General features: G+C 42.0%; 1 protein-coding gene and 1 pseudogene across 1 annotated transcript; both read left to right on the forward strand.

The window, feature by feature from the left end:
* The first annotated feature begins 26,414 nt into the window (after positions 1 to 26,414).
* On the forward strand, positions 26,415 to 28,524 carry LOC147442701 (trans-cinnamate 4-monooxygenase-like). The gene is made up of 3 exons (XM_086528788.1): positions 26,415 to 27,354; positions 27,565 to 27,695; positions 27,819 to 28,524. The coding sequence occupies exons 1-3, from the start codon at positions 26,537 to 26,539 to the stop codon at positions 28,409 to 28,411; spliced, it is 1,542 nt and encodes a 513-aa protein (XP_086384914.1). The 5' UTR covers positions 26,415 to 26,536; the 3' UTR covers positions 28,412 to 28,524.
* A 152-nt stretch (positions 28,525 to 28,676) lies between these two features.
* LOC147442702 (uncharacterized) lies at positions 28,677 to 31,818 on the forward strand (annotated as a pseudogene).
* Positions 31,819 to 72,089: the final 40,271 nt, after the last annotated feature.

Here is a 72,089-nt window from a genome sequence, read left to right on the forward strand (position 1 = left end):
GAAGAGTGCTTTTGTAACATTAAATCCATTTTGTCAGAGCTACCAACACTCATGCCTCCTTGTTGGGAGTACACATTCTTTGTTAGCTCTAGTGCTGGGAAAGAAACAATTGGTGCAGTTTTGCTACAACAAGATCCCTATAGTACCAGGATGCGGCCCATCTACTTTGCTAGTAGGGTCATGAATGCTTTAGAGAGAGGCTACACAGAGGCAGAACTCATTATGCTTTCTCTCATGTTTGCGATAAGGAAGTTTAGATCCTACTTGCTCCCAAAACCTTTTGTAATCCTCACCGCAGAGAATTTGTTCCCTTGGGTGTCATCTCAAATGAATCTTAGTACTAGGATCTCAAAGTGGATTATGGAGTTGCAAGAGTTTCAATACTCTTTCAAGGTAGAAGATAGTGTGCGTGCACAATTGGCAGGGATTCTCACTTATAGAGTGCATGAAAAGGAGATTAAGGTGCCTGAAGTAAAGACCCTACCATTGCCACCACCAAAAAGTATTCCTAATGCTTTTACCTTGTTCTTTGATAGGAGCTTTTCGTCGAGCCACAGGAAAAGCAGGGGGAGGGCTAGTGTTGCTCAACCCAAGTGGAGAGGTGGTCATGAAAGAGAAGTTCAATCTACCAAGTTCAGCTAGCAACAATGAAGCAGAATATGACACACTACTTCATGGTTTAAAAATATGCATTGGCCATGGTATACAACGTCTCATGGTAAAAGGGGATGCACTTCTCATTGTGAAGCAGATTTTAGGCATTTGGGCATGCAAAAATGAAAGACTAAGGGCCAAAGTTCATACCATCCGTAGGCTATTTAATCAATTTGAGGAGGTGCAATTATATCATATTCCTAGGAAACAAAATGAAGATGCTGATTTACTTGCACAACAAGCCGTTGCATGTGTAAAGAAAGAAGTGAGGGTCATCATGGTGGCGGCGGCTGTGAAGCAACCGAGGTACCAGGGATTGGAGTCATTGGCTCCCATCATTGGCTACATTTTGGAGGGTGAGTTTCCACCAGACTTCACAAAAGCTCAGAAGAGGAGACTCATGAAGAAGGCAAGCATGTATCTCTTCCTAAAAGGCTCCCTCTATCAAAGAGGGAAGGATAAAGTGTGCAGAAGAGTACCAACTATCACGGAAATTCCAGCCATTCTAAAAGGTTTGCATGAAGAGGCATGTGGTGGTCATTTTTCCCAAGAATTAAGTGTGAAGAAGATTTTGCTTGCGGGGTATGTTTGGCCAAGTCTCCATGTGGATGTCCAACATTGGTGTAAAAGTTGTCACAATTGTCAGGTAAATGGGAATAGAAGATTGATTTATGGTCCAAGGAAAATTGTGCTTGCAAATGGACCCTTTGAAAAGTGGGGCATTGATGCTATGGGTCCTCTGCCTAGGACAAAAAATGGTAAACTCTACATTCTAATGGCTGTAGACTATATGACTAGGTGGGTGGAAGCACAAAGTGTGGCAAAGGTAAATGAGAGGACAGTGAGCAAATTCGTCTACACTCACATTTGTTGTAGATTTGGCACACCTTTGGAGATTTTTTCTGATAATGGTCCAGGGTTTAGAAAGGGATTGCTCACAGAAGTCTGTGAAGAACTTCGCATTCTACATCGTCACAGTACACCCTACTATCCCCAATCAAATGGTTTGGTAGAAAAAGCTAATGGTGTCATTGCAGGCATCATTAGAAAGATGGTGCACAAATAAGACAAAGTTGTGGGATGACTTCTTGGATGGTGCCTTGTGGGCGTATCGAACCACATATAGGGAAGCCACGGAGTTCACACCATTTCACTTGGTCTATGGTCAAGAGGCTTTACAGCCAATTGAACTAAACATTCCAACAATGCGACTTCATGGCAAATCAGCACAAGATGATCAAGAAGCATGGATGGATCGACTTCTTACCTTAGCTGAGCTTGAGTGGAAAAGAGAAGCAGCATACGAGTGCTATAAGAGGAAAGCCACACAGACAAAGGAGAAGCTTGACAAGAAACTGAAGGACAAAGGCATCAATGAAGGAGATCTTGTGCTAAGGTATGACAATCGACTCGATAATCGTTTTGATGTCAAATTTGAAACAAGATGGCAGGGGCCATACATAGTCAAGAAGGCTTTCAATTCAAGTTACTATCAACTTATGGACTTGAATGGGAAAGAGCACTCCAGGAAGGTAAACGGCTATCGCTTGAAGCCTTACTTGAGTCGCCTTCTACCAAAGGATCTACCAGAGCAAAAGGCAACTATCCCATGTAAGTATTGTTCCATGAAGCATGAGTGTAACACAAACCAAAATTCCAAGGGGCCAAACAATGAAGATCTTGTCAAGGACTCTGAAGCACTCTCTTTGGAAAAGATTCTTTATGATGGTACATGAATATACCATCATCCTGGGGGAGGGCTAATGATAGCCGTTTCTTTGGCTCTCTGTAATTGCCATAGTGAGTTATCTCACCCTACTAAATTCACCCAAACGCTATGGCTATCCCTACCCTTTCACTGTATATAGGTGCGTGTGAGTTAAGGGACTTTTCCCATATCTCCTTACTGAAATAAAAAACCCTCAATTAGCTAGTCATAGGGCTAGTTGAGCGAAAAAAAAATAAAAAATATAAAAAATATAAGTATATTATGGCCCATGCGTATGTAAATATTTCTTTGTATATAGGGCCTAAAGAAAAGATTTTTTCATAATTATTTTGGTATTTATTTAAATATTTCTACCTAGGTGTGTGTTATTTATGCTCTGTACATTGCCTCACCATTACCACAATTTTTCTTACCATTTTTCATACTCTTTATTCCATATAGAAATATTTTCATGTAAGCTTCTCTTATATTTGGTGTAACTCCACCCCAACAAAAATCCAAAAAAACTAGTTTTATTTATGTGTATATTTTTTCACTATTGTGATTTTTCCCTTCCTACATATATTTTGTTTTTTTTCTAAAAAATTAGAACACCAAAAATATTTATCTTTTTATGGTAGCCTCATAATGAGAGAGATTTCTTTTGACCCCTTTATATTTTTTCCACTTATATTATTTATATTTGACATGTACATATTTTTTAGACCCCTCAATATTTGATTTTCTTAGTTGTACTATTCACTTATATCATGATCTCAACAATATCTTCAATTATAGACCTACCAAATAAGGTCAAGGGTAGGTGGCATGCATACATGCACTATGGAGGGCTCACTCTTGGAGGTATTCAAAAGAATCATCCAAAGAAGGACCCCACAAGGACCTTGTGCAGTGGAAAAAAACGGTCGGTTTTGCTGAATTTTTAAAGTTCACTTGCTCTCCGAATTTGAAAAGGTGATACAAACAAAAGTTGTAGCTCGTGGGCTGAACTTTTGCCTCAAAGTTTTTCATATTTTTTTGAGCTACGAGCTGTGAGCTATGATTTTATTAGTGGACCCCAGTTTTCCCATGCTATGCAGCCACACTCTCTCTTCCACTTTATCATTTTCCTCTTTCACACACACTTCTCCACTCATCATCCCCACCTCTCTCACCACTCCTCTCTGCACCCTACTCACCTTCTCCTCAACCTTGAAGAATAAGAGAAACCATGGTGAACTCATACCTCCCACACACAATTCCATTCCAAAATTGACCACCTAGTCTCATTTTTCCTCCTCCAAATTACCCATATCTATCAAAAAAACCACAAAATTCAGCCTCTTCTCTTAAAAGACAGCATCATGGTGGTTGATTACTCAGCTTCAATTACCTTGTCTCTCAAGGAAGGTCAAGAGTGGAGAATTAATGTACCGTCAAAGCTAGTGGACCGTCAACAAGCGTCAAAATTGGCCCTACTTAAGACACTTGGAGCATCAACCTTGTAAGAAATCCACCTTTTCTTACCTCTTAAGAGTTTTTCTTCCTTATTTTTATCCTACATGGATACTCCCATTGTAAATATCCAATTCCATTTGTAAATTAATACTAACTCTACTAACACTAACCCACTATGAAAAGTCCTATCACCTCCATTTCTCTCCTCTCTCTTTCCCCACCAACTTCTTGATAATTCCAAGCAAAAGAAATTAGATAAATTTCTGAAAATCTAACCCAACCATGGTTAGAGGAGTAACCCTAGCCTTCAAAATTGCTATAAAAGGAGGGTGTAGCTAGCACAAAAAAGGGGGGAGAAGAAAGAGCACTATGCTATAGCTTGAGAAGCCAAGCTCAACCTCTTGAGAAGGAGCTCTTGGGTGGAATCTCATTGGCATTAGGCATATGTATGTGTTGTATTAGGGGTGATTAGCAAGGGAACTATATGCCATTGTAAGAGAGAGTGATCATTAAATTGAGAGTAGGAAATCTATCATTTCTCCTACTAGAGTAAGCCCAACATTTGTTGAATCAAGGAGGGTGAATTTGGACTAAGCATGGATACCTTGTCTCCCTTCCAACGTAAAGTCATGGACAATAATGATGTGTAAGTGTCTTGGTGTTTTATTTAAGTTCTTGATAGCTTGTCTCCGGGTATTGTTATCAATTTAGCCATAAATCCCACATGATGTAAGAGGGCGACAGGGTGGAGAGGACTCCCCTGGCCTTAAGACAGTGATTGGGGTGGCTTTTTTCTTGTGATGTGTTGTGGTGTAATTTACTCAGGCTATGTTGAACAAATATTAATCTCACTTTGATTGGTCATGACAGATTTGTAAGAAGGCATTAGTGCAACAAGCACCCCCTTCCCCCTTCTCTCTCTTTCTTACATATATATATTTATGTTTGCTTGATCATTAACGATACACTTCAAAGCAGCCCGAGCACCATCTCTCTCTCTCTCTCTCTCTCTCTCTCTCTCTCTCTCTCTCTCTCTCTCTCTCTCTCTCTCTCTCTCTCTCTCTCTCTCGTGTTTTGTTGTGTGAGAGTGTTCCATTGGTGTTAGGGTTAGTGTAAATTCCTTGCTTGTTTGTGGGTTGCTCTAACAATTCTCCTCTTTTGCGTCCTAGTTCGCTCTTAAACTAGGTGGTGCCCCTTGTGTAGTTGGGATTTGGCTGGGGGTTTGTTGTTTTGGTTTGTGTTGTGTTGTGCCCCAGCCCCATTGAGCAGCACGGGAGCCTTGAAGGGTGTCTAGAGGTTGCTCTTCCTGTTGCCCGCCCCGGACTGCTTCACTACCACACGCGTTACAAGTCCCGTTAAACTTTACTCTGAAAGTAGGGCATTCACTCGTAGTATGTGGGCCCAAGCAAATTGAGCACCATTGTTGCTCCCTTCTTGGATACATATGAGTGTTTTGTGGAGCACGATTATCCCTAAGGCTTTCTTGGATGGCCTTTGTGAGATCTGCCAAAGTCATCTCAGATATCGTTTGCTCTTTCACGATTGGCTTTATCTTCATTGGCTCATGCCCTGATGCTTGGGAGCTACTTGACTTCGGCTCGACAGACACTCTTTCTTCTGCAATCATTAAATTATCCTCCAATTGGATTGCATTCATGGTGACTGCTTCCCAAGTAGTGATACCTCTAATGACTGGGCCATTATAGAAACTTTCATGTCGTAGTCCCCTAATGAATCTATTGAGCAATTGGTTGTTGTTGAATCGCTCGTTTGGATTGCATCGAGAATTCAAATTCTTTAGGCAACTAATGAAGTCTCTCACGGATTCACCTTCTTCTGGTTGGGCTTTCTGGAGCTGAGAGGCTACACCCCAAAGTACTCCCTCTCGTATGTATTCTTTTAAGAACAGTCTCCTAAGAGTAGAGTAGATCGTTTTTTCTTCTACTCTTAAGGTTCTATACCAATCTCCATCTTTTCCGCTTAGGGTCAAACTCAAAGCCTTACACTTATGTAGCTCATTGTGTTCTTCCAAGGAATCGCACACATGTTCAAAGACTTCCATATGCTTTCTAGCATCTCCGTCTCCATTGAATTTCTGTGTGAGCCTAGCTACTTAAACTTCCTTGCTCCTAGGCTCTCTATCAGGTGCACCACGCATGTTTTCCGCAATAGAGCGACCGATAGTTTGAGCAAATGCTGCCAAATCTCCTATCTGAGCAGGTATAATGGGTGTATGTGCTCCTGGAACCACATGTGAGATGGGAGTTGGCCTTGGCCTTGGCATACGCGCGGCTCTTGGGTCCCATATTTCGTATGGTGGTGTACCAGACGGTGGTCCAAAGTTTACAGGCGTGGCCCTAGGCATAGGGGGTGCTTGATATGGCATGATATTATTAAATGGCATGGCTCCACTTGTATAAGAGCTTGGATAATTCCATTGTGGATTGTAAGCTCTTGGAATAATCGGAGGTGTAGGAGCTACATGAGGCTGAGGTACGACAGGTGCACATGATTGATACATACATGTAGGTATAGTTGGGGGCACTGTGCTACTAGGCATCGGCGCAGTGTTAACAAATGAACTCTATGGTGTACTTCTTGTCATGCTCACCATTGGGATATGCATGGTAGCCGTAGTGTCATTAAGAGAAAGATGAGCTAGATCTGGGAAGGTAAAGCTGCCACTTGTGGGCTCAGATTGTACTGAGGCTCCTGGCGAAACAACATATGGAGGATCAATGGGGCTCACTGAGGGGGTCTCCATTTGTGACAGGGTTGGTTGGTTGGCCTTTCCCGTATCCAAGAATCTCATTAGGCCTGTTGAAGGCATGTTGATCCCTGTGTTCTGTCTTTCTAACTCGACAATCCTATGGAGGACATCACAAACTTTCTGTTGTTGCTCATCTATGCTAGTAGCACCCGATGTGGATTGTAGAACATCTAACCAACCCACATGATAGGTGTGTCCTGTGTACCGATCAGTTAAAGCTTCTGCTTGTAGGTCATACTCCCAATTTTCGTTTAGGAATATCCCATCTAGGCCTGGCGTGCTGGAGGTTTCCCTTGAAGTGGAAGCATTATTGCTCCCCATTTCTTGCCCCTCCGTGACTGCTACCTTGGGAGCACTCGATTGCTCGGCTGGTATGATTATTGTCATAGGAGCCTTTGCTTTCAGGGCTCGACTTTGTCTAGCCCTCGTAGGTTCTCAATTTCCCTCTCCCTTGTTGCTTGCATATAGCGTTCGATCTCTTGTACTTCGGCAAGACTCCTACCATCGGTTAGTAAAACCTCAGAGGGAGATAGTCCTAAAGGATCAGGAGGTGCAGTGGATGGAACATTCACATGCACACTCTCAAGAAGCATAGAGTCTATTTTAGGCATGAATGACGAATTTACTTCCCCACTCCCTTCATTTATTTCATTAACCGCATGTTCGGAGCGAGTAGCTCTACTAAGGGTCTCTTTTAAGCGGCTAAACACGCTGGACCCGGGCCGTGGGCCCATGGCATGCATGTCTTGACTTGAACTATCAGGGTTTGGTGTAGGATACCCCTCCATGACTTCGTAGTCAGAGGAAGAATCACTAGACGCGATATGAGGATCTTGGGTCGCGCTACCTTGAGTTCCGGCCGAAGGTCCAGAACCTAGGGTGGAGGAATAATGGGTGCCCGCGTAAATGGAGGCACTACCAATATGCTCGTGCTCTAACACTCGTCTAGAGCGTAGGTTCATATGACTTCCACACTCTAAGCGCGTTGGTGAGTGCCCGTGAAGGCCGCTCACTTAGTTTTTTTTTTTTTTAGTTGTTTATAACCCAAGTTTTTCGTTATTTTTTGTAACCGAGCCACAAAATATGGCGTGTAATAGCTCAAGACGAGCGTTTTAGCTAAAGGAACGTGCCGTGCTTTACACCTCTCTATTTGGCTACGTGAAGCCCTCGAAATCCTAAAAATAGTTTTTATAGTCCTCGAAATCCTAAAAATAGTTTTTAAATATAAAAAGGTGTATAAACTATTTTTTAAAATTGAGGACTAAGGTCTGGGTTTGGGCTTGAGCTTGGGGAATGATCCCCAGCCCGAAAATAATTTTTTTTAAAAAAAATATATTTTTATTTTTATTTTTTTATTTTTTTTTGTTTAAGTCGCCGCGGCCGCGCTGCGCGCGCGCACACACACACTTAACCTACACCTAACTTATCTACTTACAGCTAATGGAGATACTGCCACACACACTCTAACACTGTTTACACAGTACTACAGTAGCTAACAGATCTACAAAACTAACCTTACAGAACTAACATTGAACCTTACAGAACTAACATTCCATAGCTAATACCTTAATTCTAACAGTACATTGCAAAAAAAATGTAACTCCTTCTTTAACAGAAAACAAAAAAGATAGTACAGTGTAACAAAAAACCTTCTCCACACAACCACACACCTTCCTTCTTCACAAATCCTTCTCCACACAACTACACACACTCATTCCCTACCTTTCCTATGATAGAAATTGCACCACAAGAAAGCGTAAAGTGCTTAACCGAACTTAGTGTAGGGCATTTCCCCGGCAGCGGCGCCAAAAATGTGTGCTCCTTGCCGCACTGTCGAAGCAAAGGATTTGCCGATACACCGTGTGCGAGCCACAAATGGCTCCAAGCACACAACAAGCCTAAACTAGCAAGCTCAAGAGAGCAAAGGGTGTGTCACTCACCGCTCTACGCTCGCCTTCGTGGTGGATTCCTCGCCGCGATGAAGAAGAAGCTGCAGTCGTGCCGCGCTTAACCGCTTCGCCACCGTCGTGCCTTCGTAATGCTCGATCGCACACACACTCTCCCTCTCTCTCTCTCTCTCACATACACACACACACAAGGAGGTGAAGAAGAAGAAGATGGAGATGGAGATGGAGCAAGAGCACTCTTCTATTGCACAAATGAGAGAATGAGTGAATTTTAGGTTTAGTTGGCTTTTATATGAGCTCACCCCATTCACACTTGGGCGCCCATGCTTAGCCAACTAATCCCTTGAATGTCCCAGTTAGAGTGCGCCTCTCATCGGCGATCACTCTTACCCTTTTCCTATTGGTCCGACAAGCCCGGTACCTGACTCTACCAAATACATAATACGCGTTCGTCATAGGTGATGGGGTGTCCGTGAGCCGTGAGGGTTAACAGTAATCTAAGTCTTATATCTAGCTCTCTTAATAAAGTATTAAGTCTTGTAATCAATATTAAGCTTATCATCAAATCCAAGTTCTTGTACATTGTGAGCGCCTCCTCTTGCTCTCTTCTAGCTCTATATGCGCTCATAACAGTTTGGCAAGACTCCCATCTCTTAATCTTCTCAAGCCATCATGGAGCCAACGATAGAAGGTCTCATCAACGCATTGCAAGCATTCAAGCTCAGTTACAAGAACTTCGCGAGAGTAACACTCAACTTCAAGCAGGGCAACCCCTAATCTTGGGATCGGCGTTGCAAGATCTTCAACGTCAAATTCAAGAGCTTCAAGAGACAAGCACACATCAAGCACGAGCTGCAAGATCCAGCTATTCTCAACAACATAAGAAGGAGCCGAAGGTCAGCATGCCTGAAAAGTTTGATGGGACTAGATCAAAGTTTAGATGTTTTCTCCAACAAGTGCGTCTCTTCATTCGAATGCAACGAGAGAGTTATCCAGATGATGCCTCTCTAGTAGGCCTTATTGGGACCCTCCTCTCAGGTACGGCTCTCTCTTGGTTTGCTCCCTTACTTGAAAAAGAATCCCCTCTCCTTCATGACTTTGAATCTTTTGTGCGGAAGTTCTCTGCAACCTTTGGCGATACTGATATAGCAAGGGTTGCTAAAACAAAACTTAGAAATCTCCGCCAAGGATCAAGACCTGCATCTGTCTATGCATCCGAATTTCAACAGCTCACTTGTGATCTAACTTGGCATGAGGAATATTTCATTAGCCAATTTCGGTAGGGATTAAAGGATGACATAAAGATATTTTATTGACTATGCCAAAGGTTCACACACTAAGCGAGTTCATCTCTCAAGCAATAGAATGTGATAATCGATTATTTGAGAGGAGACAAGAGAGGCATCTTGGGGCAACATTGCGACCCCAAACAGAAGTGACACATAATGGCTACACACCTCAACGGGGCCATGAATCACGCATTGAGTCCATGCAAATTGATTTAGCACGGTTCCAACATCTCTCAGCCCAGGAGAAGCAAAGGCGACGCATTAATGGCTTATGTATGTATTGCAGAGAGTAGGGGCACATAGTTTGACAGTGTCCAAGGAAGAGAAGGATGAAGGTTCATGGTGCAATGGCCTCAACGTGTTCGGAAAACATGGACGTCCAACCCCAATAGAGACCGACCGGTTGGACAAAAGACAAGCAAAAAAAAGGTCTCTTTCTTCGCTGATTCCACTCCAAGTTTTATGCTAACATTCAAGATCCATATGCCGGGTAGGCACATGGATTGTGAAGCATTACTAGATTCAGACGCAACGGCGTGCTTCATGGACAAAGAATTTGCAAAAGAACAAGGCATACCACTTGTGGAGAAGTCTAATCCAACAACTGTGGAAGTCATTGATGGTCGTCCCCTCGCTTTAGGGAATGTTAGGTATGAAACTCGCCTTATAGAAGTAACATTGCAGGAGCATGTTTCAAGAATAGCGTTCAATATTATACAAAGCCCAAGCAGTCCAATTGTTATTGGGCTACCGTGGCTTGAACTACATAATCCTGACATCGATTGGAGGGCTCGGAGACTTGAACCACGAAAGTCCAAAAGAGGAAGGGAAGGCATAACAGGCCTATATATCTTGGAGCCAAGGTCTTCATGCGTGCAGCCAAAAAGTATCCAACTTTCCTGATATTTGCAACACCAACCGACACGTCGACAACAAAATTCATGGAGGCATTGCCACGTCAATATCAAGATTACAATGATGTTTTTGAGAAGAAGAATGCAGACCTCTTACTGGAGCATCAACCCTATGATTGTGCTATAGAGCTTTAGGAGGGAACCCAACCCCCTTTTGGCCCAATATACAAGATATCTCAAGATGAATTGGTAGAATTACGGAAAAATATTGATGAGAATCTTGCTAAGGGGTTCATGTGGCATTCAAAGTCCCCAGCAGGAGCTCCAACACTCTTTGTAAAAAAAGAAGGACGGAACTCTCCGGATGTGCGTGGATTATAGGGGCCTAAACAAGATCACCATCAAGAATCGCTATCCCCTTCCCTTGATCCCAGAGCTTCTTGAGCGCCTTGGCAAGGCAAGAATATTTACAAAAATAGATCTTCGTGGTGCTTACAATCTAGTCAGAATCAAAGAAGGTGATGAATGAAAAACAGCCTTTCGGACAAGGTATGGCCACTTTGAATATACCGTCATGCCATTTGGTCTCACAAATGCCCCAGCTTTTTTTCAACATTTAATGAACGATATCTTTCGGGAGTATTTGGATTATTTTGTGGTAATATATTTGGATGGTATCTTGATATTTTCCAAGGATCAAGAAGAGCATGAGCACCATATACGATTAGTGCTTGAAAATCTTCGTGCATCAGGGTTATATGCAAAGTTGGAGAAGTGCTCTTTTCATCAATCCAGGTGGAATTTCTTGGTTATGTAATTTTTGAAAAGGGAATCTCCATGGATCCAAAGAAGGTTCAAACCATCCTTGATTGGGAGACACCCACCTCCGTAAGAGATGTTCAATGTTTCCTCGGATTTGCAAATTTTTATCGTATCTTTATACAGGGATACTCCAAGGTGGTTACATGACTCACAAGGTTGACAGGCCATAATAAGTTTTTCTGGGACTCAGAGGCCGCGAAAGCATTTCAGACTCTCAAGCAAGCTTTCACAACCGCACCCATTCTAATTCACGCAGATCTTACAAAGCCTTTCATCCTAGAAATAGACGCTTTAGATTTTGCCCTTGGCGCTATTCTATCCCAAGTAGGAGAGTATGGTCGAGTACATCCAGCGGCTTTTCATTCCCGCAAGTTCTCAGCTGCAGAAATCAATTATGAAATCCATGACAAAGAGCTCTTAACAATCATCGACTCCTTTGAGACTTGGCGTCACCTACTTGAAGGAGCTCCTCATAAGATCACTGTCTATACAGATCACAAAAATTTGGAATACTTCATGACATCCCGCTTCTTGAATCGTCGCCGAGCCAGGTGGAGTGGTATCCTATCAAGGTTTGATTTTCTTATCTCTTATAGACGTGGCCATCAACAAGCTAAGCCAAATGCCTTATCAAGAAGATCCTACCTTGCACCTAGAGAAGGCGATGCAGCATTTGATCAACAAGAGTCAGTGATTTTGAAACCTGAGCAGCTTAAGCTAAACGCCACCATGAGCCAAGCTCCTGAATATTCTACTTTTCTTTCTAAGGTGAAGACGCAAATTTCCAAAGACCCACTTGCTCAGAATATTAGACACCAACTACAAGGACAAGAAGTTAATGAGGACTTTCAAGAAATTGATGGACTAATTTACTATAAGGGTCTTCTCTATATTCCGCCAGGACCAACACGCTTGGAGGTAATTTAGCAACGGCATGATCTTCCATCATCAGGGCATTTTGGGGTTAATAAGACAATTGAGCTTCTCTCCCGTGACTTTTGGTGGCCTCAAATGTGGAAGCTTGTCAAGGAGTATGTAGGCACTTGTGACACTTGAAATAGATCAAAGGCCCCTCGTCATCATCCTCATGGGTTACTCCACCCCTTGCCCCTTCCAACAAAACCATGCTCATCCATCTCCATGGATTTCATTGTAGAGCTACCCTTGTCACAAGGATTTGACTCCGTTTTAGTAGTCGTGGATTGGTTTACAAAAATGGCACACTTCATTCCAACCACTAAAACCATCACCAGTGAGGGTACGGCCAAACTCTTTCTACAGCATATCTATCGTTATCACGGATTACCGGATGACATAGTTTTTGATCGAGGCCCACAATTCATCTCTAGCTTTTAAAAAAGCTTATTCAGGCTACTCGGAGTACAAATCAACCTCTCCTCAGTCAATCACCCACAAAGTGATGGACAAATAGAGAGAGTAAATCAAGTTTCGGAAAAATATCTCCGTTGTACTATCAATTATCACCAGGATAATTGGGTCAAGCTCCTACCGCTAGCAGAATTCTCCTATAATAACAGTTTTCATGCCTCCACCAGTCACACTCCATTCTTTGCTAATTATTGTCAACATCCCAAAAAGGATATCCATAGACACTATCAAGTCAAGAATCCAGCTGTTATTCATCTTACACAACAATTATCTGCAATTCACAAAGAGCTTACGATTCATATCAAAGAATCCCAATCCAAGTATAAGGAAAGTGCAGATCTCCATTGCATGCAGCATCCAAAATACAAACAAGGGGATAAAGTGTGGCTTCTCCGACGTGATCTGCGTTCATCTCGTCCCTGTCAAAAGCTTGATTATGGAAGGCTTGGCCCGTTTAAAATTATTCATCAAGTCAATCCGGTCACCTATTGACTCCGATTGCCCTCATCCATGAAAATCCATCCGGTCTTTCAGTCTTAGAACCTTGTCACACATCTAAGATCCGAGGAAGAGCCCTACAACCACCTCCTCCGGTTGAGATTCAAGGACATGACCAATATGAGGTCAAGAAAGTCCTAGATTCTCGAGTTTCACGTGGCAGGTTATAATACTTGGTGCATTGGAAAGGCTATGATGCTAGTGAACGAACCTGGGAACCATCACACAATCTACAGCATGCATCTCTCAAAGTCCAAGAGTTCCATCAACAACATCCATGGAAGTCGAACTCAAGGAACACCACAGCTCCTCGTGGAACTCGTCGCTAAAGGAGGGGGTAATGTCATGGATACTTGAGAGTCAGTCATCGCTGCCTGCATCATCACCTATGTCATCGTCTACATCATCACTAGAAGAATCTAGAAGGATCTAGAAGTTTCTAGAAACTTGGAGAAGATTTCGAAAGAATCTAGAAGTTTTTGGAAAGCTCTAGAAAGTTGAAGAAGGATCTAGAAGGTTCTAGAAGAATGAGAAGGATCAAGAAGTTTCTAGAAGCTTGGATAAGATTCTGGAAGAATCTAGAAGTTTCTGGAAAGCTCTAGAAAGTTGAAGAAGGATCGAAAAGGTTCTAGAAGGATCCAGAAGGCTCTAGAAGGATCTAGAAGGATCAAGAAGTTTCTAGAAGCTTGGAGAAGATTCTGAAAGAATCTAGAAGTTTTTGGAAAGCTCTAGAAAGTTGAAGAAGGTTCTAGAAGAACTAGAAGGATCAAGAAGGTTCTAGAAGATTCTAACCTCCTCAAGAAGAACCTAGAAAGTCCTAACCTCCTCAAGTAACCTCCTCAAGCACTAGTATAAATAGGGGTCTTGGGCCACAAGCCCCTCAGTCTTGCCAACACTAGTTGTGAACCTCCTATGAGGAAATGTCTCTTCTAGTTCTTATGTTCAAGTCTTGTCCTTGCAATCAAGCCTTGTCTTGTCCTTGCAATCAAGCCTTGTCTTGCACTCAAGTCATGTAATCAAAGTCTTGTATCTATATCTCTTGATAAAGTATTAAGTCTTGTAATCAATATTAAGCTTATCATCAAATCCAAGTTCTTGTACATTGTGAGCGTCTCCTCTTGCTCTCTTCTAGCTATATACGCGCTCATAACAAGTTGTGGCCCTTGGCCAATATTTGATGGGCACCACTTTTGTATACATACCGACCAAGGCATCGCCTGCAATCATTGCATTCCAAAAGACGACAGTTCCGACTAAGACCTCAACAAGTACTTTTGTGCTCTCGTAACGGCACCACAGTTGGCATGCATATCACCCAGGCAATGTTAAGCTTGGCATTTGGCTCCAAAGGCTTTTAGCATTATTGTAAATTAATATAAACCTCCCTGTTTGGCATATGTATCGGCCCACATTTGGCATACACATCGGGCACCACACTGCTTTAAGCCAGATGAATTTGACTGATCAGGGCGCCCCGGGCGGTTCGAACCCGGCCCCCGGCGATACTTAAATTGGCCATATCTTGCCAACCGAAACCCCGATTGACGAACTGAAAAGACCGACATGCTCCTGAAAGTGAGCACTTTGTACTCATGCATTTCTTTCATCTTTGACCTTTATCAGCAGGTGCTCAATCCGGTACGGATCTGCTACTGACTCAACTTAAAACTATCATAACTTCTTATCCATAGCTCTGATTGACGAGCCGTAAAGAAGGCACGTAGAGCTTTTCAAGTACTTCGACTTTGACTAATAAAACCCCAGCTATGACCACATTAAGCACACTCATTATTTAGCATTACCAAGACATCTTTTGGTCCTTAGAGCCCCATCTGATACACTTTTACCTTAAAAATTGGCTTGTTAGCAAGCCCTTATAATTGTTGAACAATCATGCAGGATTCAAATACACCTCATCGGCATTCCTTTGTTTATTTTCTTGTCATGGGAGCAAAGCTGCACGACATTCACCCCCTCTGAACCTGCACAGCCTCTGGTCTGTGCCAATTGCACTTAATCAGCTTCATTATAATCATCATCAGACATATCATCTGATGTATACATAATATGATCCTTTGGAGACGGATATGAATGGGAATCTTCAAGAACAATCTCGCCTTCTCGCTTCTTGAATAGCTTGATCCGTTTTTCTACAATAGGCACCTTGAGCATAGTGGCGTCTAGTTCACATAATTGATATTTCCCATTATCAAAAACATGTTGCACCACATATGGTCCAAACCACCATTTAACCATTTTCCAAATAGCAGAGTATTGGTTCTCCAAGCTACTCTCATAGACATGTACCCAATCACCACCTTTGATAGCAGTTGGTCGTAGTCTGTGCTTCCCATCAAATGATGCCTTATTCTTCAATCTCGCCTCCTTAAGCTTCTCTTTAGCCTGTTCAATATCCTCTTGACGCCTCTCAAGCTGGCGAATACGTAGAGCAAGCAAGTCTTCAGTAGACATACCTTCTTTCCATGGCATTATGGTCCAAGTCGTAACTGCTTCCTCTGTAGGCATAATGGGTTTTTGCCCATGCATCAGTTCAAACGGCATAAATCCTATAACTGAGCTGTGTGTAGTGCGATCAGCCCATAAAGCAAATGGCAAGAGTTTAGGCCAGTCACCAACATGTCCTTCACACGCCTTCGCCAAAGCTTTAACAATAGGCAGATGTCCTCTTTCACTTTTTCCGTTACCTTTTGGATTATATGTTGTAGTGAGAGCGAGTTTAATGCCCATACAAGCAAAAAACTCTGAAGCTTCATCTGCATCCAGCTCTCCTCTATCTGCAGTAATTCTGCCAACACATCCATACCTAGAGATGACATCTTCAAGCAAGAACTTGCATACTAAACTGGTAGCTTTGGTACGCAAAGCTCTGCCTTCAACCTAATTAGTATGATCTTCCCTGGCAAGAACAATAAATCTCATCTGCCACACTCCTACTAGCATTATACTAAGGTCCACCACCCACTTGAAGTGCATATCCAGTGGATAGGTGGGATGCAACCCATCTCTATGTCGCACATTAGAGTACCGTTGACATATTAAGCATGTTTCCACAAATTGAACCACATCTTTGTACATACCTCTCCACCAATACTGGTCTTTAATCTTAACAAAGGTTGCCCAGACTCCTCTGTGTCAAGCCCATAGACTTTCATGAAACTCTTTAATCACCTGATGTTGGGTTGCTTTGTCACAAAGAATTCGTTGTGGTACCCCTCCTGGGCACTTCGGTTGCTTCCATAAATGTCCATCGTTTGGGAAATTGCCAAGGCCTTTTTCCTGATCTTCTTAAAATCTTGGTCACTCCATCCTTCTTGTCTAGTGAGAGTACTTAGGTAGCGGCCAATCATAAGCCACTCTCCATCATAAAACTCTTCAGAAAAGACTTTAAAAACATGAGCAATATTTCCACAGTTGGCATGTAGATAAGAGGATGTGTAGAACTTCAAGCCAACATCATCACTCGTGTAGAATATTTCCACAGTTGGCATGTAGATAAGAGGATGTGTAGAACTTCAAGCCAACATCATCACTCGTGGTCAGCATCTCTTCTTCATCTTCAAACCTGGCTCTCGATAACATATATGCAACAGGGTTATCTCTACCTGCAATATGACAAAATTCAAGTTTAAGAGACTTAATATAGGCTATCCATCGTAGCATGGCAATATTGGAGTAGAGCAGTTTGCAATCATCCCTATCAGTGGCAAGCAATCTATCTCTACCACAACAGAAGCTCCAATAAAGTATTCTTTATCGGTCCTTAGAGCGGTAGCAACGCCCCAAAGTTCCCTCTTAACCTGTGGATATCCTCGTTGACGAGCATTGAGCACCTTGGCTCCAAATCTCACTGCATACATGTGTCCTTCAGCATCATCTTGACCTATAGCCCATCCAATACCTGTTGGGCTAGTGTCAACTGTTAAAATAACTAGCCTATCGCATTTATAATCGACTTTCCTCAAGGTCGGAGCCTCAAGAAGCATCTTCTTTAATTTCTTGATAGCTTGTGTGTGAACTTCTTCCCAAACAAACCTTTTACCTTTTCGTAGCAATTGATACAGCACCTCTGCAACATGAGAAAAGGGTGGCAGCCAAATACGATAGAACACACATGCGCCTAAGAATCGATGAACCTCAGTAACCGAAGAACATGTTTCCTTCATCTTTTGGATAGCTTCGACTTTTGTTGGACTTGGCCTTCTTCCTTCAGAACTGCACATATGTCCCACAATTAAGACTTCCTTAGCACCAAAAGTTGATTTTTGACATGAAAGTGTTAAGTTAACTTCTTCAAGCCTTGATAATATAGCATCACAGTCAGCAATATGTTGAGCAACAAACTATCAGCACCCCCTCTGGTCTTTTGCTACATCTTTGGGCCTTCTTCACAACCCTTAATTGGTAGATCATCAATGAAAGGCATAGTAACATGTGGGATAAAGTCCCTTAATACCTTATTCATGCCGTTCATCATATGAGCTACTAAATTAGTAGCACCCTATGGCAGAGTGCACATCCTTACCAAACCAAGAGGAGTACGCATTGTAGTAAGATCCTTGCTCTCCAAAGCTAACTGGAATTGATCATAAGCTAAATAAAGATCACCCATGGAGTAAATAGATCTACCTGCGAAGGCCTCAGCAAATTCATCCACAATTGGGTCAGTACCCACATTGCGGATTGTTACCTTGTTAATTGGTTGCATATCCTGAATGAACCTTAATGTACCATTTTTCTTTGGAACAATAAACCATCAATTAGAATACTGAGCACATGATGGCTCCAAAATTCCCATTTGAATTTTTTCATTAAGCAAATTGATAAGCTTTGGCAAGTGAGCTTTAGGAACTGGAATAGGACGCAAGCTCCATGGCATGTGTGGAACACTGCAAATAACCATAGGTGAAACTACACTTGGATCCACACACCCAATCTCACTTGGCTCAAAAGCGAAAGCTTTACCATGTTTTTTGAGCAAACCTTGAAAACATTTGATCTCCTCTTCATTGAGGAAACTGTCTTCTCCAACCTTTAGCTGCTGCAGTGTCTCCTTACTAAACTTATGCCTTATGCTCTTTGGATCTCTAAGTATAGGTTGTCGAGAAGCCTCCTTGATCATCCCATCACTTCCTTTTGGCAGCAGTGTAGCCACTGGCCTCACTTTCTTTGCAACAGTCTTGTATTTTGTCTCTACCTGCGCTTCAATAGTTTCACTTGAATCATCTTCAATATGCATAAGGGCTTCATATATACATGTCCAATGAATGAACCTTGACCACTTCATTTCCGCTTTGTAACCTTTGGCTGATCTCCTCAAGCTCTGACATAGTATCTACATAAGATACCTCTTCAAAGACTCCTAAAATCACATCATCTGATTCAAGCACATCACAACCCTGCAATTCACTTTGGATACCTGAAACATACTGTTTTTCCCACTTTGGCAAATCATTAAATTTTCTGAAAGATACTGAACCTTCAGATGTTAACCCCAAAAACCCCGAAGAGAAAGCTTCTCTTTGCGAGAACTTCTCCTCACTTGTACCACCATAGTCCCGCTTTATAATGGCACTCCGAGAAAATCTTGTGCAAACCTGTGTTCCCTAAATTCCTTGTGTATCTTCGGCATTGGATGATCACGTAGACTGTCCTTATTCGTGGCATGGTCAACACATACAATCAAGAATTGCACTACTTTCTTACCATCACGGCTTCAAACCCTGGCATAGGCCGAGCCATCATCCAGCACTTTAGTTTCCATTCGCACAGTCGTAATGTAGGGTTGCCCTAGAATTAAAGGATAAGAGGAATGCTCTTATATAAAGAAATTTTGCTCATCACAGACATCCCCTATAGTTACCTTGACATTGGCACAAGCACCATAGAGGTCGCCTAGAAGCATATTGGTAGCTTGAATCCGCCAACCATGGTCCACATTAATAGGCCATTTTCCCTTTTTGTGCAAGCTTTTAGCCATCAAATTGATCTCCGATCCATGATCTATGAGTGCTAAGACCGGTTCTTCGATGTCGCCAAGCTTAACAACAGTTTCGGTTGTTGCTCTTGCCCAATAAGTCCTTGAAAAGTGACTCCTTGGTATGCTTTCACTATCTTCATCTTCATTGAAATGAACATGCCCTACCTCAGGTACGGTTGGATTTGACACCACCACAGACCTTGACTTTTCTTCTTCTTCAAGATTTGCCAGATACTCTTCATAGTCATCTAGAATTGCTTCAATGTGGCGTACCGTCTGGCTCGTCACTGACTTCGGCTCCTGTTCACTTGGTATCTGCCGCTTTCTTCTGATGATATCCATTATCCCCTCATGAAACTCACGTTTGGCGATGCCCAAAATATCACCCAATGTGAGCTCCACTTTGCTATTCAGAATTCACTCTTCAAAAACTTTCTTTAAATCTGTAGCTAATTCAATGTCAGACTTAAGCTTATATGAGGGTCCCCTGGGTTTACCTTGCTTTTTGTCCTTAGGTGCATCCTCCATCACCACTTCAGGAGCAAGCTTAGGAGCAGGACCTTCTTCTTGCTTGTTGTTGAACCTCGTTGTCCTTTTTGATGTCCCAGGAGCTTCTTCATCTCTTTTCTGCTTTTCCTCCACCATAGCCTCATTAGCTTGAGACTTCGCAATGAATGCATACACCGAGAGGGAATCCACTGGATAAGTCCACCTTGTGGTTTCTCGAATTGAATTCCCTACTTGCCGCAGCTTCCCATAAGTTACCTGTCCTATTTCTGATGTCTTCAAAGCATAAGGCCATAATTGACCCTTGATACATGCACCATCATCATCACCCTTTCCAAAGACTTGCAGCCCATGTGTAGCTGATTCCACAAGAGCAACATTATGCTGAATCTCTTCAACTATCTTCTTCATGCCGCCCCTACCGAAGTTCAGGCGGAGCATCTCACCTGTTGCCCTAAGGTGTATCCTCTTGTCCTTCCAAAACACCAGGTTTCTTTTATAAGCTTTGTCAAAATCATCACATTCTTTAACGTACTTGTGGTCTTCACTGTCACACCACATGCATCGGTCCCAGCCTTTGTGTGGTGGCTGTTGTCTAGGCTCAGATGTAGACCCCTTTGCAGCTAGTCCTTCAAATTTAATAGCTTTAAAATTCAAATTCAATTCTTGAATACCTTTCACCAATTCGTCAAAAACTGGCTCCTCCACTCTGGGTATTGCCGAGGTTGTTTTCTCTTTAGGTTCCTCTTCCGCAACATCCATGATGTCAGCCACGATCAACTTATCGACTCTCATCTGTCGTTTCACGATCATGTTGACTGCTTCAATGACTACCTTCCAGCCGGATGTTAAGCCCAATTCTCCCGTTGAATCCTACAGCAACTGTACTAGACTCTTCTGAAGACGTGGATCAGCAGCCTGAATGAGCACTTCAACCTTCTGATCCCTCATTGAACATTGCTCTATCGAGGACAGTTGCTCAAATTTCTTCTCAAATTCCCGTAATAACTCTCATGCAGACAGATTTTTGTTCTTCTTCTGCATCCACTTCATAAAGCTTTGCCTTGTTACTCTTTGCAAATCCTCAAGGAAGTATTCCTCCTGAAGCGCCTTCTTAAAATCCTACCAATTCGGGCCTTGAACCGCCTGAATTTCTTTAATTCAACTCCTAAGTTCCGACTCCGCAATTAAATGGAACCCTTCCACTGCATTCCGATTATCAATTCCATTCTCTTCCATTGCTTGCTCATAGATATTGCAAAACTTACTAATATCCCGGCCTTCAAATCGATGCAATTTCTCGGTAACCGTGTGCCAAGCTTTACGGATCCCCTCTTGCAAATTGTACTGTTGTTGGGCAGCTTGTTGTTGTTGCATGTAAGCAGCAAACTGATACATCATTTGCTGCATGGCAGCCTCTTGCGGTGTCGACATCTTCTTCCACCACACTGCTCACCACAGCTCGTTTCGCGTCTGGTTCACCAAGAATGTCGGGGGGTAAATGTGCGAAAGGTGAGTCGGGAAGGCATCGGGCCCCTGGCTGTGAGAGGTGCGGGGAAAAGAGGTGCAGAAGACACGATTAGCAGAAACAAAGCTCAAAACAATCAATTCGCTTAATACCGGTTAATCAACAGCATCCATGATTAATCACTCGTTAATGGAGGCTTAATGCTCCTTACACGATGAACCTGGCTTAATCCAGGTGCTAATCAAGAAAATTATAAATGACCTGATTTGTACTGCCTTCTGCTTCTTCCCACTAAGGCATAGGAGTTTCTTCTTCCAATTGGCCGTCTGATTTGGCTAAAGATTGAGATGAATCGGCTTAGGATTAGGATGAAACGGCTTGATATTAGGATCACTAAGGAGGTTTAGCTTAGGATTATTACGGGTTATGGAAGGTTTGCTTCCCGATACGAATGGCTAATGGGTATAGAGCAGGTTTATGATTGATTATGGAGGTTAAGTTTGAGAAATTGAATGGCTAATCAAGCTTAGAAGCTTTGGCTTGGCTTAAGGATATCAAGAATCGGGCTTAAGCTTGATTAGTGAAGGTGAGGTCAGCTTAGAGAGCTTAAGAGCGGTTAACGAGAGCTTAGGAGCTTTGGCCTCCTCTCCCGAAGAGAGCAAAATTTTATAAGATGAGGAAGAGAGACAAAAAAAATTCCCACGAGAGACTCAAGTAGAGCCCCCTCTTTTTCTTTTATACTTGCATGGCTTCTCTCTTGCTAAAAAAAGCTTACGCACCCATTAGCGATGTCGCTAATGGGTACCCCCCCTTGGTGACGTGGTAGGCGAAATCGACCTTCATAAAAAACAGTGCCGCCAGTGCCGAACCTGTGCACGAGGAGATTCCAAGCGGTTTTCGCTTCTGCGGAAGTCATTTGAGGATCGTGTTGGCGATCGCGAGCTCCTTCTTCCTTCTCTACGCCCTCAGCTGCTGCTGCCCACCATGCTTTGCCTTTTTTTTTCTTTATTCACACTCAAAAAACTCTTTTTAAGTTGTTGGGCGGCCTCCCTTTGGTTGCCTTTGGGCGGCCATAGGTTGAGGCCATTGGGTCTTAGTTGTGGCCCTTGGCCAATATTTGATGGGCACCACTTTTGTATACATACCGACCAAGGCATCGCCAGCAATCATTGCATTCCAAAAGACGACAGTTCCAACTAAGACCTCAACAAGTACTTTTGTGCTCTCGTAAAAGCACCACAGTTGTTATGCATATCACCCAGGCAATGTTAAGCTTGGCATTCGGCTCCAAAGGCTCTTAGCATTACTGTAAATTAATATAAACCTCCCTGTTTGGCATATATATTGGCCCACATTTGGCATACACATCGGGCACCGCACTGCTTTAAGCCAGATGAATTTGACTGATCAAGGCGCCCCGGGCGGTTCGAACCGGCCCCCGGCGATACTTAAACTGGCCATATCTTGCCAACCGAAACCCCGATTGACAAACTGAAAAGACCGACATGCTCCTGAAAGTGAGCACTTTGGACTCATGCATTTCTTTCATCTTTGAACTTTTATCAACAGGTGCTCAATCCGGTACGGATCTGCTACTGACTCAACTTAAAACTATCATAACTTCTTATTCGTAGCTCCAATTGATGAGCCGTAAAGACAAGCACGTAGAGCCTTTCAAGTACTTCGACTTTGATTAATAAAACCCCAGCTATGACCACATTAGGCACACTCACTATTTAGCATTACCAAGATATCTTTTGATCCGTAGAGCCCCATCTAATACACTTTTAGCTTTAAAATTGGCTTGTTAGCAAGCCCTTATAACTGTTGAACAATCATGCAGGATTCAAATACACCTTATCGGCATTCCTTTGCTTATTTTCTTGTCATGGAGAGAAGCGGCACGACAACGTACATCAATGTGCTGCATAATGTTCCAAATGCCCTTTAACACAAAGACATGTTGCATCATATAAGCCCACATAGGGTAATTTCCCCCTTCCAATCTGTCCTCAGCAACAAACATCTTGAACACATCTGTGTTGTTGTTAGCCATGACAAATGTTGCACCTGATGTGAAAACTACTCGAAAAGAGGAGAGACAAAGCGGGAACAATACGTGCTATATAGCACAAACCGTAGAAGACTGTAAGGGACCTGTTATTCAGAAAATGGCACTCACAGAATTTTTGCATAAAAGGATGAAATGGCATGTGCAGTACTGTCCATAGTGGAAACGGAGGCCGAAATGAGCCCAAATCAAAAATCTGAGTAGACCAAGCTCTACTATCTCTCCCAGATTATTTGTCGACTTGCAAACGCTCGCCAAATCTCACAAAAATTGGAGAAAGTGAGCAGGCATGTGCTTGAGCTGTTGGTGACTAAGCCCGGGAGGATGCAACCTGCTATGATACCAATTGTTGGAATTAAGGTTGCAAGAAAACACACATATCTTGGAGAAGAAGAAGAAAGCTCAAGGCACACAACAAAGAGCGTATTACTTAGTGTGCAATGGAAAGATGAGTTAGCCTTAGAGTGATGGGCGTATATACAATGCACGGGAAAAAACCTCCTAGTGAAAGAAAAATGTCCCGCGGACCTAAGTGTGTTCACACACATCACTACCACATGTATATGGTAACAAAAAGGTATTAAGTTACTTGTTAGATCTAATGAGGCAAGATGTTTTTGAAACCATTTATATACAAAGAAGGAAATGTATAGGTTGCACATCGCTGGTGAGCATGATAATTCTATAGGGATTCCTAGAAGCTGCTTAAAAACACAGACCTTCTAGATTGTCCAGAACTATGATCAAGCAACCATGAAATCCTTTTACATATGTTAGATTGATCCAGGTGAAAAGGTGCCTTTTTCTTTGGACATTTAATCCATTTAAGTTTTCGCTTCAAGAAGATTTCTGTATATCCCTTTCCAATCATTGACTGAAAAGCAAGATCTACTAGTTCATCCAAGACATTCATGAGGCCATAGCATATTGTTAATGGGATGTTTTCATAACATTATGCCATGCCAGAGGTTGATGAAGACATCAAAGGCATTTTGATAAGCCAAATGTTGTTGTGATACATAAATTGAGGAATCCTTTGACCATAGCTTTATTTTCCTCCAACAGTTGAAGAATTTGCACCAAGATAACGTTAAGACAAGCAGTAATATCATTAGTGATTTTTGAAAAGAAACAGTCAAATGCATTAAATATCCAATGAAGCTTGTGTTTGTGAATTTTATAAATAGGGAAGAGACTTGGTATTTTGGTGGCCGTGATAGAATATCTAAAAGAGGCAAGCTCTTCATTTAGTAGTGTAGTAATCAATGGAATTGAGCAGTTAAGATTTCCAAACTCAGAGTCATGTACAATACCAATATGGGCAATATAATTCATGATGGTATTGTATTCAGGGTTTTATGAAACAAAATATCGTGCTTAGAACTACCTTGGTTGACATGTACTCCAAATGTGGTGCACTTCAAAAAGCACAAAAATTTCTTGAGGAGCTGCCTTTTCACAATGTTAAGTCTAAGAATACACTAATTGCAGGATATGCCAAACAGGGGTGGAGCTCTGGGCTATTTTCAAATGATGCAAAGTGAGTGTATCTCCCCAGATGCAATTACCTATGCTTGCATCTTGAATGCATGTGGCAATTTGGAAGATGTTGAGATGGGCAAAAAAACTCACGATGATATTGTTAGTCAAGGGCTATTAGCAACATGCGTGAACTCTTCAATGAGAAGTTGGATGCAGGGGTACAAGACGAGGTTTGCCCACTCTGCCGATTTCGACAGAGTTGGGTCTTGCAAGCTTCATTTGTTGACGCTCACAAGTGGGGATGGAACGACGCATGTGCAAAACTGCTCTAAATAAGAAGTGCAACATTGACAAGGATGTAGAGTCGAACGTTACGATGACAGATGATGAAGTTGTAGGCTATCAAAACAGCTTGGTATGGCCAAGATAGGGGAGCCCCTCGTGACTAAATGGCACGAGGTCTTAAATGACCCCCCAGCAATGGGATCGACGGCAAACGGTTCTTGGCGGGGATCTCGAGGAGATCCGACGACAACAAAAAATTTGGCGATGGGTGCTGACCTGGATTCAAACTCAGACGTGTGTTGTGGTAGCCCAATGCCCTAACCGGGCACGCATAAGCATTTCGTTGAAAAATAAGTGTGTTCACATATACTTATGTTTGTCTGAGTTTACTCTCTGGTTGTCCGAATTTACTTTTTAGAAATCCGACGGCACCACGCGACTCTACTTTTGTGCGTGCACTTCTCCTCCGTGGATCCCATGGTTGGGGGTTCATTTAAGACCCCATGTTCTTTAGCCGAGGGGGGAGCCCCTCGTATATAAAGGCCACGGACAAAAGTGAAGGGATCAACGACGGAGGTTTAATCCGCCATCGATCACTTCTTCAAGCAATAAAAGAATCAACCTCCCAGTCGTCGCGGATCCACCTTGATCCCCTGACCTCGCCCCCCCCCCCCCCCCCCCCCATTGCGTTGATCCAACGACCGCTCCGCCGTAGATCCCTCGAGTCCGATGAGGGGCAGGGCCTAAAATTGACACATGTTTTTCCTGTCATGGGCTATTTTGCCTGTCAAAATAGGTACTTCAAAAAAACCTCCTGTCATTTGACATGCTAGAATCTTGAAATTGTCTGTCATTTTTTGTGTTTATACCCTTAAATTCACATTATATATGGCAAATTATGTAAGTTGATTGCATTACACAAAGCATATGAATTTTTTGTGTTTATACCCTTAAATTCACATTATATATGGCAAATTATGTAAGTTGATTGCATTACACAAAGCATATGAAAGGGGGCTGAAAAATTGCCCGTCTCAAAAGAAATTTCTACTTTGCATGTCAATTTTAGGTCTTGACGAGGGGGAGCCTCTGGCCCTCTTCCATTCCAGACCAGTGAACATCAGCATGACGTCAGCTTATGACGCCATTTTTATGACGTCAGACAATGGCACCCCGCGGTGCAATAAACGTGGAGCCGCCGAAGTCTTCTGCTTCTTCATCGTCAACACAGACTACAAATACCTCGCCTCAGCTCCCTTTTACATACTTCCCTTCACATCGCAGTTGGCCACGCTCAATCGCCGATCGCCATAGACAAAACCCTGAACGCCAGCTCGCGCGCGCGCGCTTACACACACACACACGTTTTGCTAGCTATGGCGAGCCTGCTGCCTATCAGCTTGCCCTTCCCTTTGCCCAATTCTCTCGAGACCATCCTCTTCTCTCTGCTCGCCCTCTCCCTCTTCACCCTCGCCATCTCCCACCTCTTCAAGGCCAAACTTCGCCTCCCTCCAGGCCCTGTTGCTGTCCCCATCTTTGGTAACTGGCTTCAAGTCGGAGATGACCTCAACCATGAAAATCTGTCGCAGCTAGCAAAGAAATACGGCGAGATCTTCCTGCTTAAAATGGGACAACGCAATCTTGTAGTAGTTTCCTCCCCTGAGCTCGCCAAGGAGGTTTTACACACACAAGGTGTCGAATTTGGTTCTCGCACGCGCAATGTTGTATTTGACATTTTCACTGGCAAGGGTCAAGACATGGTTTTCACAGTCTATGGAGATCACTGGCGAAAAATGCGGCGCATTATGACAGTGCCCTTCTTCACAAACAAAGTGGTGCAACAATCTAGAGTGCATTGGGAGGAGGAGATCAATTCTGCAATTCAGGATCTCAAGACCAAGCCTGGAGCAGCCACAACAGGAGTTGTCGTGCGGCAGCGCTTGCAAATGCTCATGTACAACAACATGTACCGCATGATGTTCAACCGCAGATTTGAGAGAGAGGATGACCCCCTCTTTGTTGAGCTTAAAAGGCTGAATGGTGAGAGAAGCAGGCTTGCTCAGAGCTTTGAGTACAACTATGGCGATTTCATCCCAATTCTTCGGCCCTTCCTTCGCAAGTATCTCGAGCTTTGTCAGAAAGTGAAGGATGAGCGCCTCTGCCTCTTCAACAAGCACTTTATAGAGGAGCACAAGTAAGATTCATCAATATACCTGCTACAACTGTGTTTTGATTGTAGTTCCTAATATAAGTGAACATACAACATGATCTGTAGAATGTCAAAAGCATGTAAAACTATAAGAGCTCCCAGCTAGAGCTCTCTTATCTATTGTCTTCATCATGAAAGCCATGGTTATTTTGCCAGGGATGCGCATTTCACCTGATGTCCACTTTCTCTCTGCAGGAAGCTCATCAGAGTCAAACCTCCTTCGCATGACGAGAAGTGTGCCATCGATCACATGCTCGATGCCCAAATGAATGGAGAGATTACTGAAGATAACATTCTGTACATCGTCGAAAACATCAATGTCGCAGGTAATCAACATGTAACTGCAAAACTTGTGTTGTAAGATTCAGATGTGTTCATGTACTATCTTACTGAATTGGGTTGAGTTGGTCATTCACATGACATCTTTCTTTGTTGTATGCCTCGTGCAGCCATTGAGACTACCTTGTGGTCCATCGAATGGGGCCTGGCGGAGCTTGTCAACAATCCAGACATCCAGAGCAAGGTCCGCGATGAGTTGAACATGGTACTAGGCAAAGGGGTACCCCTCACCGAAGCCGACGTGCCACGGTTGCCATTTTTGCATGCCGTGGTGAAGGAAACAATGCGCTTGCACATGGCAATCCCTCTACTGGTGCCACATATGAACTTGCATCAGGCAAAGCTTGCAGGGTACGACATCCCAGCAGAGAGCAAGATCCTGGTGAATGCATGGTATCTGGCCAACAATCCAGAATGGTGGGAAAAGCCAGAGGTGTTCAATCCAGAGCGATTTCTTGGGGCCGAGAAGATTGAAGCTAATGGGAATGACTTCAGATTTTTGCCGTTTGGAGTCGGGAGAAGAAGTTGCCCAGGAATTATTCTAGCGATTCCCATCGTATCACTTGTGCTTGGGCACCTTGTACAGTCGTTTGAGCTCCTTCCTCCCCCGGGGCAAAGCACGGTGGATATAACGGGCAAAGGAGGGCAATTTAGCTTGCACATTGCTAAGCACTCGGTCGTAGTATGCAAACCCATTAGTTGATCATGGAACCTTGTTTGAGAAAGCTCCTTGTGAACAGATGTGTAACAACCTGAATTTTGTAGCTAAATAAATCCATAATTACAGCTTGAATTTCATTAAAACATTTGCACGTCTGATTATAGTAGCCTCCAACAGCCTCTACAACATACAAACCATGTCTTAACATTGATATGAAATTTTCAATGTATTCTTTCACTATGTTGTCAATACTGCATAGAGAATTCACTGGCTTCTACGTACAATTCTAGTTCGACATTCATTTCTCAATAATTGTAACCAATCCACTTTCATCAGCTAAACCTTTTCATTGAGCTTTCAGACACGCTTCCGAGCATGTTCCCATACGTCTATCCTACAATCAATGCCAACATTACAATGTTTTTTTCAAGAAGCAGTGGTGGGCGGGCAAAGTGGACAGACCCACCAAGGAAATGTTTAAGTCTCTAAGGAAATATTTAAGTCTCTGTGCAAGAAGAATGCCAAAGAACGCATCCCCTACTTCCAAGCTCCCTCCCCTATTGAGTCTGATGCCCAGAATCTTGAATTTGTAAGAAGTCACTTTGCCTCTTTGTTCAGTCCTCCAGAATCCCTCTCTCTAGAGTCTACTGAAGCTCGCATTGAAACGCTGCCTGCAGAACCAAGGTCATTCCGGACCAGGAGGCTGCTGCTGTGGAATCCCCTTTATCTCTCTCTGACATTTACCAAGCTATAGAAAATATGAAACCTAATAAAACCCCAGGTTTGGATGGGCTCCCCTCGGAGTTCTACCAACAGTTTAAAAAGTTGCTGGCTCCCTACTTACTTGCAGTCTGGGAAGAATCGCTGGTACATAAGGCCCTCCCTTGTTCTATTAATACAGGAGTCATTAAGTTATTGCATAAGAGAGGGGCCAAGGACGACCTGGCTAACTGGCGACCTTGAGCACAGCCTACAAGGTGTTTGCTAAGGCGGTTGCTAATCGGATATGCATTCTTCTCATGAAATGGATCTCTAAGGAACAAAAAGGTTTTATAAAAGGTCGAAAGCTTGTTGAGCCAGTCATCTCCCTGTGGGAAGGGTTCGAGCATGCTACTGAGTCGGGCCAGAATTTTGTGTTTGTTAAGATTGATTTTGACAAAGCCTATGATAGGCTTGAGTGGTCTTTTATTCTCAGATGTTTGGAAGCCATGGGCTTTGGTAGTAGAATGATCTTGTTTATCCAGACTCTCATGGGGAATGCAAGAGCCCGGGTGTCTCTCAATGGTGGTCTGTCGGATGTTTTTGATCTGGCCAGGTCTGTCAGGCAAGGTTGTCCATTGGCTCCTCTTTTATTCGCAATTGCTGCTGACTCCCTCAATTGTCTAGTCAAGGACAGGATGGCTAAGGGCTTGATCAAAGGGATCTCCTTGCCGGATTTTGATGTTCAACAGTGTCTCTCCCAGTTTGCGGATGACACAAACGCTTTATTAGCAAGTGATAACTCCACTCTTGCTGAATTCTGGGCAGTCATGAAAATTTTTTGCTTAGCTTCTGGCTCTCAGGTGAATCATAACAAAACTGGAGTGTTTTCTCACCACCTCCTTCCCGAATGGATCTCCCAGACAAGTTGCAAACTCCTCCAAGAAGGAGAAATCTTCAGACTTTTAGGTATCCCCATGGGATTTGGGGTCTCTCTCAAGGCTCGGTGGGATTGGGTATGCAACAAGTTTCAATCTACTCTTAACAGATGGATTGGTTTTCAACACTCCCTGGCTGGCAGAGTCGTGGTTATTAATCACTTTCTTAATGTGTATGTTTTATTTTTCTTTGGTTGCTGGAGACCAACTGACTGCCATCTCTTGAGGATTTCTAAAATCTGTCAGAACTTCCTGTGGGTTGGGGATCCCTTTGAGAAAGAATGCCAAAGTCTCTTGGGATACATGGACCCTTCCCAGGAATGTAGGGGGTTTGGGTGTACAGAAGCTCAATCTTTGCTGACAAGATGGGGGTTAAGCTGGTGGTGTCAGCTCTTCATCAACCTAATGAGGAATGGGCTAAACTCTTATTCAGGAAACTGAATAAGTTTCGTCTTGCGGAAGTCAAAGGTTGGAGTCATCTCCCGCCCATGGTCATATTTTTCGGTAAACAAAGCGTCCTCTCGGCTGGTTCTGACCTTTTGAGGTCTATCATGCAAGCGTGGAACAGGCACAGAGCTTGTCTTCTACTTAATCCTCTCTCCAAGCACTGATTCTCAGTTCCCCTGAACGACTCCATTTGGTGGTCTGGGCTGGATATTCCTCCTATCCCTTCTACTTCCATTAGGAGAGCTCTGGTCCTCCACAAGAAAGGCCTGAAAACTTGGTCTCAGCTATGGGACCCCGGATCTCATTCTTGGAAAAGTGACATCGACCTCTCCCTTCACTTCAGAGTTAAGCCTTGGGACATTCCACTCATTCGCTCCAGAATAAGGCTCTTTCCTCCTGAGTTGAGCTGGACCCTGCAAACTCCCATTCCCCTGGATCTCAGAGCGGTTACTTGGGTGGGAAGGTTTAAACTCCATAACCCGGTCTGGAACAGAGATAAGGCAGCCTCTTCTCTCCATTCTGTTCTAAACAAAAGATGGAAAGTCAATTATACAAGTAATCAGTGGAAGTTCAAATTTAGGAATATTTGGTCCTCTGCCATAGAACCCAAAAAATCTGTCCTTCTTTGGCTGATTCTCCATAAGGCCTTTGCTGTAGATGTAAGTGTGTTGTGGAGGACATTGGCCATCTTTTTCTGGTTTGTCTTGAAAACAGGAAGCTTCTAGCTCCCCTCATTAGCTCCTTGGGCTTCTCTCCATCATGGAAACAGTTTCTTCTTGGTGATTATTCTGGGGTGCTGTCTATTTTTTGGAACAAAGCCAGAGCAGAGTTCCTTTGGCTTATCTGGTGTCAACGGAATTGTATAATGTATGAAGTTGCTTACCACACCCCAAGTCTGAAAAACCTTCTTTCATCTATTATTGTGCAGGACCTACAAATTACTAAAGATCAAGTCATCCTATATCGGACTAAGAAGGATCAATTACTAAAAATTACTAAAGATCAAGTCATCCTATATCGGACTAAGAAGGACTTTCTAAAGGATTCAAAATATTTCTATGATCGAGCTCATGGCTGGGGATCCGGAGGTCAAGAGTTGGAAGATAGGATGTATACACGGGATGAATGGGAGAAAGAGCTAGATAGCGAGCTTGACCAATTGGAGGAAAGGATCACTGAGGGTCATTATTATTTGGAAAGGCTCCATGTTGAAATAGATAGATGTTCTGGATGGTAGTAGATCCTAGGACTTTCTTTTTGATACAAATAAATTGTATAAAGGGAGGCATGTTTTGCTTGTATAAGGATGATGTCATGCAGCAATCGTGTGTAGCTGTCCCTCTTGTAAATTATTTTTTGGCTCTTCTAATTTATTCACTCGCGCTTATGGCTTTTTTTTTTTTTTTAGGAGCTTGTGACTAATAAGCTGCTCCTGCATGCCCGCAGCTGTATAAATTTTACTCATTAACATATTCTGCAACATCACACTTCTCCAGCTGATCTATTGCACACTCAAAGGCCAATCGTCCAAGGTTCACATTTCCCTACCTTCAACAAGCACCTTGAAGAGCTGAATAAATTGAAGACTAAATTGGAGAATAATCATATGATGGCATAATCGACTTCAACACTTGGGTGAAGGTAGTCGCAACACATTAGGAAAAATATGAAGCCCAAAAGGGCTCTTTAGCTTAAGGGGTGATTAAGCATGGACCAATAGGAAGAGGGTGGTGGCCACAGCTATAGCTTCAAAAAAGTAGGGTAGGAAGGGGCATGGGGGCCTATTTGTTCCCCTCATTATAGCTTTGTCCCCCTAAAAAGAGAGAGAAAAGGGGGGGGGGGGGGGGGGGTGTTCCCTCCATTTTCATGGGCGCCCATAAAGTAACCCTAAAATTTCAAAAAAATCAAAATTCTCTAAATCTCACTTTGTTGGGTCTTATTTGCCTTGTGGCCAAGGGCCATCTGCACCGCCAGGGCCAAAACAGATGAGATGTGTGTATTTCAACTGGCAAATAAGACCCAGCAAAGTGATCACCAATAATTTTTTTGCTACTAGTGCCTTCCCAACCTTTTGTACCTGTGGAAGACTAAGAGACAACCAAAATGCCTTTGATTGACATCTGGAAGGCACTAGATATGCTTATTTTGACCCAAACACTGTTAAAAATCCCTGTCCACAAGACATCAATTTTGAGTAAAATAGATATTATGTGTGCATTTCAACAAATGGAACTTGAAGCCTTTTGTGAAGGTTTTATAGAACTATCCAATAAAAAACTCATCCACAACTCCCCCCCGCCCCGTCTCCCCCTTCGTGTTCAATGGCATGGTGTGTAAGAACCACCCGACAATGTACAATAGACTTATAAAAAAATATTGAACATAAACTAAATACAAAGGAGCTTAAATGACATAAGAAGCAACACATTCCAAAATGAGTAAGCATCATTGCATTTTGAGATTTTAATCATTACATATCCATTGCAAACATGTGTTGTTGTACATAGTACTAGCTGCAAGTTCGCTCGTATCTGACGCGATAGTGCCAAATATTTTTGCATTATAGTTACATGCTTGGCATGGATGGCACACAAGTTTGTATCCTCAAATAAACCCACTAAGTATGACTCTATGGCTTCTTGAGTCCTTTGAGGCCGATGGGCTGCATGCGTCACTCAGTGTTGTAGCTTTGCACAATCTCCCCGCATGTCCGCGCAAAAGGAGCCCTTCGGATAAGAAGTTCCCCACACTTTTAATAATGTCAAATATCATCAAAGGCTCTGCTAAAACGGCGCATTCTGCGAGGTTTCCTATGTAGTGCCGCTTGCCTGTTTTGCTGTAAAACTTTGTTTTGTGGTAGCACTTGGAGAATGAGGCTCCATCCTCTAGGACAAAATTTTTGTTGCTAAACTCATATTCTTGAGGTCTTAACAATAAAAATATGACACGCATCCTCTCTAGCCTTCATTGCTTCACAATTTGGCATGCGTCAAGCTTGAAAACAAACACCAACTTAGTTCCAAACACTGCAAGAGAAGAAAGGCAAAAAGTGAAGGTCATACAACGACCATGAAAGCGAAACGTCACATGATTCTTTCCTCAACATTAGAAGGTAGTGCATAAAAGACAACCATTGCTTGTTGAAGCCTCTTCAAATGGACAAAATATTATTTGACATAGAGTAAGGAAACCCCTTGTCAATATTATCAGCACGATTCCTTGCATTGGTAGTTTTTTTATCACTTTGTGGATATTGTACAAAGATAGATGATGGCATTGTCTCCTTGATGTGCAAATAGCGACCCAGACATGAGAAAACATCTTCATTGGAGACCCCTCTAGCAAGTTTCACCTTGCGTGCAGTGGGAATACATTCTCAGTAACTCCTCGTTCCCTCAAAGCGTTCTTGAAGAGGCCATGTAGTGCAGTGTAACCCTTTGTACTAATTCCAACTTCATCACATTCCTTCTGCAAATCAATATCACTCACGAGATTAGAAAACTTACACACCACCTCCTTGGTTACACTAAAATAGATATGTTTTCCTTTTGGTGCATGCAAGAGTGCTATGACATCTGACTTTTTAAGGAAACTAGTAAGAAAATAAATGGGATCCTCGTGTATTTGGCTACCACATTTCTCTTAGATGAAATTTCTATAATAAGAATTAAAAACAAAACAATCACCACAAAAGTGACTTCTTACATGTAGGAAATGTGATAGGGTATTCAAAAATGCACCTTGTAGCTATAACTCTTCTCATCCAAGAACCACCTTTGGGAGCAAGGGTCTCTATGGATGAGAAGATCCTCTTATGCTCCCTTGCACCTAAAGGCGTCTCTTTCAAACTCAATATGGTACCCTTGTTATGAACGATAACTTGGTGTTGATGCATCCAATATTGCACACTAGGAGCTCTGATAGTGGACAACCGTTTGCAATAGCCAAGCAGACTTGGCTCCCCTCTACCAACATATTGCAAGAAGGTAGGGAGACTATTGAATGTTGGATACACATTAACCAAAGGGTCATTGGGGTAGAGGCAACCATCCACCCAAAGGTCCTCATCTGTGTGACCTACACTACGGCATTGTTGTGTTGTATGTAAGTCATAACGCTTGGAGGGTGCAAGCTCTTTTGACAACCAGATATGTACACTTTTTTTTTTTTAAACCGTGATCGTGTTGTGGATGGGAGATTTGTATTGTCATTTGTATCGATATCATGGAGAGAGGGGTTGTATAGAATAGAATGAAGGAGGTAGAGAGGGGCTAAAGCAGAGATGATGGGTTGTATATTATGGGCTACAAAGACCATTGTGTGCGACGAGCTCTAATAGACGACAATCTCTTGAAGTATCCAAGAAGACTGTGCTCCCCTCTATCTACATACTGTAAGAATGAAGCAAGGCTATTGAATGTTGGATACACATTGATGGCTGGATCATTAGGGTAAAGGAAACCATGCACCCAAAGGTCCACGTTGGTGTGACCTGCACCACGGCGTTGTTGTACAGTTTGCAAGTAATGACGCTATGAGCTTGCAAAGTCCTTTGGCAGCCAAACATGTAGAGAAACCATTTCCGAACTTGACGATCTTGCTATGGATGGGAGGTTTGTAAAGTCGCCTAGCTCTATGCCAAGGGGAATAAAGCTGGCCTCAAGCAAGAGTGGAGAGTTGCAGCAGAGCCACGGAGGAGTGAGCTATGGAGTGAAGAGCTATGGGATGGAGAGTTGCAAGAGAGCTATAGAGTGGAGAGGAGAGCTATGGAGTGGAAAGCTTTGGGATGGAGAGCTGCAGGAGAAATATGGAGTGGAGAGCTATGGGATGGAGAGCTATAGAGTGGAGATGAGAGCTATGGAGTGGAAAGCTTTGGGATGGAGAGCTGCAGGAAAGATATGGAGTGGAGAGCTATGGGATGGAGAGCTGCAGGGGATCTATGGATGCAGAAGAGGGCTATGGAGTGGAGAGTTGCAGGAGAGCTACGGAGTGGAGAGGAGAGCTATGGAGTGGAGAAGAGGGCTATGGAACGGAGAGCTACAGGAGAGCCATGGAGTGGAGAAGAGGGCTATGAAGTGAAGATCTATGGGAGGGAGAGCTACAGCAAAGCTATGGAGTGGACCTGCAAACAACAAGGAGAGGGAAGGAGGAAGAGTGTGTGCTGAAAAGTAGGAGAGAGAAGAGAGAGGGAGAGGAGTAAGAGAGGGAAGGAGAAAGAGTGTGTGCTGAAAAGTATGAGAGAGAAGAGAGAGGGAGAGGAGTGAGAGAAAGGGGAGTGATTCTAGAGGGAAATAAAAAAAGGTGAAAAGTTTGATATTTAGCAGGTCTAGCAGTGAGATTTTTGAGAGAGAAAAATGATTTTTGGGTATACATATAGGTTGGGGAGAAGTTTTGAGTAAAATTGAATTTTTTTGAAAAAAAAATCTTTTTTGGGGTGATGCTATGGACGCCGTTGATGATGTGGAAAAAAAAGGGGGGAGAGTAGTTATTGTCATAAGGACCACCACTCTTTTGGGTAGAGAGAGAATGTACCTATCCTCCCTTCCTAGCCTCTATTTCAACCTACAAAAATCCTATGACAGCCTTAAAAAAAACCTATGAGAATACCCTCATTCAATGGCCTTGTCTCCTAAATCACACACATTTTTAATCTTAATCCCTTAAAAATAGGGATCCTTACAAGGCCCTTTTGGGGTTCTTATTTTTCCTAATGAGCATCGTTTGGAGTGGTGTACAGTGGCGGTCTCTTTAATAAGAAATGGAAGTGCTGACGGTATAGACGAGCTAGTTCTTCCACCTGCCTTTGGATGAGGTTGGAAAAAGTGACACCAACAATCTCTTTTGCAAATGTGCTTGCTGTCTTTCTATCTCGGGCCCGCATTGTCATACCTTCAGTAGGCAGCTTCAGTGCCTCGGACACAATCTCTTTTGTGATTACTACTTCTACCTTCTGCCCTTGTTGGTCGGTGATTTGGACTGACCCATCCTCTTTGATCGTGGACAATAGTTCATATGCTTTTTGGAAATCGACACCACATGGTTCCTGGTCGTAGAAGTCCCTTAAGCCTAACCTTCTTTTGTCTTCTTTGGTGTTTGGCTTGGCAGTTACATCATATATCTCTTTTGATAGCAATTGTAGTTCCACTTAGTGTCCTTCTTCTCTCTTGAACCTTCCAGTGAAAACCGTGGTGTTGTTTTCTTCCAGCTATTCTTTTGACAAGTATATTGCCTTGGTCATCTTTACTGAACTTGGGTCCAGTTGGTAGGGTGGCAGCTCTTGCAACTTCTCTTTCTGGGACACCCTTTTCTTGGCCTTCTCGGCATCTTGCATTGCTCCTGCAACGCAAGATGAAGCTCTGAAATGCCTTGAGTCTGAATTGCTGACAAATGATGTCCATTTTGTTTCAAATCAATTTTGGAGCATGCATAGATGCATAAAAACATGTAAAGATCAAAATCATATAGTTCAAGCAAAAATTTGCAACCAAAGTAAATAATGGCGATTATTTACAACTGGGGATTTTTTCCAATTTTTTGCAATTTTGACATCATAGGCTTGAAACATATGGTATTTAGGTGCTCTGAGTGAAGTGTGGGCTCATTTGAATACACTGGGTGGAAATGGTGTCAGATCTAGTCTTTCAATCTCTGAAACAGTAGATATACTGGGATTTTGAGTTTTTGAGATCCAAACTTGGTCATTGAACTTGGGACATCATGTTCTTTGGTCCCATAAGGTCAAAGTTGTAATTTTTGTCCATTTTGGCAAGAAAGTAAATAATCATAATTATTAACTTTTTCATCAAAATATACAATTTTTTGCTGCAACTTGGCTCTAGGCATGATGTAGACTCTGTATATGAGATATGGGGTGATTTGGATCAAAAAATGTGACAGATAACTCGAAATTTGGATTGGAAAGACTTCTTTGTGTTTTTTTTTGACATTTTCCAAGTTTTTTCTTGATCATTTTGGCTCATACTTGAAATGTGGCATGTAATAGATGTGTACAAGTGATAGGTGAAGTGAAGGTATCATTTTCAAGCCAAAAAAGCACAAAAGTAAATAATCGCGATTATTTACAACAGTTTTTTTTTTGCAAGACTTGACAATTTGATGACCTAGACATATTCAATACATCTAAAACAAGTCCTAAATTTAATTTTAGTAAAGTTTTGTCATGTCGGCATCACTTCGTGCTTTGTCGACTCTAAAATCACCGATTTTTGTGACTAGATGGCCTGTGGAGTTGGTTAGTCACTTTTGAAGCTATGGACTTGTCCTCTACATAGTCCTGATGCTACCCATCCAATTTTGGTCCATTTGGAGTCAGTTTGACTTCATATATCAAATTTGACGCTTTGTAGCCTTCGAGCTGTTTTTTGCTTTTCGAGAGCTTGCCTTGATTGTTTTCATGAAACCATCCATGTACATTGTGTATAGACATATTCTATTAGTTGTCTGTGGAGTCAGAATCCAATTCTGGCATCTGGCAAAAACCTAGATTTTCTACTTGGGACCCCCCTCGACCCTTGTCGAATGGTCATCTGGTGATATATAAGTGTTCTATTATATAGGGACATGCTACATTTCAAGTCTCATCCAATTTGGTTGAGCTGAGAGACCGCTATGGTCAATTTTGGGTTGTAGGACTTCGTGCACTGCTAGGTTTCTAGGGTTTTTTCCTGAGCCTAGACTTGCTATCCGGCCATATAGAATTGATTATTGATAAGCTTAGAAATCACCCCTCATGTCTCGTGTGAGACGGCGCTTTAAAAGGGCGATTGTGGACTTCGGAAATCGCACGTGCAGAAGGTAGAGAGCTCTCTCCTCCAAGAGTGACTAGTGGAAATGAGGTGATTTTGGGCTACCTTAGATATCTATACTCGGACTTCCCAAACTATTTTTCCCCAAATTTCCCTATTAGTCGTACTAGGCCGTGAAATCTATATTAAACTCAAAAATTTCTTCAATCGGATCCCGATAGCTCATTCTGCAAGAATTTGCGAAAGTAGGCCTTGGTAGCCTAATTTAAGATTCCCGCTTCCATCTGTCGATTTGATTGAAAATTTTTGTCCTTGTTCGCCTTGTCCTTCTGATCATTAGTGTATCTTCAGTTTCTCCATCTGAGCTCATTTGCTATTTATTATTAATTTTTGACATGTTTATTGAAAAAATCAAAGAAAATAATAAAATGCGCTAAAAAAGCAAAGTGAAAGATCATTAATTAGGAAAATCCATTGAACAACACTACTTTATTCTTTTCTTGGTGGATCTCTCCGTTTTAAGTCCCAATATGAAGAAAAAATGATGAAAATAACCAAAAACACCATTTTTTGATGATTTTCTGATAGTATATACACTATTTACACTCATCAAGGAGATGTTATCAATTAAATTTTCCCTTTGATGATTTTGTAAGGGCATTATTAGGTAATTTTGCAAAAAATCACACGTTAACATCAATCCTCCCTCTTCAAACATTGCCCTGATTACTTAGTTCCCTTCCACCCTTCCTAGATGGCGTACTCCGGGATGACTATGTGAATGGGTTAAACAATCATGTCTATGCATAGCCTTGGTTGGCTCTACCATGCTTTGAAGATCAATGCAATTTAAACCATTATGATGTGCAAGAGTTGGGTCTTGAGTAATTAACTCAAGGGTTTCTGATGTCGAGGTTATCTTTTGCTATCTCCCAAAGAGCAAATCTTGTAGCTTGTGTGCTCTTTTCTTTATTGTACCGTCAGGAGGCTTTGGCACGCTAATTTTTTGAGCTGTCGGTAACACTAATGATGGTTGTTGAGATTTTACTCGCCATTGGTATCTTGATTTGCTTTGGCCAGAATGTTTTGGTCGAGTCTTTTGAGACTTAACTCTCCATTGCTTCATCGGTTTTACAATTTTCAAAGCAGATAAGTGCTCCTTTTTCTTCCAAATACATTTTGTTTTAGGTTCTCTACTCGAAGATGCTCCTCTTTGTGTTTTGAACCTTGGAACCATCTTTGGTTTTGTAGATGATGTTTTGGGCACCCATATTTGAATTGGCTTGTCCTGAAGTTGTGCTTTTGGTACCCAAATTTTCCTGACTCCTTGCATGCTACTTGTAGAATTTGCTTGGGATGGAGAAGATTGATTGCTTCGTGGTTTGCTCTGTTGGTAACCTCCTTTTCATTCCTCCTTGCTTGGTGCAATTGGAACAATGAGTTGTCCGCCTTTAGGTGATAGCTTGAGTTGATTGGTATCCCAATCTAGTATTGCCTTGTATGTCCGCATCCATGAGATCCCAAGAATCATTGTTTCATTCATGTGTTCATCTGGTAAGCATACAAATTGATGAGGCATGAACATCCATGTACTATCACATTTAAGTTGACTACTCCCAGTGTCAGTGTTGGGTTCTTGTTGCATCCTTTAATAGTCGATATTCCTGTTGTCAAAGACTGACTTGTTGCTTTCTTGTACGTGGGCTGCGTTTACTCAAGCTACTGTATCAACCAATGCATTTGTGCTATGATTGTTCAGTTGTACTTTGATGCGAAGGTCCATTCCATCTGACCATTCATCATCCATTGATACTGCATCTTTCTGTAATTCCCATAGTCATTCATTTAGTTCCAGAGTGTTGATGGGAATAGGTATTTGTTGATTTTTGAGAGCAGCTTTCCCTTTGAGTAGTCAAAGCCAAGCTTCCTCTTGGGCTTCATCAATAACCTGTTGTCGTTTTAGTTTTGTTTGCTTTGTTGCATGCATCTTTTATAGCAATTCATTAATTAGTGGCAAATTATACTTCTTTAAAAGGCATCCACTAATCCAATTAGCCATTGGTTCGCCATCTAGGGTGGACAACTTAACTGCTCCACTTGGAGATACGACGTCAATGATAAACGGTCCATTTTCCTTTTTCTTAAACTTGGGAATGTTTTGCTTAAGGGAATAGATTAAAACTAAGTCCCCTTTTTTAAAGATTTTTGTGACCATATGGGAATCAAAGAACCTTTTTTTTTCACTTTTGTGCACAGATGTAAGCTATAGTAGCTAGCCTTTGCTCATCAAGCTTTTCTAAATCGTCAAGCCTCTCTGACAATTCATGTCCTGTCCACTCAAGATCTTTAGCTACCCTTAGTGTCGGCAATAGAAATTCTATCGGCAGTATGGCATCAAGACCATAAACAAGTTTAAAGGGTGTAGCATTTGAAGCTATTTTGAATGAGACTCTATAAGCCCATAGAGCAGCATGGAGATTCATTTTTCAATGTGTCCTTCTTGAACTAACCACTTTAGTCAATACCAAGCTAAGAATTTTATTGGTATGCTCAGCTTGTCCACTTGCTTGTGGGTGATAGGGAGCTGATTTGTTATGGATGACCATAAATTCATTAAGCAGATACTCAATTACCTCATTGAGGAAATGAGTTCCCTTATCACTGACAATTTCTATTGGCAATCCATATCTTGTGAACACATTTTCATACAAGAATGCAACTGTGCTTTTGGCATCATTCTTTTGAGTTGCTTTAGCCTCTACCCACTTGGTCAAATAGTCCGTAGCTACAATGATATATTGAGCTTGGGTTCTATAAGCAGGTGGCTGTATTGGCCCAACACCCAACAAAGTCTATACCCCATTTTGCAAAAGCTCTTGCCCCATCATTGGTATTAAGGGCATGCTATCTACACGGGTTGGCACTTTAGCTTGTTGACATGCATCACACCTTCGAACATATTTATTGGCATCTGCAAAAAGTGTTGGCCACCATATGCCTGCCATTAAGATCTCTCTTACAGTGGTTTCACTCGAAAAGTGACCTCCAGCTAATCCAGCATGTGCTTGTTTTATATGGGAATATATACGTCTTCATTTGCACAAAGACACAGATGTTGATCTTTTCCTCTTTGATATAGTTGGTTTCTAATAAGAGCATAGTCTATTGCTTCAGTTTCAATTGCTCTTTGGCGGCGTTTGCTCATATCCTCAAGAAATGTTCAATTTGATAAGTAAGTAACTAGATAGTTACTCCACTTAGGAACAAGTGATATTCGGAACATTGTCACATGAGGTATGGGTGCTTGTTCTGGCATTGACGACATTGTTTGACAAATGAATGAACATCCCTCCTCATAGTTGGCCAAAATACTCCAAGTCTCAAGATCCGTTGCATAGTTTGGTCTTCTGCAAAGTGAAGTCCCACTATGGTAATATGTGTTTGACTTAGGTATTGGGTTTTCTCTTCCGGATTAATACATTTCATCTCGATTTCTTTTGTACGCCTTCTAGCTAGTAAGTGATACATAGTTGATTGCTCAATTAATCCTATTGTAATAGGAAGTGGTATTTTGAATCCACTTGTGCTACGGTCATCAATGATACCATATTTTTCGACCATCGGGGTATCATTTCCATGCAGAACAGATATGCATCTGGTAGATCATCGTCTACTCCCTTTGGTGGTTCTCTTGATATAATCCTTGACAAATGATCTGCTCTTTGGTAAGTGGTGCCCTTTTTCACAACTACAATGAAATCAAATTCCAAAAGAATGATGAACCATCTCACTATTCTTCCTGTGTTGCATGGCTTGTTGACCAAGTACAATAAATCTTGGTGGTCCACAAAGAACACCCAATGGTAAAATTGAAAGCATCTACATGTATGTGTAATATCTTATTTCAATCTGGAGCGTTCAATATTGGAGCTAAAGTGAGAGCTTGCTTAAGCTTCATGAAGGATTCTTCAAACTCATCTGTCCATTCAAAGAGTGTAATCAAGTTGTACATGGGTTTTGCAAGTATAGCGTACATGTAAATGAATCATCTGTAATATCCACAATGTCCATGAAAGCTTGAACCCCTTTGACTGTTGTCGGTCTAGGAAAATCAGCAATCACATGAATTTTATTCCATATCAGTATAGCTATGCCATTTTTAGACACTATATGTCCAAGAACTTTTCCTTGTCTACCCATAAATGTGCACTTTTCAGGATTAAGCAAATCCTATAAAATCTACATTTTTCGAATACCTTTTTGCGGTGTTCAAAATGATTAGCCCGGATTGACGAATGCACACATAGATCATCTACATATACTTCCAAGAATTTCCAAAGACATTCTTTAAAAGCATAGCTCATCAATCTTTGAAAGGTGGCAGGAGCATTAGTTAACCCAAAAGGCATGACCCAATAGGCAAAAATACCCCATCCAGTTGCAAAGACAGTTTTATGCTGATCTTTGGGGTCAACCAAAAGTTGATTGTATCCCGAAAACCCATCTAAAAAGTTGTAAGCGTCTTTTCCTGCGACTCATTCTAAAACATGCTCAGTGATTGAAAGAGAAAAGTTGTCCCTGATGGTAGCTGCATTCACTTTCTTGAGATTGACACACACCCTTAATTTTCCATTTTTCTTGGGTACTACCACAATTGGAGACACCCAATCTGTGTGTTCAATTTCATAAATGAATTCGGCTTCCTTTAGCTTTTCTATCTCTTCTTTGATCTTTCTGACAAATGTTTCATTAAAAGTGTATGGCCTTTGTCTACTTGGTTTCGCATCACCTCTCATCGGTATGGTATGTTGACAGATTTCTAGATCAACACCCTTGAGATCCTTATAAGACCAAGCAAAGATATCTCGGTATTCTTTCAGTAAGTTTAACAAAAGCTCCTCTTCTTCTTCCATCAGGTCGTTTGCAATGTAGGCTTTTCCGTTTTCAGGTCCTTCGTAGGACTCACCCGTTTTCGTAGTTACCTGACAGGTTGTTTGACTATGATTTTTTGATCTTGGAGAGTATATTTCTTGTAATGGGATGGAACACTCATTACATCTTTACCTTCCTCCTCAGTGCTTTCCATTTCAGTTGTATATATCTCCTTTAGACCTTTTCTTAACTCTTGATACTTCTTCCTTCATTCATGGTTGAATCCTTGTCCTCATATTTAGGTTTTGCTTGACTTTCCTTTCTTGTTTTTCTCGATGTTTTTTATATTTTCTTTGTTTTGTTTAAAGGATATCTACCATTGATTTTTTCGTTGACACAATTATGTGCATCTATCTGCATCAAAAATTGTGTTCTACTAGAGACTGATGGCATAGGCGTAGATTTCATGTTCCTCGTGTCTCTTTCTGTTCTATACCATTTCTGTCTTCTCGATTTCTGGTTTGGAAATCCAAAAAACTTTTCCTCCCCTCCTTTCATGAGTAGTTTAGCTCTCACATGTTCTTTTCCTGACCCCGAATCATCTGAGGTAGCTGAATGTTCTTCTAACTCATCTGTTGCATCATAGTAGAGGTCTAAAAAGACTTGGTGAGCTTTCATTAAGTCCTTGGATTCTTGAATTTTGTTTTCAATGTGAAGGTTTGAGATCATTTGTGTGGGAATTATATCATAGCCGTCCTCATTGCAAAATTGAGTAGGCATAGACGTATTTACACATACATCCATTGTTGGTAAAATTTGAGTCCACGCAAATGGCTCAAACAAATGCTCTGAAAAGGGTTCACGTACATAGGCTTCATATGTGCAATCCCTTTCTAAGATACATCCTTCTCGTTTTAAGCTCCCGTTTTTTGAGACTCCACACATCCAAATAGGTACATTCTTCTCTAAGATACATTCTTGTCGTTTTAAGCTCTCGTTTTTTGAGGCTCCGCATATCCAAATAGATGTGTCTTTGTTCAACCAAGATGGAAGCTTAGTTTCAGCCAAAGAGACTGAGTCAAATTCTTGTATGGGTGTTTTCATGACATCTCTATAAGTATGATCTTTTAGATTAACCCTTGTTATTGATCCCACTTGCTTCAAGTACAGATAATTGTTTCCCAAATCCTGGATAAGTTATACTTGTCACATGAAAGGTCTTCCCAAGATGATTTCATAATTAAGTTTCTTTCCAAAGTCCACTATTGCAAAGTGTGTTGATAATCAATTCCATGGAAATTAACTGTCACTTTTTCAAGCAGTCCTAAGGGTCTTTCGATGTGTTCATCAACCAATTGCAATTTCATTCGATTTTGTCTAATGGCTGGTTGCTCCCCATGATTCCCATATTGCTTTCATGGCTATGGCTATGCCTGCCCCACTATCCTGTATTGCCATGGTCTCTATATGATTATATCTCATTCGAAGGGTTGTGTTTCCTTTTTCTCCTTTGTAGTATTCTCCAACTTTGTTCATTGGAACATATCTAATCTCTTTGTTATCCAATTCATGTTTCAATTTTCTCGAATTTTTTGCGATTAGCCCTGCTATGGATCATTCCATAAATATGGTCTGATTTTTAGCAGTTCTCCTAAAGGAAGAGTACATTGAATGGGTGTAGACATGATCAAATGAATGTTGTCTACCTCTAGGATCTGTTCCGCTCTTTTTATCTAAGTGGTTTTACACACTATGGATTCATCTTCTTTATCTCCCAAGTAAGGGGTAGTGTTTTTACAGTCATTGATTTAGACATTCCTGAAGCTTCAGAGCCACAATCCCCATACAAGGATTGTATATCCATGTCGACATCAAGAGGTACATTGTCTAACCAAACTTCCTCTATAGGAACTGACTTCAGAGTTAAGCTCCCATCATTAATCTCTCTAACTTTTTTCCATAAGTGTCATGGTCTGTCTTCTTCTACGAATGGAATTCCATCTAAGGCATCTTCGCTGTCAGGCACTATGAGTTTTGGTTCTTTTGTTTCAAGGTGGGGTTCTATCACCACTTCAAATTTCTCTTTATTGGTTCCTACCACAAGCTCCTCAGGTTTTGCCATACTCGCGAGCTTGTTTTGTTTTTCCAGCATCTCTTGAGTAATTCTTACCAAATTTTGATAAGCTTTAAGCTTAGTTGCTTCCATATCTCGAGAAGGATAGTTTTTTCATTTGTTTTTCATGTTTTGGCTTGCTTTAAGTCTCGTTTGGTAAGCTTACAAGGATTCATTAATTGGCTCAAAAATTTTGTCTACCAGAATTGATCCTCCAGATTTCCCACTGTGATTTCCTTGATTTCACTTCCAGTTTCTTTCACTTTTCCTGGAATAGTTTCTTGGCTTTCTCCTCGATTTCAGCCCTTTGTTTCTATTTTCTCATCTCATACCTTTTGCTTCTGCTTCTCTTGGTCTTTTGAGAGGAAATTTTAGTATTCTCCGAATCATCATAGAAGTTATGTTTCTTTTTCTTAGTCTGGGCTCTAATGATTACCTTGATTGGAACAATAGGTTCACTCTTAGATGAGCTACTAGGTATCACTTGGACTACATTCACTACTGTTTCACCTTGTTTAAAGGATTCTTTGGACAATCTTCAGGGAAGTGTCCTCCCTTTTGGCAACATTGTATACAAAAAGCTTCAATTGGCTTAATGTTCTTATCAGGTTCTAGGAATTCATTTTTTCCAATGATCATCTGCAACACAATTATGACAGTTTCTAGTTCTTAGCTTAATCATGGGTCTTACCATTGGAGGTCTAACACCTTGATTATCTACATAGTACATCGATGCAAGCTCTGGTGTAGTATAAGTCACAGGTTCTTCCATTGGTGGGGGGATGTGAATTATACCAATCTCCTTCTACCATTATTGTAGATGGACTACGCTCAGCATAGGGTGTAACAAGCACTAGCGCTTGTTCATCTATGACTCCCTATGAATGTATGTAATTGACAGGCACCACATTGTGTCTAGGATATGGAGGTTGTTGACCCAACACGGGTTGAGGTCTTTACATACCAATCGGTGGTCTTTGAGATGGGGCCATATTAGGTTGATATCTGTACATGGGTTGTCCTTGTGTCCTCATAGGCACGTATTGAACATTTCCATCATACTTTGGTCGATAATAGCACTCATTTGTCTCATGGTTGGTCCATTTACCCTCTATTGCACACCATTTGTGCGGCCCCAAATTTGTTGTCCCTGTTGAGGTGTCCCTTGCCCTGGTCCCCTCATAGGTGCTTTTTGCATGTTATTCATCATTTCATTCATCCTTTTGAGCATGTCTTCTATGGCTGTAAGAGGTGCTGCAGCAGCCGTTCCCACTTGTGCTGGTTTGGTGGATACTGTTTTCTTACTTTGGTTATCCTTAGGGACATCTTCTTCATTAAAAATATCACAATTGTCTCCTAAGTCGATAGCATCTGCCACACACTCTTCTAGGCTCATATGCTTCTTGCTATACAATATAGCATGAAGTTCTTTGTTTAGAAGTCCCTCTAGAAACAATGATACTAATATTTCTTCTGCAGGTATCTCTAGTTCTGGGAATCTTGCAATGTATTGCTTCATTCTAGTTGCACAATCCCTAACAGACTCACCTTGTTTCTGTTTGAAGCTATAGATTTGAGCCACAATACTATGTTTGATCCCCGTTTTGGAACATGCAGCTACAAATCCTTGAGCTAATGTATTTAAGTCCATGATTGCCTGTTTTGGAACCATGTCAGTGCTTTTCCTTCTAATGTCATTCCAAATCCCTCGAATTGATTATAGAAATCAAATATGCGTTCTGCTCTTAGAACTTGCTTAAAGCTTGCTAAGTGGTCATATGGATCCCCAGATCCAATGTATTTTCTGACCCGTTTTTAAAAATCAGTTGGTCTAACACGTCTATTTGGTTCAACTCTTGGTCTCCTGGCAATTGGTCCTGTTCCGAGTCCTTCAAACCAGTTTGTTGGAAATAGTGACTCATGTAGCCCTGGACTGGCTTAAGTGTCACCCAGTTTTCTTCATGATGAGGTAGTTTTTGGTTTTATAACATTACTCTCAAAAGATCTCTCGCAAAGTTTATCTCTTGGAACAGTTTCTGGTCCTTCGCCCAATATCCAATCCCTTATGGAGTACCCTTGGTATTTGGTTTGTTCCACCTCTTCAGGACTCATCATAACAAAGTTATTGTTATAACAATCCCTAAATAGGTAGGTTGGTAGATCTGTTGATCCCTTGTCTTTGATTTTGAAGATATAGATTATCGTCATGGGTGTTACCTGTCCAAATTTGGCATGCAAAGTACAGAGAAGATCTTTGATGTTTCTATCCTCCCAACAATAGACTCCTATCTTAGGATTATCCGTACTAAGCCGTTTCGGAGGCTTCAAATCAACTTGATCGTATCCCTCGAATTGTAAATTCGATGGTCCTTCTTTTGCTACCATATCTGGAATTATGGTATTTACTTCTAGCCCCCATTTTTGTATCACGTCAGGGTTTTCAACTTGTAAATACTGAGTTCCGTTTTTATCCATGTACATTTTTCCTTGTTTGTTTGCCCTGATTTCCTCGTCAAACTCTATGTCATGGCCATCAATGTGACTGGCATACTCTTCATTAGGATCCAAGTAAACCTAAGCTCCATGGCGATTAGTCTTATAAAAGGTGAGTATGTGCTTATACCGCACTTTCGTTTCGAATTCTGATCAAGTCGAATAGGAAGACATTTCAGATGTTGATTCTGAGAAAGTGTCAGAGACTTCTTCAAAGATAGTGTCCAAGTGCTCACCTTGATTCACACTCTCTTATGTGAATACTCTACTAGCGGTCTCTCCAAATTGCCTTGGTTTGCTAGTATACGACCAGATCTAAGGTTCATAAAGACTTGTGAAGCCCTGGATAGAGTACTTACCGTCGGATTGACTTGTTATCAGTTTCTATCAAGCTTTCAATTCCTTGTCTGCAACCTGATTCCCGTATCAGTTTTAATCAAGTTAGCTATTCTTTCACAAAGACTGTACATTTTTTGCTAAGTATTGCGACTGGTCTATGTGTATCTCTTCAAATTGAGCTAAGTGAGTCAGCCACTGAGACTTTCATATTCTAATTTTGCAAAAAGCTAAAGGACTAATCTACAACCTGCAAACTGAGTGAACATGTACTAATTTGGATCCGATTGAACCCAAAATTTCCCGATGGCCTTGTATTATGTCAGTCTAACACTGTACAAGTTCAAAATTCAAAAAGTCTTTCTCTGTGTATCAGTAGTAAATAATCGCGATTATTTACTTTTCTCAATTTTTTACACTCATTTCGTCCATTGATGCAACAAAGAACCACAATGAGAAGTACATCACCCTCACGCTTTACATACAATGTGCTTTTTGTTGGACTATTATGAAAGATTCATTTGACCAAATGAGTGTCATCCTTCTCATACCAAGCACAAGGAGATTGTTTCTACCCATACAATTTTACAAATCTTTCTTACATCTGCACACTTTATCCTCTTGTCCTTTCTTGACAAAACCGCGAGGCTGCGTTACATCCTCAAATATGTCACCACATTCAAGAAAGCAGTAACAATGTTGGATTGTTGTACATCCCAATCAAAATGAGCTCCCAATGCACATAGAAAATATACATCAACCATACGATAAATGGAAGCAAAAGTTCTTCATAGTCTATGCCTTTTTGTTGTGCATAACCCTTTGCAACAAGTCAAGCCTTATAGCGATCAATCTCACCATCCAGCTTGTGTTTCAACTTGTAAATCCACTTTGTACCAATGGCCTTTTTGCCAGGAGGCAAGTCACATAAAGTCCATGTGTCATTTTCTAGAAAAGCATCATATTTTGATTGCATGGCAGTCATCCAATTTTTTGAATTTTGCACTTCATTAAAAGATGAAGGTTCTTCAACATCATGTAAGCTAGACACAGCCAAAGCATAAAAATCTGATGCATAGCAAGAACGTGAACGAGTGCAACTAGACAAAGTTGCATCCAACTTACTATCACGCAAAGTATGCACTAGCCATTTAGGCATGCCTCTAGCTTGCTCATTCTTAGCCCTTTCCTCATCAAGTACATCATATACATCTGCATCAGTAATAGGCTGATCTGTAACATTTCAAAAACCCCCATAGGCTGTACATTTTCCTCATTGGAATTTACATTTGAACTTCCACCACTAAAAAGAGGTAAGAAAGTAAGAACCTTTGCTTTCACCAATATAACCAAGAAAAATACATTTGATAACCTTATCATCAAATTCTTAACCTTTGCTTTTAGCACTATAACCAACAAAAATACATTTGATAGCCTTATCATCCAGTTTTCAGCCGTTTATTTGTGGCACCAAAGCATATGCCAAACAGCCAAAAACACTCATGTGCTCAACAGAATGCTTTCTATCATGCCATGATTCATATGGAGCAATAGACTGCAAAGCTTTCATAGGACACCTGTTAAGTACATCAGTGGCACACATGATGGCCTCAAGCCAAAATGAATGTGGTAAAGCTTCACTTTTGACCATACATTGTGCCATTTCCGTAAGTCGCCTATTTTTCCTCTTAGCAACACCATTTTGTTGAGGCGTATAAGGCACTCTATGTTGGTGTTTTACCTCACGACTAGCTAGAAATGCATTAAATTCATGAGACATATACTCCCCTCCTCGATCGGAACGAAGAGTGTCCATAGTACATTTTGAGACATTTTTAGCCAAAGTCAAAAATTGTTTGAAGCATATAAATATTGTGGACTTTGCTTTAAGCGGAAATACCGATGCATGCCTGGAGAAATCATCAATGGAAGTCACAAAGTAAAGGTAATTGCCCAAGTACGGAGTTTGCATGGGCCCACAAACATCACTATGCACAAGAAGCTGCAACTTGCATGTGGCCCTAACTGAACCATCCTTTGGAAGCTTTGAATGTTGCATCTTACCCAAAATACAGCCTTCACAAACATGTTTGACAAGTGCTTCAAGAGGCGCAAAGAAGCAACCATATCAAATTTTTGCAAACGCAACAAACTGGCAAAATTCAGATGTCCAAAACGTGCATGCCAAAGTTTTGCATCTGAAATAGCCTTTGAATCTACAACTGCATTTGAAAAATTCTACCCACACTTGTCATACAACGTGATCTTATACAAGCCACGGCACAAAATGCCAGATGCAACAATTTCATCACCGAATCTGAGATCATGTGATGTACATCAGTCATCCACAAATTTGACTACAAGACCACGTCTAGCAGGTGCAGATACAGACAAAAGATTCTTCTTGATCCCAGGTACATAAAGTGCATCAACAAGTGTGAAAGAACTTCCATTTGCGACAGTAAGCACAATCTTTCCAACTCCTTGAACCGGATAAGAGGCATTGTTGGCACAAGTAACTGAATTCCCATGAGGGACAAACTCAAGAGAAGTGAACAAATCACGATGTGAGGTAATGTGCTTTGTAGCACCACTGCCAAAATACCACACATGTGAATCTACAGTAATTGACATGCATGCATCATGGACAGTAGGATTATAAGTGCACTCTATACTAAAAGCCCGTTCTGCATCAACATCAACATCACAGTCTCCTTTCACAGAAGACTCAACAATAGATGCATTTTTAGTAGGACCAGAATTTGAAGTGGAACCACCCTCTTTCTTCTTTGCCTCTTTGGCCTTCAACTTAGGACACTGCTTGATCAAGTGATCATTAGCTTTACAATAATGGCAACGCATCTTCTTTTTGCCCTTATCACCAGAATTTCCAAATGAATTGTTGCCAATAGAAGCATTAGGAACATGTGATTTTCCACTCGCAGAAGAACCATGAGAAGTGGCTGCATTACTGTTACCACCTTTTCTTTGAGCAGCAATAAAGGCCTGTTCAAGTGCTCTCGTTGTCTAGTCCTATTTTTTTTGGAAATCGACTCTTGCAACAGCAATGTGCATAATGCATCAAACTTGGCAACTTCAGGATTTTCTTGGGTCATAAATCTCCAAGTACGTACTAGCAAAAGTCTGGTAAGAATCTGGCAAGGCATCAAGAATAGTCTGCACAAGGGAACTGTCTGAAATGACTTCTCTTGCAGAAATAAGTTGCTCAACGATATCCTTGACACCAGCAAGGAAAGTGTCCATGTCATCTTCCTCATGTATAATCTTCGACTCAAGCTCTTTACGTAGTTGCCTCATTGTGACTTGCATAAAGACCGGCCAGAATATCCCAAGCCTGTTTTGCAAATTTTCTCGAACAAATATGAGGAGTAATAGTGCGCTTCACAGACAACGCAATCAATGCATGAGCCTGCATCTTTTACATGATCTATCGTAAGCAAAAAAATTCTAACAACAGCAATCCTTACAGCAAGACCTGCAACATCCTCAACATTGCCTGTATCCTCAGAACCACGACATACATCAATGCCCTGCACAATGTTCCAAACACTCTTCAACACAAGAACATGTTGCATCATATAAGCCCACATAGGGTAATTGTCCCCATCCAATCTATCCTTAGCAGCAAACATCTTGAGCACATCTATATTGTTGTCAGTCATGGTAAATGTTGCACCTGATGTGAAAACTGCCCGAAAAGAGGAGAAGGAAAGCGAGAACAACATGTGGTATATAGCGCAAACCGTAGAATACCGTAAGGGACCTATTATCCAAAAAACAACATTCACAGAATTACTACAAAAAATGATGAATTAGCATGTGCAGTACTACCTATGGTCGAAACAGAGGCCGAAAGTAGTCAAAGCTCACAGAATTTGGAGAAAGTGAGCAGGCGTGTGTTGGAGCTGCTGGTGATTAAGCCCAGGAGGATGCAACCTGCTCAGATACAAATTGTTGGAATTGGGGTTGCAAGAAAACACACACAGCTTGGAGAAGACAAAAAAATCTCAAGGCACACAACAGAGATTATATTACTTAGTGTGCAATAGAAAGATAGATAGCCCTAGAATGATGGGCATGTATACAATGTACAGGGGGGGAAATCTTCTAGTGAGGGAGAAATGCTCCGACGATCCTAAGTGTGTTCAGACACATCACTACCACATGTATATGGTAACAAGGGATGCCACCCGATCTATATAATATCCTCTTCCCTTGATTCCATAAGTGGTGACAGATAAGTAGGTTAGGGGTCTAGATTTTGTTTTCGCTTGTTTTTCTTGCATTTTTTTTCTTTTCACACTGACATACCTCCTAGAGGTGTAGTGCCTTGTTGTTTGATATTGTTGTGTAGGAACTTGAGAGAACTTATATGGATCTCTATCACATGGTTGAGGACATCGTCTTTAACAAAATGAGCAACTCCATCCCTCTAGGTGTACTACTTCCCATGATTCATGCTTGTTGATAATTATATTTGTTGATTGTGGTTTTCCTTGGTTTGATTACTCTCATGGTGAATTTGTTGTGCATACAATCTATCCCAGATGCTCTACCACCTTGACGAACGGGCTTCACCTCACTAGCTTTTGAGGAAGAAATCTACATCAAGAAGGGGGGGACACGTTATCTGATGATGGAGACCCTTGTGGTGATGTGATAACAGGTCATGCAGTGGAGTCAGGACCGGGTGAATAGGAGGCTTGGGGATTGCTGATGTGATTACAGGTCATGCAGTAGTGTCAACACAGGGCGAATAGGAGGCTTGGTGACTGCCCAATGCTCCCCATTTCTTAGTGTTAAACTTGGTGCTAAAGTCATCACAAGCGGTAGTGAAGTCAGCATCGAGTATATAGGAGGCTTGGTGACTGCCCAACCCTCCGCATTGCTTGGTTCCGACCTTCCTAAATGGTCATCTCATTTAACACCCATGGATGCCATATCACATTGTTTTAAGTAAAGGCCGGGCTTGTCGGCCCTATAGGTGCTTGGGTGATTGCCGATGAGAGGTGCACCACATGTCTCATTTGACACTATTTTTACTTTGACCGGCCAATGTGGATGCCTATGTGGAAATGGGCCAAAGTCATCTAAAAGGGTCATTGTAACCTAAATCCTCGATCCTAAAGGGTGCATGCTAAAGAAGCGTGCTCTTGCCTTATCTCCATCTCCTTCTCCATCGTGTGCTCACGAGTGTGTGTGTGTGTGTGTGTGTGTGTGTGTGTGTGTGTGTGTGTGTGTGTGTGTGTGTGTGTGTGTGTGTGTGTGTGTGTGTGTGTGCGCGCGCGCGCGTGCGCACTTGAGAGAGAGGGAGAGAGAGTGTATGTGTGATTGAGCATTGTGGCAACATCAGCAACGGCGATGTGAGTGAGCGCAGTGGTAGCGTCTCCCTCTTCTTTGTGGCTAGGAATCCTTTACGGCGGCGGAAAACGTAGAGTGGTGAGTGACACCCTTGCTCCCTTTGAGCTTGCTAGGTTAGCGTGGTTGAGTGCTTGGAGCCCTCTGTGGATTGCACACGGTTCTTGGCAAGTCCCTAGCTCCGACACATGCGGCAAATGCGCACACTGGGGTCCTGCTTAATCTCCAAAACATATCCATTAAGTTGGCACAAAAGTGGATACTCAAATCTTCAAAATATGAAGACTTATGGGGAACTTCTCTTAAAAAGACACCTAATTAGATTTATAATAAAGGACTACAAAGCCTGGTCTAATTGTACCCTTAGAGACATTGTTTTGTCTCCCATCAGAGTTTTGCCATATGGCTCCTGCCTTGTGTACAGGTTTTGGAATGCATGGCAAGTGCTAAAGGAGAAATGGAAGCCTACGTGGTCATTTTACTCTAGCATGAACTGTTTTATGCAGGATTCACCTTGGTTTGGACATTTTGCAGGTAGGAGGAAACTCTCTCTAAGCAAAAAAGCTCACAAATGTTTTAAAGCTGGAATACACTCATGGGGAGATCTATTCAATGGTTTAAGGATTAAAAAAGTTTCTATGCTTCAGACACACCACAATTTAACTCAGAAAGAAAGATTACAAGTGGTCCTTGCTCATTTTCACCTTCCTCCTAGAGAGGAATCTTGTCAAGCAGAAATAGTATGGTTGGCAAGGTAGATCTATCAATCCTTCAAGACAAGGTTGGACTTGAGGAAACCATGAAGAAAAGGATTGGCAGATCTATCGATCCTTCAAGCCGAGGGCTAGACTTGAGGAAATTATGAAGAAAAGGCTCAATAAGAAGTGGAAGCTACAGTGGAGCAACAGGCAATGGACCTACAGATTCCTATGTGTCTGGTCCTACCCCTTAACAATCAAACACAGTACTCTACTTTGGCTCATACTACACAAGGGAATTTGGTGTGGAAGCAAAGCTCTGTTGGAATTAGGGTTGCAGAGAAACACACACAGCTTGGAGAAGACGAAGGAAGCTCAAGGCACACAATAGAGAGTGTGTTACCTAGTGTGCAATGGAAAGATAGATAGCCCTAGAGTGATGGGCGTATATACAATGCACGGGGGAAAAAAACCTCCTAAAGAGGGAAAAAATGCCCCGGCGGTCCTAGTGTGTTCACAAACATCACTACCACATGTATATGGTAACAAATCCCCCCTGGAGTGATGCGGTGAATGAGAGCTGGCACATGAGTAAAGGGAAGTGCCATGCCCTGAGGACAGGATCAGTCCACAAAGGGGAGTAAGCCCAAAGCTTTGCGGAAAGCTTCAAGCTTCTCACGAGACAATGCCTTTGTGAAAAGATCTGCAAGTTTGTCCTGTCTTGGCACATAAGCAAATCTGATCTCTCCTGTTGAGAGCCTCTCCCTGACACAGTGGTAATGCACCTCAATGTGCTTTGTGAGAGCATGAAAAACTGGGTTCCTCGCAACTGCCAATGCACTCTGACTGTCAGTGTAGATAGTGTTGGCAGTGTCCTGTCCAACACCCAAATCATCCATAAGGCGTCTGAGCCGTACACACTCAATCGTAGTTGTGAAGACTGCCCTGTACTCAGCCTCACAACTCGAAGTGGCCACAATAGGTTGCTTCTTGCTCAACCATGATATACATGAACTGCCAAGCATGAAACAAAAACCACTTGTGGACACTCGCGTGTCAAAACAACCAGCCCAATCTGAGTCCCAAAAAGCATGTAAGTCTAGCAGCAATGATCCCCCCTTGGGATAAAACAAGCCAAGATGTAAAGTGCCACTAAGGTAGCGGTAAATCCTCTTGACAGCCTACCAATGCTTAGACCCTGGGCTATGCATAAATCTGCTAACCTGTGAGACTGCAAACTGAATATCCGGCCTCGTGTTGCATACATAAATGAGGTAGCCAACAGCAGTTTGGTAAAGAGTGACATCAGCAGGATCGCCAGCATCATGTAGACTCAACTTCAAACCTGTTTCCATGGGAGTGGCAATAGGTTTGCAATCCTCAAGTCCAAACTTACATAGCAATGTCTCTATGTAACTTTTTGACACAAGGCAATACCACCATCACACTGCTTAAACTGTATACCCAAGTAATGATGCAACAGCCCCAAATCTTTCATCTTCAAAGTAGCATTCAAATCAGCCTTAAATTCAGCAATGTGTCTCTCATTTGGTCCAGTGATCAGCAAATCATCAACATAAAGAACCACAATTAGAAGTACATCACCCTCATGCTTTACATACAATGTGCTTTTTGTTGGACTGTTACGAAAGCCTTGTTTGACCAAATGAGTGTCAGCTTTCTCATACCAAGCACAAGGAGATTGCTTCAACCCATACAAAGCCTTGTTGCATTTGCACACTTTGTCCTCTTGTCCTTTTATGACAAAACCGCGAGGCTGCGTTACATAAACTTCCTCAAATATGTCACCATTCAAGAAAGCAATAACAATGTCTGATTGATGTACATCCCAACCAAAATGAGCTGCCAATGCACATAGAAAACACACAGTAGTCATACGACAAGTGGGAGCAAAAGTATCTTCATAATCTATGCCTTTTTGCTGTCCATAACCCTTTGCAACAAGTCGAGCCTTATGGCGATCGATCTCACCATCCGGCTTGCCTTTCAACTTGTAAACCCACTTCGTACCAATGGACTTTTTGCCAGGAGGCAAGTCACATAAAGTCCATGTGTCATTTTCTATAAGTGCATCATATTCTGATTGCATAGCAGCCATCCAATTTTCTGAATTTTGTGCTTCATCAAAAGATAGAGGCTCCTCAACATCATGCAAGCTAGACACAGCCAAAGCATAACAATCTGATGCATAAGATGCATGGCGAGAGCCTGAACGAGTACGACTAGACAAAGGTGCATCCAATTTACTGTCACCCAAAGTGTGCACTAGCCATTTTGGCATACCTCTAGCCTGCTCATTTTCAGCCCTTTCCTCATCAAGTACATCATGTACATCTGCATCAGTAATAGGCTGATCTAAAACATTTTCAGAAACCCCCATAGGCTGTACATTTGCCTCATTGGAACTTACATTCGTATTTCCACCACTGAAAAGAGGCAACAAAGTGTCATAAATGTCCTGTGAGCTTACATTACTGTCTCTAGTACATGACAGCAAGGGCTGAACAAAATCTTCCACAAACACTACATCCCGAGAAACCAGAATACGTTTTGTTTACGGATGATACAACCTGTAACCTTTTGCTTTCAGCACTATAACCAACAAAAATACATTTGACAGTCTTATCATCCAATTTTCTGCGCTGCACTTGTGGCACCAAAGCATATGCCAAACAGCCAAAAACACGCATGTGCTCAATAGAAGGTTTTCTATCATGCCATGCTTCACATGGAGTAATAGACTGCAAAGCTTTTGTAGGACACCTGTTAAGTACATAAGTGGCACACATGATGGCCTCAAGCCAAAAAGAATGCGGCAAAGCTTGACTTTTGACCATACATCGTGCCATTTCCGTCAGTGACCCGTTTTTCCTCTCAGCAACACCATTTTGTGGAGGTGTATAAGGCATTGTACATTGGTGTTTTATCCCACGACTAGCTAGAAATACATTAAATTCATGAGACATATACTCCCCCCCTCGATCGGAACGAAGGGTGCCCATAGTACATTTCGAGACATTTTCAGCCATAGCTAGAAATTGTTTGAAGGACATAAAAACTTCGGACTTCGCTTTAAGTGGAAATACCCATGCATGCCTGGAGTAATCATCAATGAAAGTCATGAAGTACAGGTAATTGCCCAAGGACGGATTTTGCATGGGCCCACAAACATCACTATGCACAAGCTGCAACCTACATGTGGCCCGAACTGAACCATCCTTTGGAAATTTAGAACGCTGCATCTTACCCAAAATACAGCCGTCACAAACATGTTTGACAGGTGCTTCAAGAGGCGGCAAAGAAGCAACCATATCAGATTTTTGCAAATGCAGCAAACTGGCAAAATTCGGATGACCAAAACGTGCATGCCAAAGTTTTGCATCTGAAATAGCCCTTGAATCTCCAACAGCATTTGCAAAATTTTGTCCACACTTGTCATACAAAGTGAGCTTATACAGCCCACGGCACAAAAGGCCAAATCCAAAAATTTCATCACCAAAACTGAGATCATGAACTGTACACCAAAACTGAGCAAGTGCGGATACAGACAAGAGATTCTTCTTGATCCCAGGTACATAAAGTGCATCAACAAGTGTGAAGGAACTGCCATTAGCAGCAGTGAGCACAATCTTTCCAACTCCCTGAACCAGATAAGAGGCGTTGTTGGCACAAGTGACTGAATTCCCATGAGGGACAGACTCAAGAGAGGTAAACAATTCACGATGTGACGTAATGTGCTTTGTAGCACCACTGTTGAAATACCACACATGTGAATCTGCAGCAACTGACAAGCATGCATCATGGACAGAAGGATTGTAAGTGCACTCTGCGCTAAAAGCCCATTCAGCATCAACATCAGCAACACAGTCTCCTTTCACAGAAGACTCAACAATGGCTGCATTTGTAGTGGAACCACCCTCTTTCTTCTTAGCCTCTTTGGCCTTCAACTTAGGACACGACTTGATCAAGTGATCATTGGCTTTACAATAATGGCAACGCATCTTCTTTTTGCCCTTATCACCAGAATTTACAGAAGAATTACTGCCAGCAGAAGCATTAGAAACATAATTTTTGCCACTCGCAGCAGAACCACAAGAAGTGGCTGCATTGCTATTACCACCCTTTCTTTGAGAAGCAATAAAAGCCTGTTCAACTGCACGATGTCTAGTCCTGTTTTTTCTGGATAGTGACTCTTGCAACAGCAATGTGCATAATGCATCAAACTTGACAACTTCTGGATTTCCTTGGGTCATAAGTCTCCAAGTACTAGCAAAAGTCTAGTAAGAATCTGGTAAGGCATCAAGAACAGTCTGCACAAGGGAACTGTCTGAAATAACTTCACCTGCAGAAATAAGTTGCTCATTGATATCCTTGACACTAGCAAGGAAAGTGTCCATATCATCTTCCTCATGCATAATCTTCGACTCTAGCTCTTTACGCAGCAAAGCAATTTTAGCCTCATTGCGGCTTGCATAAAGACCTGCTAGAATATCCCAAGCCTGTTTTGCAGATTTTGCTGAACGGATGTGAGGAACAATGGTGCGCTTCATAGACAACGCGATTAATCAATGCATGAGCCTACACATCCTTAACATCCCAACGAGCTTGTTCTACCGTAGGCAAAACAACTCTAACAGCTGCAATCCTTGCAGCAAGACCTGCAACATCCTCAACATCGCCTACATCCTCAGAACCAGGACGTACATCAATGCCCTGCACAATGTTCCAGACACCCTTTGACACAAGAACATGTTGCATCATATAAGCCCACATAGGGTAGTTGTTCCCATCCAACCTGTCCCCAGCAGCAAACATCTTGAACACATCTGTGTTGTTGTTGTCAGCCATGGTAAATGTTGCACCTGATGTGAAAACTGCCCGAAAATAGGAGAAATGGAGCGGGAACAACCTGTGCTACATAGCACAAACCGTAGAAGACTATAAGGCACCTGTTATGCAGAAAACGGCACTGACAGAAATTCTGCACAAAATGACGAAATAGCCTGTGCAATACTGCTTGTAGTGGAAACGGAGGCCGAAATGAGCCCAAATCAAAATTCTGAGCTACGAACGCTCGCCAAAGCTCACTGAAATCGGAGAAAGTGAGCAGGCGTGTGCTGGAGCAGCTGGCGACTAAGCCCGGGAGGACGTGACCTGCTCTGATACCAATTGTTGGAATTAGGGTTGCAGAGAAACACACACAGCTTGGAGAAGACGAAGGAAGCTCAAGGCACACAATAGAGAGTGTGTTACTTAGTGTGCAATGGAAAGATAGATAGCCCTAGAGTGATGGGCGTATATACAATGCACAGGGGAAGAAAACCTCCTAAAGAGGGAAAAAATGCCCCGGCGGTCCTAGTGTGTTCACAAACATCACTACCACATGTATATGGTAACAAGCTCTAAAGATAGATATTTTTTATGGGACTTTTCCTAGATGCAAAAAAAAAGTAGTAGACATTCCCCACCTTTTCTGCCCCCGTAAAGATAGTAGTTCTATTCTCTTTAAAAGTCCAGATTTGTAAACAACTTGTAATTTGCAGGCCATTGAAGCCAAAGACCTTGTTCTCGGAAACTACAAGAGTTTTGATATTCCCCTCTAGAATATTTGGAGAGGTATAATTTTTCATCCCTGTCACAAAGAAGGTGGGTCCAAAATCATTTTATATGTCTTGCAACAAACCAACACTTGCCACGTCCTCTAAATGCACATGTGGCTTCCTCTTAGGCAAGTAGTTTGAAACCAGCCTAAGTCCATTGGTCCTACTTGCTCGCTAAAAAATAAAAAGACCCTATTATTTCCCAAGATTCTCTACCTATGTTATCTCACCAAAGGCTTTCCCTCATGCGCATCAATTACCCCTGCCTCTGCTCACCCTCCCCTGCCGCCCTTCCATCACCTTCCCCCCTCCCCTTTGCAGCTCTTCTACATCTAGTTCACCTCCTTCCCAAGCCTCTCTCAAACTCGCACGTGCATGCACAAATTCTTCCTCCCCTCCGCCCCCCCCCCCCCCCCCCCCCCCCCCCCCTCCCCTCAAAAACCCTCCTCGTACGAATGTGCTCATCCCCTCCTCAAAAATACATGGGGCGATGCCAAAAGAGTACGAGGGCTCAACCTGACTTGCGATGAAAAGTAAGATTTAGAGGTAGTGCAGGCAATGAGAAAGAGCATGAGAGAGAGAGAGAGAGAGAGAGAGAGAGAGATCCCAAATTGGAAAAAGGGAAAAGAAACACATGGCCTCAATGTGCCTTGCCTCCCCCCTCTCACTCAGCCCTCGTCATAGTCCTCCTATTCCCACTCTTCCCTTTTCCATTTCAACCTAATACCAGCATTTTTTAAATTTTCTCCAGCTCGTACCCCTACTAGGAACCTGTCATAACCAAAGGGCTATGTTAAAAAGAAAGATGCTTCAAAATATGCTCCAATGTTGAAAAATAAAAGAGGTGCTTGTAAGAGACTGGGGACTAGCACATGCACATCTTCACGCAACCATGCCATATATAGGCCCTTGGCCTGCTAAATGTAGGTCCCCTGTAGCGCATGTGTGTCATGGATCTTGGCTTGGCTTGTCTTACCCTAGGCCCAACACTACTCTACCCTCGGAAAAGCATTTTTGTCCTCAAATACAAAAGTGATAACATCATCATAAGAACACTAACTTGTTTTTCACAGGTGCATCCCTCACGGATCCAACTGCTAACAATTGATCGTCGTCAGGACATCTTGGTTTTCCGCATTGTTCTCCCTTTGCAACCATTTGTGTAGCCGGCTTATATACAAAACGGTGTGTAGACACGATTTGTAACTCGCTTGAGTACTTTAAATGAGTTACCACAACTAAGAGGTGTCTAAATGAATGACCAAGTTTCAAAAAATTTGAAGGTATGGGGTACATGCAAGAATACCTCTTCTGAACTTCCCATGAAAGTGACATGCTGACATAATTCATCAACAAAGATTAAGTCCTTGACTTTGCTATATTCATTGCTCATCAGTAAACAAACCCACCATAATTGATGATCAAGGTTGAGAACCTAACTGAAACATGAAGGGACTAAACCTAGTCGCTCGCAACATGCTTTGCCTCATGGTAAGCAAACTCCAACTCAAGACATAACCTTTCCATTGGATTGATTTGTGCTAACGTACATCCTTAGCATTGTCAGGCCTAGGGTAGGATAGGCCAAGGCCAAAGGACAAGACACACATATGTTATAGGGGAGCCTATATTTAGCAGATCAAGGACATATATTGGGCATGGTTGCGTAGAGACAAGGTAGAGAGTTTCATGTGCTACTCCCCAAGTTCCTAGATTGGTATCAGAGCTTAGGGCTCTCTCTCTCTCTCTCGGAAAGAGGAAGGGATGAGGGGTCATGAAGGATCAGGGGGATGGAGTAGCTTGGCAAGAGATGCATGATTCAAGTCTATTTCTCTCTCTCTACATCTTGTTCAAGCCCCCATGTGAGCATATACAAGGGACATCACCCCTGCTTATGAGGGGATGCAAGTCGGCACGAGGTCAAATTTTGAGCCGCGAGCATGATCGTTTACACACAGAAAGAGGCCCTTGGTGATCTGCACCAGTGGGGTTGTGGATAGGCTTGTCAGATATGCCATGGCAGTCCAAGAAATTTTTGTCACTACTCGGCATGCATGGAGGTCGCCATCGCTTGCCTACTTCTTCTTCTTCGTTTGTGGTGCACTGTCGCTATTATCAACCATTTCTCATTTCGCTTAGGGGTTGGGTGGTCATGGTGTCCAAAAGGCCACAAGTTTGCTGCAACATGAGGGGGTCGTAAGGTGAGCCAGAGAAAGGGCAAGGAAGGCATGATCTTGAACATGTTTGGGTTGTGGTCTGGACAACTGCCATGGATTTTCATATGCCATGGAGAGATTGGTTGGAGGGGAATGATTTATTAGAGATACTACAAGTAAAGGAGTCTTTGTAAAGGGGTACCAAGACTTACTTGTTGAGACTGTCTGAGGATTTGAAACATCGCAGCTCCGATAAACAAGTGCCACAAGAAAGAAAACACAAAATCAAAGCTCGCAATTATGTTGGCTCATGAAGCTTCACTCTCAAGGTTGCACAAATTTGGCAACTTCAGCAAAGAAAGAATTTGAAACTTTACAAGTGCAAAGTGCAACCAAGGACTTTGGCAAGAGATCTTAGCAAAGTGATCTTGGTAACCAACCTAGACAAGGAAATGGTCCTTTATGAGGAAAATTTCCTTGCAGAAGAAGCACGGCTTCTCCCATGCATAGCATCAAATAGAGCACATCAATTGAGTACAATCTCAAGGTTTGAAATTTCATGTTTTCGGTAGTTGTATGTATGAGTTCATAAATGAATATGTTTTGCTTGAGTTTTTTGCGTAGTATGTATAAGCTAGAATGCTTTCATCCATTTTTCTCTTCAGATACTTAATAAGGTCATGTATCAGATACATTTCTTGCCCCGCAGTTTTGTTTGGCACATGTTGTTAGTCACAAGGGTATAACATGGTCTACAAACTCATGGAGTTTGGTTTATCCAATGTGGAGTCAGGTTTATGAGGGTCCCTCTCACTCATGTCGCTGAGTGTTTATAGTTACCTCCACACTCAAGTACATCTCATACTTGAAGGATGTCTCTTTTTTTTTACATCCTTATATGAGACATATTCCACATGTGGAGAATGTGAGTCTCTAGAATTAATGCTAGTACCTGTTGTTTCAATTATGTGGTGCGACAAAGTCCCTAGGTTCTGGTCAGATCTATTTATTAGACCATTTTGAGCGCATCGTATCAAGAACAATTTCAGTGGCTAGGAATTTTTGAATACCTAAAAAGACTTGTGTGGGTTACAAGTATTGTTAAACAACTTTAACGGATGGTTGTTTACGCATGTAGAAAAGCTATGCTCTGTTCATGAACATGTTTTATTGTTGGCACCTAGATGTGATTAAGTTTAACATTCTATTATGTTCCAACTATGCTAGTACGATTTTCACGTAATTGCAAGGAAAAGTATTTAGTTTTTTCCTTGTGAGCTGTGAGCATAACATTAGCCATAAGAATTGGCAAGTATGGTCATGGAAATGCAAGTTCAAATACATTTTTGTTAAATGCATGCACACTAGGTGTTATGGGCCATGGTGTTTAGCAAAGGCCGATTTGGAGCGGCATGAGCTTCTAAAGCATTTCGCAGTATATGTGCAGTACTTCTATGAGATTAATTGTGGGTCTACTAATCACCTTCAGAGGTCGTGGCTTGGTGTGTGTGCATGTAGATAAGTTGACTAAAATTTGTACAATTTATTAAATTGACCTTTCCAATCTCTAAAGTTAACCAGGTTGGTTGTTCATAACATTTTTTATTACTTAGCAATGTTGCAAGGAATTGTGATCCCGGTTTACCGTTCATTTTGGAGGATTTTTGGCAGTTCTTAGTCAAGGTGCTAGTGCAATCCCATATTGTTTCCATTGCATGTTCAAGGCTGTGAGACCACCAATTAATATTTCCCCCCTTCAAATAATCACTTGGGTTTCTCTAATGAAGTTCTGAAGCATCCATGAAATGATCACAACGAAGAATTGAAGCGCAAAATTAGGATTTTTATCAGGGTAAAAGAGCACTATATCTATGCAATCGGGAGCAATGCCACACCAAATCATCACACAAGAGGTTTGAATCAATAATCACAACGAAGAATTGAAGCGCAAAATTAGGATTTTTATCGGGGAAAAAGAGAACTATATCTATGCAATCGGGAGCAAGGCTACACCAAATCATCACACAAGAGGTTTGAATCAATAATGATCGTTTCTTAGATTGATGATTTCATTCTTGGAATTTTGGTCTTTTTGAGAGTGTCATTAGCTTCAAAGATTCTACAAATCACTTGATTTTATTCAAAGGCCCGATGCTTTCCTAGCCACACTACGCACTTCTTGGCAACGATCCTTACTTTTGGCAAGATTATGAGTACGACCTCTTGAACTTTCATCACTCGCAACACATGCATCACCTTTCTTTGTAGGCTCCATTAATTTTGTGCATACTATCTTCACTGAGTCGACTAGAAACTACAACATCATAGACTAACATACCATCAAGCACAAAGTTGCTAATCGTTGTGCAAATTATGTTCCATGAAGAGGATAAAGAGTATAAAAAGAAGATGGACCACACTTCATTGCCGAATTCTAGTCCTTGTGATGTGAATTAAATGAAAAGTACATTGGACGCATTCAAGTAGTTAAAAACTATGTCACCTTCTTTCATGTGAAGCTCGAAAACAAATTATTTTGTTGCAAAAAAAAGAAAGAAAGGAAGAGTAATTGAAAGAAACAACACACTAAAAGGGGGGGGGGAAGAATTTTAACGTTGGTGCAGCCACAGAGTGTCGATTCTTGAAAGCGTGAAAAGCAATATCAAAGGTGCTTACAGTTGTGTGCCCGGATGTCAAAGCATATGTGAAGATCTAGTGCCGGCAAAGGAGTTCGTGATGTGTATGAGTTATGCGGCTATGTGAATCACAGTAGAGGTTTGATGCTTTAAATAAGGTTATTCGTGTGAAAAACTTATTAGGACATGAAGAGCAAGTGGAGGAGTGGAGGTCATGTGGTTAATGATAAAAAGGAGTGGAGGAGTGGAGGTCACGTGGTTAGTGATAAAAAGGAAAGTAGATGTATGGCTCACCTTTCTTGCATGAGGATAGCTGGAAAGACCTATTCTATACAATTTTTGCAAAATGCAATTTTTTCTAAAAACAACCTAGGAATTTTGAAGGAAAATGCCGTTTCAGATGTTTTTCCATCTCACGCATATAGGCTAATTCGACATTGTTTGAAAGATATTTTAGTTTTCATAAACTGTTGCTTTTTTAGGCTGCACGAAGGACAAAGAAGGGGACAGAGCTCTGAGATATCTTTCTTGTGTTAGCTCCACCATAGCCAATCACTAGTTGGAGAAGAAGCAAGCTTTGATTGCATCGTCTCTGATGTCATCTCCCCTCTCCCTTCTTTTCTCTTCTCTTGTGCAAAGGTGTCGGTGTGTGTAGGATGTGTGTGAGCCCCCCGAACCAATTGGTGCGTGTGTAAAGAGGGAGGAAGAGAGAGATGTTTTGTGTGTGGTTGACAATCAAAAGAAGATTGTGATGGTTGAGAAGCAATAGCCTTTGCTTTTACGTGTGATTATGGGCTTTGGTATGTGCAGCCGAATGTTTGCAACAAATTTTTGTCGTTTGGTATATTTCTTTGAGTGGATCGGGGTGTTGTGATTCCATCTGAGCTATAGAAAGCCACGTGTGTGTTGTCATGTGTGTTCCCCTTTCTTTCCTTCCATCTTCTAGTGCCCCCACAGAGGAGCATCTGATTGCTCCAATTTGAAGACGGAGTCGTGGTTTTGGAGGTGATGAAGTGCGAGGTTTCGAAGAGCAAGTATTGTTGAAGAAAGATGGCTTGGACGGTGTCATGCCATGGCACATGCATAGTGGGAATGGAAGCTAAGCCCTACAATATTATGGATTTTATGTGTATGCTTTAAGTGTGCATAAGGATATGCATTTTCTATTTAGCATGCAAAAAGCTAGTCGAAGTCTGATGTGTCACTCTTGTTGGGAATGGGCTTCGTCCTATGATCCCGGGCTTCTTTGTGGACCTCTTCTTGGAGCCATGATGAAATGAGCCTATAAGACATACCTCCTATCTACTAGGCATCCTCGGTGGCATGACATGTGTAGCATGGCCAAAAGTGGCCTTAGTCAAAGTATACCCCCTGAGGTGTCATTCTACACATAGTAGGTGCACTTTGGAGTGATTATAAACCTAGAAAAATCCCTTAGAAAAGTGGTTACGAGTTTGTTTGATGTCATCCATGATGTATGCCAAGCGCTCTCTCAATTTTTTATGAAGCTACTTTATGCCATGTTCCCACCGTAGCTCAACAACTCTTGGAGGCTTAACCCTTGACATGTGGCGGAAAGGAGAAGAAATTTGGAGAAAGATCTAGAAGAACCTCTAGATATTTCTTGAAGAGAAAGATCTAGAAACTTTGAAGATAATTTCAAGATATTTTGAAAAGATAGACACTTGTCAAAAAAATCCCTTGGATATTTCTAAGAAAATATCCTCTTCAAGGGGCAACTTCACCTATAAATAGAGCCTCTTGTCCCTCACTTGGGCATCAAGAAAACCATCAAGCGCTCAAGCAATCCCCACAATCAAGCCACTCTATCAAGCCATCACCCAACCTCCTAGCCATCTCCTTGAGTGAAACTTTCTCTCAATTTCAGCCCAACACATCTTGAGCTTGCTACTGCATGCCTCAAGCCTTCTATCTCCTCACTTGTAATACTCATACTCTCTACGTAACCTTCTTGCATCACTAAAGACGCATTGTTGGTGGCTCACAAACGGTGTTGGGTACTACTACTCATCTTCTACTTCATCAAGTTGACTACAAGACCACAAAGTCTTGAGGTGTGCTTCACTTCTTTGGCTTGAGCTTGTGTGGGTCTTTGTGTGTTGGTTGTCTTTCTTATCTCTTTCCTCCATTGTTTGACTGCTTTCTAAACTTTCTTAGATGAATAATCCCAATGGTGTAACCTTTCAACTCTCTCACTTTGTGCAAAATATTAGGATTAACGTTTGTATTAGCCTTAAAATCCACTTCCAACAGAGAATTGTGTTACTCTTTGGGCTGGAAAGACTGCGAGAAATTCTTCTTTCTCCATGTCCTCTTATTTTGCCACTACTAGATTACTCTAATTCTTTCGATGTGCACATATTTATTCTCCTCTATGGGTTGAGTCTTGCTTTCTTAATATTACTATGAACCAAGAAGACTTGTACACACATCTCACTCCTATCACTAGGCAAAACATCTAAATCTTTGTAAGCACTAAGTCACAGTTTCAAAGAACCATTCGCAGTCTGTTTGGAGCACAACGACTTGCTGCTATGAATGCATCAGTCAACCCTTTCATCTTACCTTTGATTAGATACGATCAAAGCCTTGATGTTTTCATCTTTGTTTTGTTTTGAGGGTTTCACGTGTGCGCATGTGTGTGTCTGCGCGTAAGATTCCAATGGCTACACACAATGTATTTCCTAAAAACACTAAGCTTGCTTAAGTGAAATCCTTCACAGTCTCCCCACAAACCCTCACAGCTAGAGGCCTGGCGCCTTCCTAGCAAGACCACCAACTCTTTAACACACTTTTTGGTGAACCCGACGCGAAGTTTGTCAGGGTGAGTTAGTGGGGTTCTGCAAGCTACTTCAACCATGGGTGATCATCATCTGCAGTAGGAAGGTATGCCTTTTGATTCTGCTACAATGCAAATGTTTCAAGAATTTGCCTTGTTTATGCAACAATAGCATCCTACAGAAAGACAAGAAGTGTCAGTAACCAAAGCTAGGATGTGACAAAGTATCTTCGTGGTTATGTAAAGGAGATAGAGTTGCATCGTGTGCCAGAAGATGAGATGCTCCAAAGCTTTGATCATGTTGTGACTCCCAAGATTAGAGAGCATGTGAGAGGAATTGGGAATGAGCATGGAAGAAATTGGGAGGAGTTCAAGCTAGCAATGAAGGAGGAGTATTTCATGGAGGATTCTGAGAGAGTAACAAAGAGAACTTTCTCGGAGTGGGTAGCCAAGCTGAAGGAGGGGCTCTCTCCAGCAGAGCTACTCAGGGAGTTTGAGCGACGATATGCTCAAGTCACAAGGACAGAGAAGGCCACACTCGACTCAGAAAAGACAGAGCTCTTCTTACAAGCAACAGGAAAGGAGCTCCAGGAGCAATTGGAGCTACTTCTTGAGGACAAAGATGGTGAGCAGGGACTGAAGACAGATTGGAACGAAGTTGAAGCTGCTGTTTCATTACCTGTGAAGCGCCAAAGGAGATGGGATAAGATGGTTGTTGGTAGTGCACCATCTACCTCCACAACTTCTGAAAAGATGGTAAAGCCTTCTTCCTTTATACTTCCAAAAGTTGATGATGATGTAATCGATGAGCTTGTGAAAGGTATGAAGGATTTAAAAGTAAAACTCACAAAGCTTGAAGAGAAGGGGCAACCATTGGCACCATCTTCAAGGCAAAAACAACAACCTAAAGAAGGTTTTGTTCATAGATGCATATGGTGTGACAGCACAGAGCATGCTAGGAGAGAATGTGATAGCTTCAGTGAAGCTTTGAGAAAAGATATTGTCTTCTTCAAGGATGGGAAGATTTACTTAAGGGAGACAGGTTTACCCTTAAAGACTAACTTTGGGAAAGGAGGAATGCAAAGTCTTGTAGAGGATATGGCCACTACCCATGCCATCTCTGCATCCAAGGCATCTACTTATACGGTCAAAATTGAACCATTGAGGAGTTTTGAAGAAAATGGTAAGTTGTGGCCAAGTGCTATGGAGCTAGCAAGGAAAGGGAAGCTTACAAGAGAAGTCCTACATGAAGCAGGTGACTGTATCCGTCTAGAAACAGGATGGAATGACCCCGTGGACTCCTTGTCAGTGCATGCCTATATTGCAAAAGGTCAAAACAACGAAGTGTTTGTGCAAGAAAAGCGCAGGTGAGAGTGTGGTGACGAAGGACCATCAAAAAGAATTACTAGAAGAAGCGACAGAATACCTCCTCGAGCGCCTCCGACACAGGAAGCACCCCCACCTGAAGCGACTATGGAAGAAAGTACAACTGGGAGGAAAAAGGAGTCATCAAAAGGTAAGCCTAAAACTCCAACTTATAAGTTACAGTCTGATATCGAGGCTGCTACAGACTTAAAGAAAGTTCTAGAAGAACGAATTTTGAATAGCAAAATAGAGTTTACCTTGGGGGAGGTCCTTGGCATAGCCAAACGCGAGTTTCACAAGGAGATCATTGATATCATCAAGAGGAAGAGGCAAACTCTTGTTGACACCATTCGCCCGCAATCTGAAGGAGAAAGCTTAAAGACACAGGTAATACAGGTGGAAGACAGAGAGCATGATGAGGATGTCGTAGGGTGCTACCATTCTTCTGGAAGAACAAAGCAAGTACAGTTTTCAAATGGAGATGAGGAGTACGAAGCCAATTCAAAAAGTCACTTTTCCAGGAATCATTGGGCAAGAGCTACGACAGAGACAATGGTCAAGGTGGGTGATCTTGAAGAGCCATTTGTTGCCTTGATTGACCATGGCTCAGAAATAAACACAATGTCAAAGAGCTTATTCAACAAGTACAAATTACCAATGGACACAGATCATGGTTGGATGGTTAAGGTAGCAAATAATTCATCGGGTGAGTTATATGTAGCTTGTCGAAGTGTGAAAGTGACTATTGGAGATGTAAAGGAAGAGCAAAATTTCTTTGTACAGGACACATCTTCTTATGATCTCATCCTTGGACAACCCTACATTGTAGGGGTTAGAATGGAAACAAAGGTAATGGATGATGGTTCTGCTTATGTAGGATAAGAAGTAAATATGGAAAACGTGTTGTTCAATTTCTCACTGTCTGTGTGATCATGAAAGAAATCGTGACAGTCTCCGAGAGCGCCCATTGCCCAGATTGAGTAAAGAGTTTTACGATCATCAAGAAAGAATGGGTTTTGGCCAGGTACCATTATAGGGCAGGATTACGATGGTACAAAAAGGGAAAGGTTCTCACATAAGGAGATTTTCTATACAGGTTTTGCAGGTCTAACAGAATATGGATATGTCTCTTTTCTAAACTGTGAGAACTTGAGTCGAGGTTCCCGCAAACATGTACATAGTCTACAAAAGGAGTGGAAAGAACATGGTCTGCTAGGAAATAATGAGAACATAACAGGTGTGTTTGAGGAGTTTTCTTTTGTGGACACATTACAGGATCTGCAGCCTATAGTAGATTATCCTTCACATGACCAAAATGAGATAGTGAAAGTGTGCTCACTTGAAATGTACAATGTGGTTGAGGCATTTCAAGAGGAACAGGAGGATAGGAAGAAAAAACATGAAGTAAAGGGGGACACCAAGTACAAGACTATGGAAAAGAAGGTAAAACCAGTAGCACTTCCTTTGCCAAAGGACTGCAAGGAAAAGCTAGAACAGGCTTCTTTGCAACCTAGTCTCAGAGATCCAAAAGGGATTGGACACAGGTTTACAAAGGAGTCTCTAAATCAATTGAAGATTGGGAATGAGGACTCCTTGACACAGATTGAAAGGGAATGTTTTGAAGAGATGCTCTCTAAACATGGAAAAGCATTTGCATTTGAGCCACATGAGATAGGATGTGTAGATCCTACCATTGTTGCTCCTATGGTGATCTTTACCATCCCTCATGTACCTTGGAACTTACGGCCAATACCAGTTCCAAAGGCTCACTTACCAAAGTTAATTGAGCTGCTAAATGAGAAGATCAAGATGGGTATTTTGGAGCCTTCATGTGCTCCATACTCAAACAGGTGGTTCACAGTACCAAAGAAGAATGGAGCTTTGCGCTTTATCCAAGATATGCAGCCGGTCAACAAAGTCACAATCAGGAATATGGGTACAGGGCCAATTGTGGATGAGTCTGCAGAAGCATTTGCAGGCAAGGCAATATATTCTATGGGAGATTTGTACTCAGGGTATGATCAGTTCCAACTAGAAATGGAAAGCAGGGATCTAACTACCATGCGGACACCTTTGGGTTTGGTAAGGATGTGTACCTTACCGCAGGGAGCAACCTATTTGGTTGCACATATGATGAATGGTATGAATAAGGTCTTACGTGATTTTATTCCCCAAGTAACTATGCCCTTTCTTGATGATGTTCCTATCAAAGGATGTGAAGTAAGTAATAAAGATGAAGCTTTGGATTCCAAGGGGTGCAGCAACTTTGTGGCACAACACATAGATGATTGTGACAAGATCCTATCCAGATTGGAAGAGGTGAACCTTACCCTCTCAGGACAAAAGTCTGTGTTCGGAGTGAAGGAGGTGTTGATTGTTGGGCACATGTGTGGTCCCAATGGGAGACGACCTTGTCCAACAAAAATTGATGCAATTCAGAAGATGAAGGAGGTATGTATATCTCAGAGTGAAGTTCGCAGATTTCTAATTGTTGCATCTGGGCTTTTGTGCCGTGGGCTGTATAAGCTCACTTTGTATGACAAGTGTGGACAAAATTTTGCAAATGCTGTTGCAGATTCAAGGGCTATTTCAGATGCAAAACTTTGGCATGCACGTTTTGGTCATCTGAATTTTGCCAGTTTGCTGCGTTTGCAGAAATCTGATATGGTTGCCTCTTTGCCGCCTCTTGAAGCACCTGTCAAACATGTTTGTCAAGGCTGTATTCTAGGTAAAATGCAGCGTTCTAAGTTTCCAAAGGATGGTTCAGTTAGGGCCACATGCAGGTTGCAGCTTGTGCATAGTGATGTTTGTGGGCCCATGCAAACTCCGTCCTTGGGCAATTACCCGTACTTCGTGACTTTCATTGATGATTACTCTAGGCATGCATGGGTATTTCCGCTTAAAGCGAAGTCCGAAGTTTTTATGTGCTTCAAACAATTTTTGGCTATGGCTGAAAATGTCTCAAAATGTACTATGGGCACCCTCCGTTCTGATCGAGGGGGGGTGTATATGTCTCATGAATTTAATGCATTTCTGGCTAGTCGTGGGATAAAACACCAATGTACAGTGCCTTATACACCTCAGCAAAATGGTGTTGCTGAGAGGAAAAACAGGTCACTAACGGAAATGGCACGATGTATGGTCAAAAGTCAAGCTTTGCCGCATTCTTTTTGGCTTGAGGCCATCATGTGTGCCACTTATGTACTTAACAGGTGTCCTACGAAAGCTTTGCAGTCTATTACTCCATATGAAGCATGGCATGATAGAAAACCTTCTATTGAGCACATGCGTGTTTTTGGCTGTTTGGCATATGCTTTGGTGCCACAAGTGCAGCGCAAAAAATTGGATGATAAGGCTGTCAAATGTATTTTTGTTGGTTATAGTGCTGAAAGCAAAGGTTA

Source organism: Adiantum capillus-veneris, chromosome 14 (genome assembly GCF_014529385.1).
Source record: "Adiantum capillus-veneris isolate H3 chromosome 14, ASM1452938v2, whole genome shotgun sequence".
NCBI lineage: Eukaryota > Viridiplantae > Streptophyta > Polypodiopsida > Polypodiales > Pteridaceae > Adiantum > Adiantum capillus-veneris.

Excerpts from the sequence above, each read along its gene's own strand:
- LOC147442701 (XM_086528788.1), top strand. The coding sequence starts at position 26,537 with ATGGCGAGCCTGCTGCCTATCAGCTTGCCCTTCCCTTTGCCCAATTCT. Across the intron at positions 27,355-27,564 it reads CACTTTATAGAGGAGCACAA|GAAGCTCATCAGAGTCAAAC; the intron begins GTAAGATTCATC and ends TTCTCTCTGCAG. Across the intron at positions 27,696-27,818 it reads CGAAAACATCAATGTCGCAG|CCATTGAGACTACCTTGTGG; the intron begins GTAATCAACATG and ends TGCCTCGTGCAG.